Source organism: Pinus tabuliformis, chromosome Q, assembly GCF_031772625.1.
Source record: "Pinus tabuliformis cultivar Carrire ecotype Pingquan chromosome Q, CPIR1, whole genome shotgun sequence".
Lineage (NCBI taxonomy): Eukaryota > Viridiplantae > Streptophyta > Pinopsida > Pinales > Pinaceae > Pinus > Pinus tabuliformis.
In genome coordinates this window covers 272760006-272832094 of record NC_142296.1, presented here as the reverse complement: position 1 = coordinate 272832094, position 72089 = coordinate 272760006, and the positions used below count along the sequence as shown (strand labels likewise).

Genomic DNA, 72089 nt, shown 5'->3' with positions numbered 1-72089 from the left:
TCTTATAATTTGTTTTATGTATTGGTCCTCCATAAAAACAAAAACCAAATCCCCAAAAGATATATCTTAGATGCTCTGGCATGATCAATTGACCATTATCATCTCAAAGGTACAACATCAATTTGTCGCCATTACCGGGAATCGAATTTGATTAGTGTTCCTAGGACAACAATATAAATCCTATTTATTTAAAGGTGACTAAAGGTCTAGATAGGCCAAAATTCTTCACCTTGGTGACTCCACTGTGCCAAAATGGAACCTTTTAAGCACACTAGAAGCCATTCTAAATTTGACAGAGCTAGTCCTCTATTAGATCCAGAAAAACTTGTGAGAAGGGCCAATTCCAAAAGAAGACTTCAACCATATTCTTCTTCTTCAACCCTGCAGTCTGAAGATATTTTATCATCAGATCCCTTTAGGAACATTCCATCCAATCCAGATTGGACACAATTATCACCTAGGATTTCTGACCTTTTAGATAGGGGAGTTGATTTTAAATTAGCTTTCCTTATTCACTCACTTGAAACATGTCAAGGACCCCCACTACCATTGGGATCACCTAAATCTGAGGCTGAATTAGGTGTTAATTTACCTTAATACAAACCTACAGACTTCATATCCCCCACTTTGTATTCATACCCTTCTACTTCTGAACAACTTGAAGGGACCTTCTCTATATACTCAAATCCACTCTTTGAAAAAAAAGAGGATATTCAGTCACAGGTCTAGAAGTTAGTTATTAAGACTCCCTTAAATTCATTTATGAGATCTCCTCCTTCTTCATCTCCTCCCTATTCACCTCCACACAGATATACACTTTCCTTATCACCATCTTCCTCTTCTTCTTCTTCATCATCTACACAAACATCTCATACATCATCTTCTACTATGGCATTCCAACCTATTGTACAGGCTAGATATGTAGCTTTAGTTTTGCCTCAAAACCTCGATGCATTCCCTCCTAGATATTTAAAACACCTTCCTAGGTATAACATAGAAACTGGTTCCTCAGCTGAGGACCATCTTCAAGCATTTCTAGATTTTGCAGATAATATGAACATAGAACAAGAAAATATTTATATGACATTGTTTGTCCAATCTCTTGAGGGAAATGTTAGAACCTAGTTTAGGCAGTTACCTGCAAATTTCATTAGGTCTTGGGAGGAGTTAACAAATATATTAAAAAACGAATGGGGTGTGAAGAAAGATGGTCTTTACTTTTTTTACCGAGTTTGAAGTGTTGCGTTGTGTTATATTCTTTCCATGACTAGCCCACGTAGTTAACCAAGGGTTAGACGGGGGGAGGTCACAGGGGGTTTGAGGGCACCAGTAACCCCACTTTATAGGGTCCAAGGCAGCGCCCCGGAAAATTTTGTTTTTGGACCCAATTTTAGGTTGGGCGGACCCACCTATGGTATTCTGCATGATTTTCGCACATGGTTTTGGATGCAAAGGTTTTTCGGTCCATGATGTTGGATGCTTCGGCATGTATAAATATGTATTGTAACACTGAAAGTAACATAATGAAAAAAACAAGCTGGTAGTCCCGGTTTTTGGATCCAGGGGAAAATATCTGTGTATATGTGTTATGCTCTTGCATTGTTTATTTTATGTGTTTTAGAATTCATATGTAGGTAATTTTTGTACAGGGTTAAAAACTACATTTGGTATCAGAGCTGTTTTGGCTTCAAGGGGATGCCTTTGTTGCTGAGGGGTTTCACTCGGGCCTGTGGTAGACCCTGTTTAGTGGGATATCTGCGAGATCAATGGTGGTGAAAGAAGATGGTGAGCAGTGGAAAGATAGAGATCGAGAAATTTAATGGTCAGAGTTTTGAGTTGTGGAAACTCAAGATGGAGGATCTGTTGGTAGATAAATATCACTGGATCATGGTAGATCTAGGTACTAAACCAACGGGAGTGTCCGATGAAGAATGGAAGAAGTTGGATCAGAAGGCAAAGAGCATAATATGATTGTGTGTCTTAGATTTAGTATTGCTGAATGTATCAGGGGAAGCTACGACGATGGCTTTGTGGGACAGGTTAGGGACTTTGAACCAATCTAAGTCTCTGGTGAATAAACTGTTCCTGCAAAAAAAACTGTATAACCTGAGGATGAAATATGGAGACTCGGTGACAGAGCATCTGAGCGCATTTAATACTATGGTAAGTTAGTTAGCATCTGTTGATATTAAAATTTCAGATGAAGATAAGTGCATCAGTTTGTTGTGTTCTCTACCAGATTTGTGGGATAGTCTAGTTATTGCAATAGGTAGCAACGCAACTACTTTACAATTTGATGAAATAGTCTCATCCTTGCTGACAGAGGAGATGAGACAGAAAAATAGGGAGAGCCAGAATGGTGATGCCTTGTCTGTATGAGGACGGTCCCAGAATAGAAAGAAAAATAAGTCATTGAGTGGGAGATCTAAATCTAGAAGGAGATCTAATTCTCCAGGAAAACCTATGAAGGTGGTGTGCTGGAAATGTGGAAAGGAAGGGCACTACAAAAAGGACTATAAATCTAAAGCTCCTGATAAAGGAAAGGGATTTGATGATGCTCCTTCTAGAGAGGTGAAAACACCTCAGATGAAGGTGGGATGTGTACTTGGCTTCTTCAAGTACACATGTAGATCATGAGGCATGGTTGATTGACTCAGGTGCATCCTTTCACTTCACTCCCCATAGAGAGTGGTTCTGCGAGTATGAGAAATACGATGGTGGCGATGTCTTCTTAGGGGATGATAGGAAGGCTAGAATCATTGGTCGTGGAAAAGTAAAGTTGAAGTTGCAAGGTGGAAGGGTTAGAACACATTCGGGTGTTCTTCATATTCCTGCATTGGCCAGAAATCTGATTTCTGTAAGCAAGTTGGATGATGCAGGTGTAAAAAAAGTGTTCTAGAAGGATACCTGCAAAATGGTTAGGGGAGCACTGGTATTTATGCAGGGAGTTTGGATTGGAACTTTGTACAAGCTGCAAGGTAGCATTGTTATTGATGGGTGCAACAATTGTGTGGTTCATGAAAGTGGAGCAGAAAATCTAGTGGTCTCTAGAGAAAAGACCATGCTGTGGCATCAAAGGCTTGGACATATTGGAGGGAAAGGCCTTCGGATACTTCATGGTAAAGGTATGGTAGAAGGTATGAGTAATAGCTCTCTGGATTTTGATTTCTGTGAAAATTGCGTATATGGGAAGCAGAATCGGGTGAGTTTCCCCTCTGGTAGTAAGAGGGCGAAAAAAATATTAGATCTTGTGCACAGTGATGTGTTTGGACCTGTAAAGTTTGCATCATTGGCTAAGTCTATGTACTATGTATCATTTATAGATGACTTCTCAAGGAATACATGGATATATTTCCTTAAGAAGAAATCTGAAGTCTTTGACAGGTTTAAAGAATTTAAGGTTCTCGTGGAAAATTAGACAGAGAAGAAGATAAAGGTGCTGAGGACAGATAGTAGTGGAGAGTTTTGCAACAAGGAATTTGAAGAATTCTGTAAGAAGTGTGGTATAGCACAACAGAAGACTACTCCATATACACCTCAGCAAAATGGAGTTGTAGAAATAATGAACAAGATGTTGATGGAAAGGGCAAGAAGAATGCTCAGTGGTGCCAGGTTAGGACAGGAATTCTGGGTAGAGGTGGTGGATACTGCATGTTACCTGGTCAACAGGTCACCTTCATCAGTGTTGGAGGATAAGACTCCACAAGAGGTAAGCACTGGTAAGAAACCCTCTCTTTCACATCTGAGGGTATTTGGATGTGATGCATATGTACATGTTCCAAAGGAGAAATGAACCAAGTTGGATAGTAAATCTTAAAAGTGCATCTTTATTGGGTATAAGGATGGTTTAAAGGGTTATAAGCTTTAGAACCCAGTCACATGGAAGGTTGTGTACAGCTGAGATGTGGTGTTCAGAGAGGCAAAAGATGTTATTAAACATGAAGTCCAACCAAAGGAACCTGAGAAGATAGAGTTTGCGCTAAACGAGGAAGAATCAGACTCTACAACAGAGGAGGAATCAGAAGATGAAGAGCCACAAACTCCGGCTATGAGAAGATCAGTTCAAGAAAGAAGGTATCTAGAGAGGTATAGTCCATCTGCTTTCCGTTCAAATTTTTCTTTTTCTGTTACTGATGATCTTCCCAGAACTGTGAAGGAAGCAATGGATTCAGAGGATGGAAAACTCTGGAAAGAGGCCATGGTTGATTAAATGGCATCTTTGCACAAAAATGAGGCTTGGGATCTGGTGGAGTTGCCAGCTGGAAGGAAACCCATTGGCAACAAATGGGTGTTCAAGAAGAAGACAAATGCAGAAGGAAAGGTGGAGAAATACAAAGCTCAGTTGGTAGTAACAGGTTATTCCCAGGTGTCGGGAATTGATTTTGGTGATATTTTTTCTCCTGTTGCCAAGGTAACTTCTATTAGATTACTTTTATCTGTTGCTACTGCTTTTGATTTTGAGGTAGAATAGATGGATGTGAAGATAGCATTTCTTCATGGGGATCTGGAAGAGGAAATATACATGAAGCAACCTGAAGGCTTTGCGGTGAAGGGTAAGAAAGAACTGGTATGAAAGTTAAAGAAGCCTATGTATGGGTTAAAACAGTCACCAAGGATGTGGTATCAGAAATTTGATACATTTATACGAGGACTTGGCTTCACCAGAAGCAAAGGAGATCACTGTGAGTATTTTAAGTTAATTGGTAACCATGTTATTTATCTTGTCCTGTATGTGGATGATATGTTGCTGGTTGGAAATGACAAAGAAATTATCCAGGATTTAAAGACCCAATTGTCCTCCAAATTCGACATGAAAGATCTTGGTGCTGCAAACTATATTTTGGGCATGGAAATTAAAAGAGATTGGGCAAAGAGGAAGCTCTAGTTAAACTAGAGGAAGTATGTCGAGACAATACTGCAGAGGTTTAATATGCAGGATAGTAAATCGGTGAAGGTTCCTATTCCTGTAGGTGTGAGGTTATTTGTTGAACAGTGTCCCAAGACATAAGAAGAGGAAGAGGACATGTCACGTGTTCCATATGCAAGTGCAGTTGGTAGCCAGATGTATGCAATGGTTTGTACTAAACGAGACATTGCACATGCAGTGGGAGTATTGAGTAGGTTTATGTCAAAACCAGGGAAGTAGCACTGGACAATAGTGAAGCAGGTTTTCAGGTATTTGAGTGGCACTAGTGATTATGGTTTGTGCTACCAAGGGAGATTAGGATTGGACAGAATGTTGGATATTCATGGCTTTGTTGATGTAGACTAGGTTGGAGATCCGGATTAGAGAAGATCTATAAATGGGTATGTGTTTAACCTATTTGGAGGTGTAGTTATTTCGATGAGTAAGAAACAATCTGTAGTGGCACTATCAACTATAGAGGTAGAATACATGGCAGCCACTCATGCAAGCAAGGAAGCAGTTTGGTTACAGAAAGTGTGTTCAAGTATGGGGTTAGTACAGGGAGCTATAAGGATATACTGTGACAGCCAAAGTGCAATTTTCTTGGCAAAGAACCCCGCATCTCATTCAAAGACAAAGCACATCGATGTTCAATATCACTTTCTGAGGGATATGATAGGAGACAAAAAGGTGTTGCTAGTAAAGGTGGACACTTTGAAGAATACTGCAAATGCATTGACAAAATCTATGAGCTCCGAGAAGTTCTCTTGGTGTAGAGAGACAATGGTCGTTTCATAGTTGGAAAAATGACTAAGCTCTCTTGTGGCCCCCTGTGGAAAGAAAACAACAAGTGAGAGAATGTTGGGTTGTGTTATATTCTTTCCATGACTAGTCCACGTAGTTAACCAGGGGTTAGAGGGGGGGAGATCACAAGGGGTTTGAGGGGCACCCATAACCCCACTTTATGGGGTCCAGGGCAGCGCCCCAAAAAATGTTGGTTTTGGACCCTATGTTAGGTTGGGCAGACCCGCATATGGTTTTGTGCATGATTTTTGCACATGGTTTTGGACGCGATGGTTTTTCGGTCCATGGTATTGGATGCTTTGGCATGTATAAATATGTATTGTAACACTAAAAGGAACATAATGAAAAAATCAAGCTAGTAGTCCTGGTTTTGGGATCTAGGGGAAAATCTCTGTGTATATGTGTTTTATGTGTTATGCTCTCGCATTGTTTATTTTATGTGTTTTAGAATTCGTATGTAGGTAATTTCTGTACAAGGTTAAAACCTACATGAAGAATTGAAACAAAACTTTAGTGAACCTATAGTTGATTTTATTAAAAGGTTCAACAAACTTTACCATAAGATACCCCTTGATTGCAAACGCCCTGTAGCAGCAGCCAAATCTAGGTTTTCAAAAGCCTTTGAAGATGATTTCATTGTAATGTTAAGAGAAATGACTTCTAGGACACTTGAAGATATGAAAAGTAATGCTATAGAGGTGGAAGCAAATAGGGTTTCCTCAGCCACTTTAAAAGCTAAAGAGGAAAAGGCCCAAAGAAAGCTTAAATCTAGCCAAGAGGCCTCTACTTCTTCAAAGACTAAAACTTAAGATTCCAAAATTGATTAGATCATTTCACTTCTTAGAAATCTATCCAAAAGAATTTCCAAGATTGAAACACAACCCATAATAGTTCAACAGACGGTCACTCGACCTCAAAATCAGAATCAAGGTCAATACAAAAGAACTCCATAATTACAAATTCTGCAAAGACTTAGTAATGATCAGCATGTTCTAACTCCTTTGTTGATAGATGACCAACAACCTGATGACAATACCATGACTATCACTGAAGACATTAACAATATGGATACCTCTTCTGGTCAGACCACTATTGTTCCTCTTTCACAAACTAAACAAGTTCAATAAGATCAAGAATCCTCATAGGTTTCCAAATACATGCATTCTCTAAATTTCTAATTGCAGAGCTAAATAAAAGATATGATCTTAGACCTAGACCTCACCCTGGAAGACCTCTTAAGGAACCTCCCACAATTGAAACTCATACCAGAGCGGTTGAAACTCAAACAACTACTATTCGGCCATTAAATAAGACAACTGATACAACTCAAACTGATAAAATTGTCTTAATTACATTTAATGTTGAAAAGGAGTTAGAAAGAGTTAAGATCCCTATACCACTATCAGAACTTTCAAAAAAATCTGGATATAAAAATCAAGTTTCCAAATGGGTACAAAACACCTCTATTGATGCTGGCAGCGATGTTATAGATATGATAGATGAAATAGTACCCTCTTTCTATGGGACACTAAAGACAAATGACTCCATGTTATACAATTGTATGCTTGATTGTGGAGCATCACATAATCTCATGCCAAAAACCATCATGGATCATTTAAATCTTGAGATCACTAGATCCTATCATGATTTGTACATCTTTGATTCCAAGAGGGTACCTCGTCTAGGATTGATTAAGGATTTAGTAGTCACTCTTTCCCCAATCCCAGTAAAGAGCATAGTATTAGATATAGTTGTCACTGATATCCCTCCCAGATTTGGAATGCTCCTTTCAAGGTCTTGATGTTCCAAATTAGGGGGAACTCTTCGGATGGACATGTCTTATGCCACTATTCTCGTTTATGGGGGAGAACAACTTAGGTTGTATAGAGAAGTTAGATTTGTGCACACTGTATGCAAAACAAATCAACCAAAGAACCACCCCATATATGCTATTAATCAAGATTTTGGCTGCTTTCAACTCTCTTCAAATCATATACATGAATCTCAAGTAAAAATTGAAGATGTAGTTGAAAACACTATATCAAATCAAAATGATGTGCGAAAGTTGTTCTCTGATGGTTCTTGTACTAAGGATGGAGGAGGGGCTAGAGTCGTACTAATCTCACCAGAAAAATAAAACATTACACAATCATGTAAACTTGATTTTGAAGTTACCAACAATGTAGTAGAATATGAGGCTTTCCTTCTATGACTACAGTTAGCCAAGATTCTAAAGGTACACAACCTGAGTGTTTTCACTGATTTCGAACTCATTGTAAGACAATCTAGAAATCTTTACCAAACAAAGCATCCTAGGCTTAAGTCTTATTGAAATGAGGTTTGGGATTCCATTGAAAATTTCTTTGATGCCTTCAACATAACTTATATCCCTAGAAATGAAAACATACATGCAGATTCTTTGGCTATCTCTGTAAGCTCATTTAAGATTCCTGATCAAACACAAGTGTTATACCAAATCTAGGTCAAATACAGGCCATCCATACTAGATAAACAAAAGCATTGGTAGGTGTTTTAGGATGATGAACAACTAAAATATTTCCTTCAACTTGTAGGTGAATTTTCTCTTCTACAAATTGATGAAGACAATCTTGACATGGTTGATCCTCAAGCTAATGATGATCCAAAATTAAACTCCAAGATTGCAGATCATGACATCATACAATTATCAAGCAACTTCATTCCTAAAGGGTTAATTCCTTTAGAGAAATTATTTGATTATAATGATGTTCCTCGAAACCCTCCATCCATTTCTCCTGAATATGACATTGAAGAAATCAATATTAGAACCCAAGAACAAGTGAAAAATATAAAAATCTCCACATCTTTAGCCCCAGAAGTTAAAAATGAATATTTTAAGTTACTTCAAAAATAAAAAGATGTTTTTGCTTGGTCTTATGCTGATCTTAAAACATATGACGCATCCCTCATTGAACATAAGATCCCATTAAAAACTGAAGCTAAACCCTACTAGCAAAAATTCAGAAGAATTAATTCAGTTCTTCTACCAACTATTGAGAAAGAGCTTAAGAAAATGTTAGATACACATATTATTCTTCCACTAAGATATTATAATTGGATTGTCAACCTAGTACCTGTCAGTAAAAAGAATGGTGAAATTAGACTATGTGTTGATTTTAGGAACCTAAAGAAAGCATCACTAAAGGATAACTATCCATTACCTAAGATGGATCAGTTACTTCAACAAGTTTCTAGAGCTAACATACTTTCTATGTTAGATGGTTTTTTGGTTATAATCAAATTATGGTCGACAAAGCAGATAGGGAAAAGACTGCCTTCACAACACCTTGGCATACTTTTATGTATGCTAAGATGCCTTTTGGTTTGACAAATGCAAGAGCTACATTCCAGAAAGCTATGGATATATCTTTTGTAGGCCAGGTAAATAAATTTGTTGTTATTTATCCTGATGACCTTACAGCCTTTTATAATTCTGATAAAAAACATTTAAAGCACTTAATGAAGGTTTTTGAAAGATGTAGGAAATTGAGAATATCATTGAATCTAAAGAAGTATTTGTTTGTTATCAGAGAAGGGAACTTGCTCAGCCATATAATTTCTAAAAATGGAGTAGTCATTGATCCAAACAGAGTATCAACCATTCAGAGATTATCATTACCATGAAATAAAAAGGAAGTTCAGGCTTTTCTTGGAAAAATCAACTTTTTAAGAAGATGCATATCCAATTATGCTGAAATTGTCAAAGATATAACTAATAAGCTTAAGAAGGGTCATGAATTTAAATGGAATGTCTCTTCCAAACATGAATTTGATTAAATCAAGAAAGCTATTTCTGAAGCTCCAACCTTAGCCAGTCCTGATTATACCAAACCATTTAGTATCCTTTCCTTTGCCTCTGAAACAACCCTTCTTGTTGTTTTACTATAAAAGAATGAAGATTCCCATGACCAACCTATAGCCTTTTTTAGCAAAGTCATGAGAGATGTTGAGCTCAAATATGACATAATTGAGAAGCAGGCTTATGCCCTAGTCTAGTCTTTGAAATATTTTAGTATGTATGTTCTACATTCAACGATCATAACCTATGTTCCCAATAGTGTTGTTAAAACTATTCTCACTCAACCAGATACTGATGTGAGGATAGGTAGATGGATCACTCAAAATTTGGAGTATGATCGAACTATTAAAACCACAAATCTAGTAAAGGGTCAAGGATTAGCTAAGCTTCTAGCTGAGTCCAATTGTAAAGTGCTAGGCATCAACTCTATTTTGGAAATACTAGGGGAGAATCTACAAGAACCTTCCCAACATTTGAATGAGGAGAATCCACAAGAACCTTCCCAGCATCCTGAAGAAAACAATCCACAAGAAATCTACCTTCAGATCAGGCCATTTCTGTACATATTGATGAGAAATTTCTTTTATCAGATTAGTATCAAGATATTGTAAATTTCTTGATTCATTTTGAATGTCCTCCATCATTTTCCAAAAGTGAATGTAAAACTCTCAAATTGAAAGTAGTCAAACACTGCATCATAAATGCAAATATGTACTAGAAAGATGCACTCAATATCTTGTTATTATGTTTAACAGAATCAGAGACTGAAGGGATCATCGACTAGTTTCATGCAATATTTTGTGGAGGACATTATGCTTGGAGAGAACAGAATATAAGATATTAAGGGAAGGATTTTATTGGCCAACATTGTTCTTACAAGTAGGAGCAAAGGTCAAAATTTGTGTCCCTTGTCAGATGTTTGTTGGTAAGCAAAAACTACCAACTCTTCCTCTAATCCCAACAGTGGTCTCAGCACCTTTTATCCAATGGGGATTAGATTTTATTGGAGATATTCATCCCACTTCAAGCAATCAACATAGATGGATCCTCACTACAATAGATTACTTTACTAAATGGGTGGAAGCAATTCTAGTAAGAAATGTTACTGATGAAGCAGTGATCAAATTCATTGAAGAAAACATTTTATCTAGGTTGGCTGCCCGAGCCAGATTTTTACTGATAATGCCACAACATTTTCCAGCATTAAAATATCAGATTTTGTTACACCATTCAAATCCATATTATCCTCAAGGTAATGGTCTTGAAAAATCATCTAATAAAATTCTGGTAAAGGTTATTAGAGAAACTTTAGCAGATCATAAAAAGATCTAGGACACTCATCTAATTTATGGAGTTTGGGCAAACAGGATTACTCCAAAGAGATCTACTGGAAAATATCCTTTTCAGTTAGTTTATGGGAAAGATGCAATTTTCCCTACCAACTTGGCTTTCCCTATTTTAAAGTTTCTGCAGGAATCAACTGATGAACCTAATGATTTTTCAAGGAGGATAAATCAAATCATTGAACTAAATGAGAATAGAGATGAAGTCCAATACAAATTGAAAAAATATCAAAATAAAATGAAGAGCATGTTTGATAGAAGAGCTAGGGAAAGGGACTTCAAGGAGGGAGATTTAGTTCTAAGATGGGATTCTAGAAGAGAATACAAAAGAAAACATGGAAAGTTTGATAACCTATGGTTCAGACCTTTACGTATTGAAGTAAAAGGGAACAACACTTTTGTGTTGCAAAATCTAGAGGGACAATATTCCACATTTCCTATTAATGGAAGATTGATGAAGCATTATATTCAGTATTAAGAAGTTGAAGTAGATTTTACTACCATCATTGTAAAAAGTTCAGCTTTATTTTACTTTTTCAACTATCAATATGATTTTTACAGCAAAGACTCCAGAGCCCAAGGAGAAGGCACATGGATATGCAAGTTCTCTGTATTCTACAGGAGAAAGTAGTCCCCAGTTGGAGCCAATGTTGTAACTCTTTTATTTTTGATAAGTTAGATATTAGTTGAAAAAATCAAAATGCCAATGAAAAATGATAAGTTAGGATATGGACCAAAAAAAAATTGAAAATAAAAAAAAAATGTTAGGATTTATTATCATTTCAAGTCCATATCATTAAAATAATAGGGTATTTTCTCAAAAAAGGAAGGAAAATAAAAAATGTTAGATAAGAAATAAAAAAAAGAATATTTACTTTAGAAAATAAAAATTAAGGCTGCTAGCTCAAACGCACCTTCGAAATTGTTGTTTAGTTTAAAATAATGTTTAAATTCCTTAATCGGGGTTTAATTATTGTTTAAACTTGACCGCTTTGCAAAAAGGTCATAACATATGATGGGCAGAAGTGACAAAATGTCAAATCAATATCAAATAACCATCGGCTACCTTTCAATGGATATCATTCACTCTGCCTAGATCAACAGTGGAGGAAGCTTTTTAACCCCCCTTCAGTCGTTTCCCATTAACACGAGGGTGGGGTCTGAAAAGAATTTTTACTGGCTGCCATCTTTTGCTACGTGGCACTCCCGCAGCGTTTCAAGTCCACAAAGAACAAAACCATAAACCACAAAACCCCACACCCCCCTTCCCCCAAAATCCCACCAACGGTTTTCCTTCCTTCCAACCGTTGACCTTGTTCCCGCGCCGTGTCATAGACCCATTATCCCCTCCTCCATACGAAATCCACCATGTCACTAGTCCGTTATATCTCACCCATTCACAACCTGCCACGCCGCAAAGTCATTGCGCCCTACGCTCCAAAGCCATTGCTAGCCTCAGTTAACCTTTTAATCTCTTGTTAGACATTAATTCTTGCACCTCTGCAAATTAATTGCCTACGTCTAGATTTAAATAGTAAATTAAGCCCAATTTCACCTATAAATATCCCGTGGATCTACTCTTTACCACTTTTTTGCTTCCATCCATACACCAAAATATTTATTCACCACTCTGTGTATATTTTCCCCTGTCACCCATCTTTTAGATAAAACAGTTTCCAAATTCCCCTCTGCAGCAAGATGGCTGCTAAAGCTAAAACACAGAAGACTGTCGAAGAAGGGAATCCATCCATAGCATTGCTTGATTTAAATCACCTTCCCCTTGTAGGCTACTTGTTCAAAGCCACTAACTATGAATGCAAATTTGATTTCCATGAATTGCATTTATGGTTAAAGAAAAAGTATTTAGACAAAGAAGATCCCATTCATTTCTGGGAAACAAGATTTCCCTTGTACTCTTTTCCCAAGACTCATCACTTCCCTGATTTGATCACTTGGTATCAAACCAGATATGATCTTGTACAAAGAACAGTGATGACTCAGAATGCGAAAATCATGATCACCATTACTACTCAAAGTATAAACCAAATATTAATGATACCTTCATCTGACTCCCTCAGCAATTTTTTACCAACAGCTCTCATGGACTTTTACAATAAACTTACCTTCCCACAGAGAGCCCTTATCTTTGAACTTTTTCTGCCAGAAGATGATGAATTACCCAAGAGAAATCCACCTTGTTCATCTTCTATGTTCCCTGAAACCACTAGGCATATCATCTCCCTACTATCATACCTCTTAGGTTATGAAAATGAAGAACTTATTGATGAATCCATCCTTGGATTCTTTTCCATTTTCAACAAATATTATCAACCAGCTTTCATGTATAATTATAGCCAGTTCTTGGCTGATAATATACATGAATAGTTTATGAATTTTACCACATAATGAGTTTTCAAATATAGCTCAGTCATAATCCATTTTATTTTGTTTCAGCAGGGAGATTCATTGCACATTCAATTTAGCAGGCAAGATAAGAAGGGAGTGAATCAATCAGTGATTCACTATACAGAGTTAGTAAAAGTAGCATCAGCAAAGTTTGCATTCTCTTAATTAATAGATTCTTTTGTACATCTAGTTCTTCAATTACACAATAGCTAGGCAGAGCCCAGAATTGGGGAAGATATTAGGAAGACATTGCACTTATCAGAACAGACCAAGACCGGTGACTAGTATATGTACTAGAACTACACTGAAATTAGAATATATGGCAGTGAGTTAGCTCCATACAAACTGCCTAAGTATGTGCCAATGAGGATATTCTCACTGGAATACATTAGGTAGATGATAAATATGGATGAAGTCGATTTTGTCTAAAGTAAGAAAAATTCACAATTCAAACTCAAAGCCAAGGTAGGAACATTTATCTATAATACTAGGTCTGCAGGTATAGAGACAGACGGATTCTTAAAAAGCATGAATCTCCAACCAAGCTTCACCTGGTCCTATGATCCTTTTGGGATCATTTAAGCCCTTAAAGTTCAGTTGAAGGCAACACCTTACAACCATACTATGAGGCCAGAATTGGAGAATTTTATGGATCAGGAGTAGTGGTCTTAAGGGACTCTTTTAGAAGCAGATGAACAGGTTATAACCACTCCACAGGTAAATACTCCAGTCACTCAGAGTAATCGACACAAAAGAGGCAGAGAGGAAACTCAGTCAACTATAGAATCAGTTAAAGAGTACTATATACTGCAAAAGAAATTGAACATCGGATTGTCACTGTCATCAGGGAGAAAGCCACCAGAAATCATTGATCTTGGAGATTTAGAAGATGTTTCATCAGCAGGGACCACTGCTCCCAAACCTCCTTCTACTTCTTCAACTCCTTCTCCAACTGAACTTATGGAGATTATTTAGTCAACTGAGACTAGCTCAACAGAAGATACTAATATCTTCTCAACATTTTTGGAAAACAAATAGAAAAATGAAAGTCTTAAATCACAAGTATACAGTCAGTTTTGGAAGCAAACATCCACTTCTCAACAAAGAATTCTATCTGCCTTTGACAGTGAAAGAGGAAGGATGAAAATGACATTTTTTCAAGCTTAAATTCCATTTCCCAAATCTACACTAGATTACAAGAAGGCCATTTTTCATTTGATGTAAACCAGATACATCCTATTTGTTAAGACCCTATACTGCTAGTGTAACCCCTTATTGTTATTATTACAACTCCATTATTATATTTTTATACCCATGTAGTCTCCATATTGTTATTATTGTGCCCCATAGAAGCCCAATATTGTTATTATTGTGACCTTACATTATTATTGTTATGTCAACTCTAATTATATTATGACCCCTTAGACTCTTATATATAGAAAGGAAGTCTTGTCATTTGTATCATCTAAGAATTGTTCATTTGTGTAATGTAAAGGAGGTTTCCCCCTTGAATAGGCTTATTTCTAAGGTGTTCATATATCTTTTCTATCTTTTTGTGAGCTGGTTTCATCACATTTGGTATCAGAGCTTTGGATTCTAGGGTTTTACTGCTCCAAACAAGTCATCGTGGAATTTTCACTATAACTTTTTTTTTGCAATGTTTTAGAAGCCAAAATGAAAACCCATTTGAGAAGAAATCATTCTGGACCTTGGATCTGAATTTTAGATCTTGTCTCACTATACTTTCGTAGATATGATCTGAGGAAGTTAGAGATTTTGCAGACTCCTGAATGACATTCCAAAAAAGCGACTGGGTGAAAATCATCATAACTTTTGTTCTAAGCCTCAGATTGAAATTTCCTAAAAAGTTTTAGAAATAGGACTTCCTGTAGTTTTCTATATATCAGTTTCAGGTACTAAGCTCGAAATAGTGAGATGTGGCACGTCGTACAATTTCGCTCTACTGAACTAGTCTATAATCAAGTCACCATGGGAGATTTGGCATATCTCTTTCTTGCATAATCAAATTCTGATCAAACTTGCAATGTTAGAAAGAGAACCCAGAGAGCTACTGCAAGAAGAAATTTTAGAACTTGGAGATCTAAAATTACAGAGTTACATTCATTTCAAGATCAAGCTCCTAAACTCAAGAAAAATCGAGATGAGGAAGTTTGATGGCAAGGATCCGGTAAATTGGATACCACAGATGGAGAAATATTTTGATCTACATGGTGTACCACTGTTACAAAAGGTATGTATTGCATCTTCATATTTAGAAAAAGATCAATTTTTATGGTTTAAAGGGCTTTGTTCTCGTAAACTGCTTGTTACGTGGTCAATTTTCACGGAGGAAATTATAGCACATTATGAGGATACAAAGAGCAACACCACAACAATTAGAAGAAAAAAGATCCAAAGGGATTTGTTACAAAGTGGAAAGAAAAATTATGGCAACAAGGAAGTCTACCCCTCACAACTATAAAGATGGAAGTGTTGTTTCTCATAGCCTTCCACAACCTACAAGGGTTACACCACAACAATTAGAAGAAAAAAGAGAAAAAGGGCTTTCTTACAATTGTGATAGAAAATTCACTAAAGGTCATAAGTGTGCTAAGAAGAAATTATTTTACATAGAGTATGAAGAGGAGGAAGAAAAGGGTCAAGAAACATCAAAAGAAAAGGATATACACTAGGACCCAACCCCAAAGAAACAAGAAATGAATCCGACCATATCTTGTAAAGCATTGACAAGAATTACCAGTGCTCAAACTCTCAAGATAGAAGGACATATCAAGAAGAAAAAGGTTCAAGAAGTGAAAGATCACATCGAGAAAGAATAAATGAATCCAACCATATATTGTAATGCATTGGCCGGAATTACCACTCCTCAAACTATCAAGATAGAAGGACATATCAAGAAGAAAAATGTTCAAGAAGTGAAAGATCACATCGAGCATCAAGAAATGAATTCGACCATATCTTGTAAAGAATTGGAAGAAATTACCACTCCTCAAACTCTCAAGATAGAAGGACATAACAAGAAGAAAAAGGTTCAGGGAGTGAAAGATCATATCGAGCATCAACAACAAGTTCTCCAACTTTTAAAGGATAACACCACTTTGGTGCAGAATCGAATGAAATAGCAGGTAGATCAACATTGCAATGAAATTTTTTTTGATGTAGGTGATTGGGTATTTTTACGGATACATCTCAAACAAACTATTTATGAGAAGGAAATGTTGGCAATACTACATGCACTTAACAAATGGCCACCTTACCCAATGGGAAGACACTTCAAGGTAAAAATGGATCATGATAGTCTTAAATACTTTTTAGAACAAATATTATCTTTAGAAGAACAAAAAAAATGGGTCACAAATATGTTGGGTTATGGCTTTGACATCATCTACAGAAAAGGGAAGAAAATTTTTGTTGCAGATGCACTCTCAAGAAAGGATGAGGATGTGGAAGAATTGTTTTGTGCTATTTCTATTATCCAACCAGATTGGATAAATGAAGCAAGGGATGAATGGAAGAAGGACAAAGAAGTGTGGCCACTCATTTAAAAGTTGCAGAATATCCCAATTCAAACAATATTCCCAGAACTTGAAGAGGAAGCAAAAATCGTATTGGAACCTGGAGCAGTCACAGAAATAAGAACTCGACAACTATGAAATCGATCAATTTCAGAGTATCTCATCAAGTGGAAGAACTTACCCTCTAAATATTCCACATGGGAGGACAAGAATTTTATACAGAAGCATCAAGAACTACTTAAGCATTAAGGACAACACTTTTTGAAGGAGAGGGGCATGTTAGGCCCCTACACTACTATTGTAACCCCTTATTGTTATTAGTACAACCCCATTATTATATTGTTGTATCCATGTAGTCCCCATATTGTTATTATTGTGCCCCATAGAAGCCCACTATTGTTATTATTGTGACCTTATATTATTATTGTTATGTCGGCTCTGATTATATTATGACCCCTTAGACTCCTATGTATAGAAAGGAAGCCTTGTCATTTGTATCATCTAAGAATTGTTCATTTGTGTAATATAAAGTAGGTTTCCCCATCAAAGAGGTTTATTTCTAAGGCGTTCATCTATCTTTTCTATCTTTTTGTGAGCTAGTTTCATAACACTATTGACCGAATGGATTTCCATAGGCAATCAGGTGGAATTTCATTTTCAAAAATGACTACAACTGCCATGTCTCTTTCAAAGCTCAGAACTGCCTTGTCAAATGTGCAGCCACAACTTAAAATTGAAAAGGTGTCATCTTTATCTAATGATAAAAAATTAAAGTCTTTAGAAGATATTATTATGAAAATTGGATATGATCCCCAAGGCTGTAAAGCAATTGAAGAAATACTCCAGAAGAATAATATAGAGATAACAACTTTGAAGAAACAGTTGAAACTGCCTTCAACTGAGGATCCCCAAACCAAAGAGATGGCAGAAAATGAACGACATAGGGAGGAGATCTTGAAGCCCATTATTGAGCAAAACATACAGATCAAGAAAATGGAAGAGCAAATAGAATAACTTCTCATAGAAAAATATGCATCACATCTTGCTATGACCTCAGTGACAACAATTCCCATAGCAAGTACAGAGCCAAGCTCATCTCCCACTAACATTGCTTCATCTTCAGCAATAGTTGACACAACAAGGATCTCACAACAGTTACAGTCACAAAAGGAACAGAATGAAAAGTTACTCCAGAAGTTCCAAGCCCTGGAGTCACAAAAGGTAAACAATGATACCTTGTATGTAGAGTAAATGAAAAAATCACATAGGTTAGAACAAAGGGTCAAACAATTAGAGAGTAAGAATGTAATGGAAGACACTTTGGCCCAGGACAAAGAGGACATCTGGTTAGATATCAACCACTCCATAATAGAAATATGGCCATCTATTCAAATTATATTTTAGCAAAAAGAATTGATTGCTAGATGGAGGATAGAGGTAGATAATTAGAGGGCGGCATTGGGCACAAAACCCAAAGAAGAAATAGGGATGATCAAAGTACTAAAATCTAAGACAAGGCAACATTTACAAAAGATAAATATTCCAAATAGGACAGCTACTTTTTTGGAGATTAAGAAAGTCCTAATGAAGAAGAATCTACTGACTCAGATGAAAGAAAAATGTGAAGTTTTGAACATCGCAGTCAAAAGGTTTCATTCTAAATTCAACATTCTAAAAAAGAAAGGTTTACCATAGTTTGTGACATCAGATGATCAGCTAGTAAAATTGGTTGATTACTGTGAAAGATTATATAGTATTACAACAAACAACAATCAATTTGCAGGGATAAAAAGACAGATTAATGGCAAAGAGTTTTTGGAATCTTTGATCCTTGACCTCACAATGAAATATGAAGTTGGATATATTTTTGTCACTAAACCCAATTTTGAAAGATATACCGAAGTTGATGAGATACTTAGAACAATGGTAAATGTGGAGATACCAAGTGAGGAGATGTCGGATCAATTGTGTGAAACAATTGATTAACTTTCCATTCCAACAAGTAGACATCACAACAATTTTGAGGGAACAATCATCAACAAATTCCTACCTAATAGTGACACATCCTTCAACAGTTTTATTTTCCTATTTTCTTTCAAGCTATTTCTGTTATCATTTTAGGATATTTTGTTCACTATCCAAACTAGTATAAATAACTCTCTCCTATGAGTTATCAAGTGTGGTACCTTTCCATAAGAAATTTTGTAAAGCATTGATGCACAAGATTTTTCTAGATCATTGATAATAAAGCAAAGGATTCTGAATTTGGTATCATATAGTCTCATTTTCTTCTATAAATCTCTCATGTGCTTCATTCATTCTATTAATTCTGCATATGTTTAAGTTTTACAGAGATATCAAGTGAGAATAAATGTGTGACAGTTATTCTTAAAATTCCTTCTCAAGTTATTATTATAAATAGATTGAGATATTGGACTGTTTGTCTGAAAGGCTTCGTCTAAATCATAAAATTGTCAGTATCCTATGTAAATTTAAGCATATTTTGTTTAACATTTGAACATTAGTCAAAGGTTCTCCCACTTATGATGACTTATATTTATGTCTGAAATGTAAAGCAATAATATCTCCTTACTATTCTTTATGCACATCTTATAAAATTAAAATCACTGTGTGAAGTTAAATAGCAGCCCTTTGGTTATTTATTAGTACTATCTAAAAGAGTTAATACATCATTCTTATAATTTGTTTTATGTATTGGTCCTCCATAAAAACTGAAACCAAAACCACAAAACATATATCTTAGATGCTTTGGCATGATCAATTGACGATTATCATCTCAAAGGTACAACATGTGGAAGGAAAAAATAAATTAAAATAGAAACAATAGCCTTTCGTTCATAATTTGGAGCCCTGAAGTTGGTTATAAAAATTTTCACTTCAAGAGGTTGACTGTCTATTTCTTGATCCATGATGAATGTTGGCCCTAAGAGATCTTTGGGGTTTAAAGGTGAATTTCCTAACTTTACGACCTCCTAAGAAGACTTGGGATTGGAGGAGGATGGGATCCCCCATAATTTGGATAAAACTCTCAATATAGACAATAAATATATAGAGGAATCCTCAGTTATTCCATTGTCTCTGAGGGATTTAAAGTCCTATTTTAGATACTACAACATTCCATAAAAAATTTATCCTATGCTTCATTTTGGAACCTCCCTCCTCAAATCATAGCAGCTCATCTTATGCTAACCCTGGTACTTGTGCTTTAATTGAGTTTTATCTTATACTTACGAATTGTGTTTTCCAACTTTCTTTTCTAGCTAACCTACAAGACAATCTCTTCACTTGGTTTCAACTCGATTCAAGGCCTACCTTAGTGAACTACACAATCGTTGAGGGCAATCATCCTTAAGTCGAAGAATTTCACGTCCAAGCCTGCAATGAGCCTTCGACTCCAAAATTGTGTAGATCCAGTTGAGAGCTTGCCTTCAGCTAGGAAACTACATAGAGTATGAGAGGCAACTTGGTCTACTCAGCTGAGGAATTGTGCAGAAGCTTTCCATAAACAATTGCTTGATGCATGAGCTAGTGAATTGTCCAGTTTCCCTAGAAACTACGCAACCTCTTTGTTCATGCATGGTAGCTTTCTCCAGAAAAAAAAAAGAAAAAATAACATCCTTAAAAAATAGGGATCTATTTGTATCAGTCAGAGTTACACTTGAGTTATTTTTCGAAAATTCCGCCATGTTTCACTTTTTCCTAGATTTTTGGCCTTCGTGTCATAAACCCTAAATCAACCAAATCTATTTAAGGGACACCCCCAAAGATCATTTGAACATTAAATCTTGGAGCTCTCACATTCCTGAGGAGATCTAGGAACCTTCGGCATAGTCATCGTATCTTTTCCAGGTAAATCTTGCTTTTTTAGTCTTTTGTTGCCTTTTATGTCGGTTTTCTTTGATTAGTTGGTGAGAGTGTTGTTTTACTCATTTTATTAAATGACCACTAGTTCTTTGATATTTTTTAGCTTGTAGAATTGTTGTTTTAGGTTTTGCACTGACTTTCCCAAGTGTTGCATTCATAACCCATTTTTTTCACTAACGGTCACCGTTGCGGCGACCCTTCGCATATGTTTCATTTTTCTTTAGTGTGATTCATTCCTCCACTCATTTTGTTTTCATACATCATTTATCACTCATATCTACACCCACTTTCACTTCTACTTTCGATTATGCTCCTTTTCATGTTTCCATTGGGAAGATCTGGGCTTCCTTGGCCCGAATATAGCTCTTCCCAAGCATGAGCTATGCATTTCTAGATCTCATGACTCTGCCTTGGCTCTAGAAATTGCACAGAGGCTACCAAGATCGGGCTTCAAATGCACACTGCGTAGTTCCAAGAGCCAGTGCCGAGCCTTGGTCACTGTGATTGTGCAATGTGCAATCCTAGCTAGCCTAATCCCGAGTGAACTATAGATTGCACTATTCCATTAAGAAAAACCTCCTCACTGGTAGCTGGGACTACACAATGTGTAGAACTAGCTGGAAGTCAGTCACCTCTTAGAGCAAGTATTATGCAATTCTTCCTAGCAGTTGCATGCCATGAGTGTCCTCTCTGTCTCCAAGCACAAAATTTATTGAGAAACTCTCCAAAGTTATAGGTAACATAACTTCCAATAGGATTTCATCAAAGGATACTATTGAAAGAAGCACTAGGGATGCAATTGACAAGGTGTTAGTGAGATTACCATTTTATGCAGACAATCAGTTGTTCATCGAGAAGGGTGATGAGCCCCAGAAATGAGTAATTATATGGGCTCATTTAGCCTCCTAATTCGACTTAATCCACCATTATCATTAGTTTATTGCATTTTTTTATTATATTTATGCTAATAGAGTGAATTGGGTTAGTCATTATGCCAACAAGTCTAATGTGTGCTTTATGCAGTATTTTTGGTCAATTTCGAGACAAAATCAAAGGTTTAAATGAGCACTTGGCAGCCAAATTCGTGGAAGAACAAGGGGGAGGATTTGTAGGAAGGTTTCCCCTTCATTTATGAGCCCTTACCTTGAATTCTCCATCAAAAACTCGGAGCACAAGGGACAGCCAAGCAAGTCAAGTAGGATTGCTGTTAACTGCAAATTTTGGCAGCCGAGTCCCTAAAGTTTAGGAGGACGGTTGGGGTCCTCAATTTGTATAAATAAGAAGGCTGAGGGCCTCATTTGGAGTTACCCAATTTGCAGTTCGATTTTAGGAGGAGTTAGTCAGATGTTAGTTAGATTTTAGTCAGTTGGTTAGCTCTACATTTCAACACATTTTCAAGCTTTTTCTTGTGGACAGTTTTTGGGATGTAACTATTCTTTTGATCAATAAAGATGAATCCAGCTTTGCACCAGCTCTAATCTTCCTTAGGAGGCTGTAGCTCTTGGGGTTGGGCCCAACCCAAGTTCCCAGTACCTCCTTTGTGTACTTTTATGTGCCTTTGCTGCATTCTTAGAATAAAATCCGTTATTTAGGTTAAAATCTTGTTTTTATATTTAGGTTGCTTTTGATGATTGAAATAGATTTTCATGCTTCAGGTTGATTTGATAGTTTGGTAAGGGAAAGTATCTTCAAAAAAGGCCATCAAGCAGCCCTTGATCTCACCTCTCCCTCCTCGAGACCATGAGCTGAGACCAAGGTGTCCTTGCTGCCACAAAAACACTGTTCTTGCTTCTTCATGCAATTTCTAGTGTTAGATTCTTAGTTGCAAAAGTTAGTAGCAGTTGTGATTACATGCTTAGATCCATTCTTGCTTGGTTTCTATATTTTATTTACATGATTTGCTGCCACTAAACTTCTGTTCATCATGCTTATGGTTTTTAGGTCAAATTAGGTTAAAGTAGCTAGATATTTGGTTTTCTTAGTCTTTGTTTCATTTGTTTTGAAAAATAACGTGCAGAGCACCTATGAAACCTCCTCCCCTACCCTTACTCCATCAATACAACCTACTTTGTCCTCTAACTCAAATTCTTGCCTTTCATTTGCCACATTTTCCCACTTTGCCCTAATTTCTACATTCTTGTGCATCCTTGCTCCCTCCATCCTTGAACCAAATCCGATCGCCTTAACCACTCCTCATCCTCATTCACCAAGTCCTAGACCTCCTCACACCCTTATCTCACCTCCATACCCACTTCTTCACATTTTTTCCACCATCAACCCTTCAAAATTCCCTTTCGGAACATCCTGTAGAAACATCTTGTAGAAGCTACAGTACATCCTGTAGAACCCCTGCAGACTTCCTGTAGAAGCTCACGAAAGCAGTTTCTCGAGATCTAATCACTGTGAAACTTTTTGGAAGGGTGCTAGGGATCCCTTAGGCCCTCTTCTCACCTTCCCAACCTCCTGCAAGCACCTACCCCATTTCCTTTCACCAATCAACCTCTGCACAGTCAAAAACTGTTAAAGCACATGCATAATAATTCTACAAAATTACTCAAAAATGAAAAAAGATGTTTTTTCCAGATTTTACTTCAAAAGTAGCTCAGTCACATGCATTTTACCTTTCCAAGAGTCAATGGCATCCATTTCCACCGCTTTCATCTCTCTTCTTGCACCAGTAGGGTTAGTCGGTAAAACTAGGGTTTGCTAGGGTTTGCATTTCCTTTCAGTTTTCCGCTTCTTTTTGCAAGTAGATTAGCCTCCTTTGAGTTAGCTTTCATCCATCATATTAAAATGTTCTTCTAAGAGCTCATAGAAGTTGGCTTAAGCTCCTAGCGGACTTGTTCCAGTTGATCAAGTGACAGCTACGGCAAGAGCTAGTACTTATGCATATAGCACCGTCGCTTCCAAGTTTGTTATGAACTACCAGGTTGATAAAAGTAAAGAAGGGAGCCCCGGGAGTTACAACATTATTGCTGCAATACTGGAGCCCACCATCTTTTTGGCACCGTTGCCGAGGAAGCGTCAGAGTATTGGTGATTGCTGCTTTTCTTCTATTTTCTACTACAACCTTCTGCTAAGTAGTTTATTTCAGCAAGCGTAGAGTAGATTGTTTCATTTCCATTCTGCAATTTCATTTCCGTAAAAGTAGATTAGACATTTCCTACTTTCATAGATTAGCATTTCAATTCCGCAATTTCATTTATGCAAGCGTAGATTAGCATTTCATTCCTGCAATTTCATTTCAGCAAAATAGATTAGTCCTTTCCTGCTTTCATTTCAATTCCGCATTTTCATTTCAGCAAGATAGATTCTAGTTAGTTGCAGTTCAATCTATTTTAGTTTTGCAGGTACAAGCAGAAAACAAAAAAAAGAAAAGAAGAAGAAGCAAAAAATCAACCAAAAATATTTCCTTGCATGCCTTGTAGGAGTAAAGATAAGTCAAAAAAATGTTTGCACAACACCCCCACTGCTTCACACAGCCAACCTTCTCTCTTCTTCGATGGTTGTGATTAAGAAGGACCCTTAGGCAGAAAACAAGACATATTTGAAGAACCTCTAGGGGAGAAGAAGAAGAAAACATTCCTCTGGAGCAAATGGCTGGAAACAGAAATGTTGGGAGCAGTACCTTTTCTTCCAACTCAATCCTTAGAGGTGAATGTGAGAATCTGTGGGAAGATTGCAAAAGCGAGGTGAGGCAGATGCTTGCCATGCATATCAAAAGATATCGAGAGGAAGCTGAGAGGGCTTTGGTCATATTTTGTCCTAGGTGCACTAGAAAGAATCCTAGGAACGAATGTCCATTGCACTCCATAGAAGTGTGTTTTGTCTGTGAAGAAGACCATCCTATGAATCAGTGCCCTTCCTTTCCTGGACTTAAAGCTGCATATCAGAGAGCCAAAGGAGTCACTGAACCACTCTATTTCATGAACCAAAGGAGGCCACATGGACCCATACCTTACCAGCAGGGAATGTAAGGGACATCCTAAACCTATTACGACCCCTATCAAACCACTTCCATGCCTTCTTGGGGTCCCCCTGCTCATCTTTCCTGGTCCACACCTCCTCCTTGGTCCTTCACATATCCATATCCACCAGCTACTCATCTATTTCACCCCTATGCTCAGCCACAGCCTCAGTGGAATGCACCTCATCAGGGGTGGAGGCCCCGGTACAATACTCCTCCCACTCCTTTTCCTCCACCACCTTCCCAACCACAACCCCATCCACATCCATCTCAAATATACACCCCTACTCAACTACTCGTACCACCATTTCCAAACCCTCACATTGGAGTAGCTCAACCCAATTACAATGCTGAGGCATAACATGTCCAAACAACTCCTCTTGAGCTCAATGATATTCACCATAGCTCAAGAGGAGTATTGCAAAAAAGAGATTATATTGACAGCACTGAAGGATCACATCCAGCAAAAGAAGATTCAAAAGAGGAGATCAAAGAACCATGGGCTGCACTTGATGGAGAGAAGACATCAGAATTAGAGATCAAGAGAGCTCCCTCATGGTTACCATCAAATCCTCCATGTAGTCAAGAGAAAAATCAACAAAAAGAGGAAGATGTGAAGGTCATGGTAGAAGGTGACATGAAACATCATCCAGATCAACAAAAGGACCAAGGATATCAGAGCTATATTGAGATATGGTTCCAGACGGTCACTAAGTTACAGCAATACTCTCTTCCTCGGCTATGTTTGATCCCTTCAAAGTCAGATCATTTGGTCTCTGAAATCTGGATCACTGTCAAAGCATGCATTTCAAGCCTCCACATCATTTTATCTCTAATCTCGATGTGCACATGGCTCCATTGGAAGTATTCTTATACTTGAAAATGATTTTGTTTTTCAAGTAGGGTAGGGTAGGAAAAAATAAAAAATAAAAATAAGAGGAAAATAAAAATCCAAGGTGAAAACCTCCTCAGAGGCGCCTTAGATTGGCTCATTGATTGAAAACCTCCATGAGGCAGTCAATGGGTTGGAAAGAAGAGAAAATAAAAAGAGAATAAGATCCCTGGGTGAAAACCTCCCTTGGAGGCGCCCAGGGCAGGCAATTAGGGTGAAAACCTCCATGAGGTGCCCTAGTTGTTTTCAAAAAAAAAGAGAAAAAAGAAAAATAAACCTAATTTCTACTGAATAATTGCAGGTTGCAGCAAGGACATTGCAGGTTAGGAGGATGGCACAAAACAAGGACAGAGATTTCACCTTCTACAGGAAGTTCTGTGTCTTCTACAGGAAGCCTACAAACAAGCCAAAATCGATCTCAGAAGAGGACCCGAAGGTTGGGAATTGGTCCATGAGGCCTGTAAACATCCCTGTTTCCATCCCTCACCCTTCTCCATCATTTTTCCACCTCATTGTGCTTCTTTTATGAAAACTGTGTTTCTACAGGAAGTTCCTGTAGAAATGACAGGAAGCTAGAAATGGATTTTAAAAAGTAGTTTGGCGAACCTGAGAGCTTCATAAAGGTTTCATAAATCCTCCTGCAATCTTCAAACCCCTCTTCCATCATTTCCATGCCTGCATCATACCCCAAGCTCGTTTTTTCTCACTGTGCAAAAGAACTGCAGAATGTTTTGAAGCAAAAATACATAGAACAGAAATTTGTTTTTTCCCTCACTTGAAAACTGTGCATCCATCTACAAACCCGTTTTATGGGGAGTTGTATAGGGATGATGGCAACATGCCCGAGCAATTTCAGCCAATTCTAGTTCACAGTTTCCAAGAAATTAGCCTCCATCACCTTCATCCATTTTTGCATTTTCTCCATATCCGTGCATCCATTTCAAAACCTGCTTCATGGGGAGATGCATATAGGTGATAGTAACCTACCCAAGCAGTTTCAGTGAATTCTGATCCATGGTTTCTGAGAAATTGACCTCTGTCATCTTCATCTATTTTCAGTTTTTCTCGATATCGGTGCATCCATTGACCAAAATTTTGCTATGGGAGGTTCATAACGATGATAGAAGAATGCTCAGAAAGTTTCAGGTCAATCCAATCTATCGTTTGGGAGCTATAGAGAAAACAAGTTGTTGTCTTGTAAAAATTTAGCATCAACAGCATGAGGGTGCAAATGTGAATGTTGAAGTAGGCTCCTACAGCGTAGGTCCAGCCAAAGGATACCTACACGAGGAAATAAGCCATGTATCAGCAAATAGACCAACATGCATCCACAAAATATGAGCATGCAGCAGCAAAAAGGACCAGGACATTCGACTTCCACATACGTAACTAAACCCATTCCTCTATTGCATGAATGTAATTTAAGAACTGTGTGAACAATGAGATGGTTGAGATTAAACAGGATCGGTGGCCAGCTAACTGGCCACCCTCATCTAGTTCAGACAGTGCCTTGTCCAGTTCTCTAGCACTCAGCCAGATATCATGCAACATACGTGTATAGTCAACTCACGTGAAATTTAAAAAACAGGTAGTGTTGGCTATTTAAACTCCAGTGAGATTGATGGACGTGATTACAGGCAGAGAACAAATAGTCTGACGAACGTGATGGACGTGATTAGTGGTGGTTGTTTAAACGGTCTGCATGGGGCCAACGTGCACTTGGCCAGCTCACCCTCCATCAACGGAAGTCTCCATAAACAGCCAATCGAACTCTCACCTCTGTTGTTTCCATTTTATCATCGTCCCTACAGCTGCAACAAGCTCCATACCAGCTCCATAGCAGTGAACCAGTCTTTCTCAGCCATTTTTTTAAAAAACCCTCCTACTTATCGGCATTCTACAGGAAGCACAGTTTCGTTCTACAGGAAACGAGAGCCTTCTACAGGAAAGGCAGAACAGCTACGGAGCAGGAAAACCTGGGATTTTCATTGAATTTGGAGCTCCATACGAGGTAGGCTTGAAAAAACTCCTCTATGCATGGTATGTTTGTGCAAGGTGGTGAATTGAATGGCATCAGATTGGAAAATCAGAGGAAAAGTCTGCTTGCACATTGAAAAAAGTGAAAAGTCTGCCTGCATATTTTCTGAGTTCTACACAGTTCTTTTTTTTCCCTCTGCATTCAAAGTCTGTCTTCTTCTTTCTCACCTTCTTCTGAAAAGAGAGATGCAACCATAGGAACTAAGCCTGTGTGAAAGAATGAATTTGCAAGACTGTCCACTTTCTGAAAGAAAAAAACTGTGTTATTTGTTCTCTGATCTGTCAAAAAAATTGATTTCTTTTCAAAAACTAAGAAGAAAATTCAGGTTGGAAAAGTTTGAAGCGAGGAAAAATTGCAAGTTGCTGTTGTGAAAAACACAAAAATTCCAAGAGCAGTAACAGGTTCTACAAGAGGGGCAATGAGCTGTCTTTTTTTAGAAGAAAACATGGGTTTTTGTAAAATTTCTGGATTCAAGAGGTAGGTTCCATGCATACCTACCTTGATCATCAATATGTGGAAGGAATGATATCATTTTAAGGAAGGATTAAACCTGAAAAAGAAGAGTAATTGCATTCAAAATTTCTGCCTGTTTAAAAAAAAAAAAAAAAAAGAAGAAAACAAATAGTTTTATTTGTTGCATGTTTTTGCAAAAGAAGTGATGCAATTTTAGGGAAGAATCAAGCCTGAAGAAGGTGAGAAAACCAATGGTGAAGGAACACAGGACATTCAAGCACAGAAAGAATAGAAAGAAAAAGGGGAAATGGGCCAGATTTCTGAGCCTAAAACAAAGGAAGAAACAGCAGCAAAAACACCAAGGGAAAAGAGGATGCAGAGTAGGACAGAGAAGGCCGAAAAATCCCAAATGAAGGCTGCCACAACCAAAGTAGGCACGCTAAAACAAAAGGAAAAGACACACCTTGAGATCTCAGCAACACACACAGAAACAGTTGACACAGGGATTTCTACAGGAAGCAAGGAAAAAGAACAACAAGAGGGAAATCACCTGAGATATTGGCAAGGGAGGCAGCAGCTGTGCTTGCTGCATTAAGCACACCTGCAAAACAAAAAGAAAAGAGAGAAAGGTAGGCCTTCATGTATTTTAAGGCCAAGAAAAGCACAAGATTCCAAACAAGCAGAATAGGAGGAATAGTGGAAGGAAATGGACAAGAAGACAAAATTTTATGGCACACATGAGTAGACTACATCAGAAGCTTGGGATGATAAGGAGGCCACCAGGGCCATCAGAGATAAAGAGATAGATTAGTTGCTCAGAGGATGAGCAACACTTTCAGTAGGGGGTGATGATGAGCCCCAGAAATGAGTAATTATATGGGCTCATTCAGCCTCCTAATTCGACTTAATCCACTATTCTCATTAGTTTATTGCATGTTTTTGATTATATTTATGCTAATAGAGTGAATTGGGTTAGTCATTATGCCAACAAGTCTAATGTGTGCTTTATGCAGTATTTTTGGTCAATTTTGAGACAAAATCAAAGGTTTAAATGAGCACTTGGTAGCCAAATTCGTGGAAGAACAAGGGGGAGGATTTGTAGGAAGGTGTCCCCTTCATTTATGAGCCCTTACCTCAAATTCTCCATCAAAAACTCGAAGCATAAGGGGCAGCCAAGCAAGTCAAGTAGGATTGCTGTTAACTGCAAGTTTTGGCAGTCAAGTCCCTAAAGTTTAGGAGGACTGTTGGGGTCCTCAATTTGTATAAATAAGAAGGCTAAGGGCCTCATTTGGAGTTAGCCAGTTTGTAGTTCGATTTTAGGAGGAGTTATTCATATGTTAGTTAGATTTTAGTCAGTAGGTTAGCTCTGCATTTCAGCACATTTTCAAGCTTTTTCTTGTGGACAGTTTTTGGGATGTAACTATTATTTTGATCAATAAAGATGAATCTAGCTTTGCACCAGCTCTAATCTTCCTTAGGAGACTGTAGCTCTTGGGGTTGGGCCCAACCCAAGTGCCCAGTACCTCCTTTGTGTACTTTTATGTGTCTTTGTTGCATTCTTAGAATAAAATCTGTTATTTAGGTTAAAATCTTGTTTTGATATTTAGGTTGCTTTTGATGATTGAAATATCTTTTCATGCTTCAGGTTGATTTGATAGTTTGGTAAGGGAAAAGATCTTCATAAAAATCCATCAAGAAGCCCTTGATCTCACCTCTCCCTCCTTGGGACCATGAGCTGAGACCAAGGTGTCCTTGCTGCCATTAAAACATTGTTCTTGCTTCTTTATGCAATTTCTAGTGTTAGATTCTTAGTTGCAAAAGTTAGTACCAGTTGTGATTACATGCTTAGATCCATTCTTTCTTGGTTTCCATAGTTGATTTACATGATTTGCTGCCACTAAACTTCTGTTCATCATGCTTATGGTTTCTAGGTCAAATTAGGTTAAAGTAGCTAGATCTTTGGTTTTCTTAGTCTTTGTTTGATTAGTTTTGAAAAATAACGTGCAGAGCACCTGTGAAACCTCCTCCCCTACCCTTACTCCATCAATAAAACCTACTTCTTCGTCTAACTCAGATTCTTTCCTTTCATTTGCCACATTTTCCCACTTTGCCCTAATTTCTGCATTCTTGTGCATCCTTGCTCCCTCCATACTTGAACCAAATCCGATCGCCTTAACCACTCCTCATCCTCATTCACCAAGTCCTAGACCTCCTCAAACCCTTATCTCACCTCCATACCCACTTCTTCACCTTCTTTCCACCATCAGCTCTTCAAAATTCCCTTTCGAAACATCCTGTAGAAGCTATAGTACATCTTGTAGAACCCTTGCAGACTTCTTGTAGAAGCTCACGAAAGCAGTTTCTCGAGATCTAATCACTGTGAAACTCTTTGGAAGGGTGCTAGGGACCCCTTAGGCCCTCTTCTCACCTTCCCAACCTCCTGAAAGTGCCTACCCCATTTCCTTTCGCCAATCAACCTCTGCACAGTCAAAAGAGTTAAAGCACATGCATAATAATTCTACAAAATTACTCAAAAATGAAAAAAGATGTTTTTTCCAGATTTTACTTCAGAAGTAGCTCAGTCACATGCATTTTACCTTTCCAAGAGTCAATGGCATCCATTTCCACCACTTTCATCTCTCTTCTTGCACCAGTAGGGTTAGTCGGTAAAACTAGGGTTTGCTAGGGTTTGCATTTCCTTTAAACTTTTCGCTTCATTTTGCAAGTAGATTAGCCTCCTTTGAGTTAGCTTTCGTCCATCATATTTAAAATCGTCTTCTAAGAGCTCATAGAAGTTGGCTTAAGCTCCTAGTGGACTTGTGCCAGCTGATCAAGTGACAGTTGCGACAAGAGCTAGTACTTGTGCATATAGCACCATCGCTTCCAAGTTTGTTACGAACTATCGGTTTGATAAAAGTAAAGAAGGGAGCCCTAGGAGTTACAACATTATTGCTGCAATACTGGAGCCCACCAAAGGGCATGAAGTTAACATGGCAAGAAATCATGGATATGCTTGCAGGAGACTTCGAGAAAGACTTAGAAGATTGGTAGGTGTATGTCAATATCCACCGGTTAGGCTTACATAAGGTTGCATGTAGGTACTTTGCATTCCCATGTGCCGATGTCATCCACTACATTGTCTCACACACAGATCTTGAAACTAGGATATTGAGCAGTGATAGTGGAACACAACTTGCTACCTTTAGGATGAAGAATTATCATCAGATGTATCACATACCTCGGCCAGTGAACTGCATGGATGAACTTTTCTATGCCACCCACAACTATGTAAACAACAAATTTCAGATCCACGCACAATCATGTTTACAAGAGAAAGTCACTCAGGAAGACCTGACAGTTCTATATCATCTTTGCATGCAGATTGTATGGTCAAGAGAGCACGAAGACCTTTCCAAGAATTGGGTGGTTGTGTTTGACCAGTTGGTGGATGATGGAATACCATTCAAATAATCAGATTTGTTAGCTCATCGGTTGAAATTCCATGTGACTAATGCCTAGAATATGCTGAAGGATATGTCCCCATCTTTACTTGATGCAGTCTATGTGCAACATTAGTTTCCTGTCATGGGTTGGATGTAGACACCACAAGAGAATGCCATGAATATTTATGGCAAGTTGCTTTTTTAGTGTAGCTACCGAGGAGTTATGGTGAGGCTAGCTAACCATTTCATCACCTCAGTGAATGATTCGATCTTTGGACGAGATCCACCTTCCATGTCCCAAGAAGCAATAGAAGAATCACTTAACATTGCAAATTGTTATGCCTCACCTAGTGGCACCTTCATCAAGATGTTTGGTGGAGAGAAGCCTCTACATGTTCTACCAAGGTTTTCCATGGACAAGTTGGTCATGAAAGAGGTCCCATATCACATCTCCACAGGGTTATCAGCAAGACTGCATAGGAGGAAAAAGTCACCATGGACTTCTCCTCCTTTGCTGATTAGATTGTATGAGATTAAGAGCTCGAAAGATGCAGATGTCGAAGCCAAGGATATAGTGAAGTATTTGTTCAACAATTGAGATTACAATTCGTATGATCCCCACAAGATTTGCAAGAACCACTGTGCAAGAGTGTATTATCCATGGATCCATAGACATGTCAATGGGTAGAGGAGGACTCTTGGAGGTATTGTTACAATGACTCCAAGCTCAATGAACCAGTAAAAATAGCCACATATTGGAACGCTTCTCTGCAAGCAGCAACATCGTGGGAAAAAACAACAACAATAGCAATAAGAAACAAACCAATGCAAGAAAATGGTAAGAGGAGGATTACTAAGAACCCAAAGGCTGAGCAAAGGTACAATTTCAGAGAAGATCCTCTCATTGAGAAAGCAGCTTTGGCAGTGGAGGAAAAGAGGCAGCAACGCATAAATAGAGCAGAGCAAAGGAAGAGAGAGAAGAAAAGGTTGGAGGAAGCAGAAAGGAAGTTGTAGGAAACAGAGAAGAAGTTGAAAGAAGAGAAGGAGATAAGAAGGAGAGAGAGGGAAGAGAATCATAAATAGGAATAGGAGGAAGGGAAAAGAGCGATCATAGAGAAAAGTGCACTCATACAGGTTGAGGAGTCAGAACAACCAGAAAATGAAGAAGAGGGTGAGCAAATGTAGGATCGAGAGCTTGATGAGCAGATTGAATAAATGGTTGAAGCAATGGACATGGATCTGGGACAGGAGCCACAGGACCAAGATACTAACCTCACACCAGGAGAATCTTAGGTTGCCCCACAGTCTACGCCACCTATAATATTAGAACCAGTCGCGAGTAAGAAAGGAGAGGTTTCTCTCCTTGATGATGATCCGATGATGGACGTGTAAAGTCTTTCATTTGATGAGTTGCAGTAGAGGATTGTATAGGCATGTAGAAAGAATTTCCCAGATGATCATGCATCACCTGCATTCATGAAGGAAAGGGTGATAATGCTAGATGTCAGGAAGCATTTAGTCACCATGGTTGATGCCACTATGTCTTATGTAGGAGGCACAAGCTCAAATCTCAAGTTCTTATTAGTAGAGAATGAATACATGGCTAAGAACTTGCAAGCACCCAGGAAGAAAGTAGAATAATCTGCAGGATCGGCAATTCCATAAACAAGGAAGGTGATACTTGCTGAAGTATTAGCTCTTGAGGCCACCATGCAGAAACTCTATAATGGATTTTTCACTGTGCATAAGGTGGATGTCCATCCATTTGGCTTTCAGCGGTGGAGCAGAAAGATTGTCTAGACTCTTAGAGGCATACACACTATTATCGCCCATGTGTAGGAATGGACAATGAGATACAAAGGAGCCCCACTTTACTTTCCCAAGATGATAAAGCCACAGGAAGAGCTAAAAAAAGAAAAAATCCAAATGTAGATCCAGAAAAATGAGCATCTCACCCCATTCATCAGTAACATATAGGCTTCATATGCATGGTTGTTCAACAATTTTGATGTGATGGTGAGGACGCACAAGGTCATGTCTATCAGTTCCCTCATCACAGCCAAGGAGAAGAACCAAGTCTGACTAGAGATTGACAGTTACATGGAGTAGCTTAGGCGAGAAGCCACCACCGATGACTTGGAGATGAGCACAGCAAACATGCAGAGGTACATCGGTGGCCATACCCTAGTGAAGACCATGTTGCACATGCTTCAAGATGAGTTGGATAAATGCTCCTAGATCATATACCCACAAGCTATGGAGATAAGAGTATGCTACAAGAAAGACACTATCAAGCAGTATGGGGACACAATAACACATTACCAATCTTGGTATTAGTATGTCATCGAGAGTCATCAGTTGGATGTTTCCAAGTTGGTATTCCCCCAGACTTCTAAGTCATAGTGTTGTGTCATGTCTAGTTGTCTCTAGCCTATTTTTCTCACATGGGTACATGTGGAAATTGTATATTATTTGTGAATATATTGTAAGTGAAATTCCAAGTGTCGTTTGTGGAATTTGAACAGTCACTTTGTAATGTGATGAGTTATTGTAAAGAGGTTGAAGAGTTACGAGGGTAGTCAAAGAGTCAAAGGGGAACGTCAAGGGTCACAAACACTTGGTTATAAATAGAACCTCATAACTCATAGAACAACCTTTTGGGAGCCAAGATTTTGGCTAGGCTTAGGCATAGAGAAGGCTTGGGAGTATTGTGATGAGCCTTGGCTTCTTCACAACATAGAGCGAGTATAGTTCTTTAGAGGAGAAGGTGTTAATGACTGTAATGTTCCACTATTGGGACTGGTGGCTGTCAATGTGGTATGTATGGATGGAAATTTCACTTAATAATAATATAACTAAGCTATCAAATTTTCATGCATATGTTTTTATTGTAGTTGGACTATTCTCGTTTCTTTAGAAATATATGTTGTTTAAATTATGCATTTTCTTATGAACTATTTTTTTTGCAATTGTATGAATCTGGTTGAAGGCATGTTGTTAGATTAACCCGTCACTTTGTTTTGTGGACTACTCCACATTGTAGTTACGATGTCATTCCACTCATGTGTTCCTTTCAGGTTGCGTGCTATTACAAGCTTCTAGGGGATACACTTCATTTTCCCCTCCATGTGTTAGAACCCCCATGCATCTCACTTGACTCACTGAAAGGTCATGCATTTCCTTCTAACCAAGGTCATCATACTTATCTTTACGCGCTACCACGGTCAAGGCACTACATTACCACCCACAGCTAGGAATTCTACTCCAAATGGTCTGAGGTCTAGTTGGAACTTCTTACGGGTGAGATCCCCTTGAGTGTTGGTGGGTCCAGCACCATCAACATTTGTGGCGCTAGAAGGAGGTCCAGATGACAATATGAGCCCTCAAAGCTTGTTTTGAACCTCTGCACATCATTCATGACTTACATCACAATCTCAACCCTGACATGTTTTTCTCACACTCATGATTTTGAAGTGTCATAGGACGTTATCGATGACTTGTCATGAATTAAATGGTGAAGGCAGAAAAACCCTGTTAAGACACAAAATTTCCTTTTTCATCTTTTGTGACAGGAATGAAGTCCCCTCGAATGACATTGCATGTAGTTTGTTTGCCTACATGTTTGAATGGAGCGTTAAGCAATGGTGTATCACATTGCCCACATCCTCGATTCACTCTTTCAATCACATGGTCAGAGAGTTAGGCTATGCTTTCTTTTGTTTTGATCATAAAGCACTTAATAGAAAAATATTAAAATGACAAAAGGCACATGATGGATATGTAGCACAATTTTATCAATGCTTTAGTCATCTTTGTTTTGAATTTCCGGGTGATGAAGTTGAATAGGAAAGGTTTAAGTATCTTCTTCACATATCCAACAGTCCACACAAGTTAGAATCTTTCAAAATTTTCCCAGCATACCTTGGTTTTAGAGATTCTAAATCTGAGATGGGTAAGGCTATTGTCATAAGTGACTCTCTGTCCTCTTCTCATCAAACAACTCTAGCTTCGTAGGACGAGGTGGGAGAAGTTGTGAATCTACCTGTTGAACTGTCACCTCATCCAACTCCACCTGCTCTATATTTTTGAGTTGTAAGCGTGATGGTTGTCATGTGGTCTCATCTCCTCGACCTCCATATTATGGTTCTTTTGATCCTCAATATTTTGGTTTCTTGTGTTCATCCATTCCAGATTCCACATGTCATGTTCACAAGGATCAAGTTATAGGCGTAGTTGGTGTTGAGTAGGCAACCTGCACTATCATTTTTTATGAGTACGTGTGGGAATCTTAAGGAGAAGCTATGGGTAAGGATGACCTTCTTCTATGGGTGCCTCGTCCGTGTTATCCTAACATGTTCTATGATTTTTCCATTTCTGATTTTTCTTGTGAAAATTTATCGCTAGATGTTTCTACTTCTGATCATTCACATAATGCTTAGGATATTAGTTTGTCCTTCAATTGTGAAAAGGAAAAATATTTCTCCCCGAATCTACTTGACCTCTCATCTTTCATTTGTGGAAATTTAGAGGGTGAAAATTTTTGTTACTCATAAACCCCTCTATATGAATCGTTAGATCATGAGGATGTTGATGTCTGTCTCGCAGTTTCTGATCATGGTGGTCATGATAGTTTTACTCATTCATTTGATCATGATTCTGATTCGCCTATTGTTGATCTTTCTAATCCACCAGTCTTTGAAGATCAATATTTTGGTGAAGTGGAAACCCCTCATGTTGTTGAGGCACTTGAGCCCGAGCTAATGGTTATGTCAGGTTCTTGTAGCCTTGATGTTAGTTCCACTTTCAATCAGAAATCTATTGAATCACCCCAGGCTCCTCATCACTCCCTTGTTCACATTAAAAATCAATCAAGTTTACAAATTTCGCATCCTCCACCAGAATCACATGACCCTATTTCTCATGCATTGGAGGCATCATATGTAGTAAACACTGTGGTGAAACAAAAAACATTCTTCCTGCTTCATGTTTGCTTGTTTGTCACGCTCGAAAGAGTGTACATCCTTGTTGTATACGTGCAATGTGACACAACACCATGATACGTCAGCAAGGTGCCTTTCATGTGTTTTCAATATTTTCTTTTCTGTAGACACATTCAAACTTCAAATGTTCTGGTTTGCATTTTTTTCTTTCTTTTTTATTGATTGGCTTGAATATCTTTATTGTGAGTCATGCCGTCATGCACATGGGTCAACCAATGCACCAATGGCTGCATTGGAAATATCACTTCACGTGAGTAGGCCCATGCTCTTCTTAGCTTAGGAGTAGTAGCATTTTCTATCATGTTTTCTTCTCCTTACTTTTTTGCTTTCTTTTACTTCTTTCCTTTGCTTGCTTATTTGTTTATGCACCCATAGGATTGGTTTCCCCATGAAACCATGTTTAGCTTCTTGTGACAAGTAGGGTGAAATACAAGACGAAATGTACAACTATCAACATTTGGATATTTTTTTATTGCCTCTCTTTATGAATATCTTGCATTTCTTTTAGTCGATGATACCCTAATGGAAAATAATTTTCTTTTAGAGTGATTCTTGGTGAAATTAGAACGCTTGCACTTTTAAGTAGTCTACCTACTCTAATCGGTTTTCTATTTTCGGTTCACCCTTGTCAACTCAGTAAAGTAGAGTAAGGTGAGGGGAAAAACCTTAACAAGTATGTCAGAGGTATATATAAACATCCTTCTCTGAAGGGACAACCTCATATGCTCTCAATAATTTGGGATCCCTTTTCCACCTCATGAAATAAATAAGTTCCTATGCACAATTCTTTGAAAAATGAAAAATGAAAAAATAAAATAAAGGAAAAAGAACAGAAAGGCTTCCTGCACAGGGAGGTGAATATAGTAACTCCACCAGGGTACTCTCTCTACTCGCTGGAAGTGGAGAAATGCTTGTATTCCTAAAGTGACCTTGCCAGGGTATTGTCCAGGCTTGCTGGCAGCAGAGCAACACCAGAGATGAAACTAAAACTTTGACAGTCTATATTACTTGTACATCAATATACCCCTCATCCCCAATTGAAAAAAACTCAGTTGGCTTTCCTTGGTATGCTTGCTACTGATAAAGATAATGTTAGGGACTATATCTTTAACTCAAGCTAGTAAATAAACCATGACGATCAAAGAATCAAACAATACTTCCGGAAGAGTTAGATACCTCCAGAAGAGTTAGACTCGCTTTACATAAGACAAGGTTCATACAGAGAATTGGAGTTCTACAAGTGTGTCACCAATGTTGTAGCAACTACAAAATTCCCTCCAAAATTTTTCCTACGCTTCGTTTTCGAGTCTCTCTCCTCAAAGCACAGCAGATCATCTTATGCTAACCCAGGTACTTGTGATTTAATTGAGTTTTACCTTCTTCTTACGTCTTGTATTTTCCAACTTTCTTTATTATCTAACTTGTAAGCCAATCTCTTGACTTGGTTTCAACCTGTTTCTAGGCCTCCCTTAGAGAATTGTGGAATCCTTAAGGGAAACTAGCCTTTAGTCTAAGAATTGCACAATCCAAGGCTGCAGTGAGCCTTCAGCTCCGAAACTGCATAGGGCCATCTAACAGCTTGCCTTCAATTGGGAAAATCCACAGAGCATGAGAGGTAGCTTGAGCCACTCAACCCAGGAATTGTGCAGAAGATTTCCCTCAGCACCTTCCCAATGCATGAGCTAGGGAGTTGTCCTGTTTCCCCGGGAATTGCGCAATCTCTCCGTGAATGCATGGAAGAGTTTTCTTGAAAAAGAAAAAATAAAAAATAAAAAAAGAATCCCTAAAAAATAGGGGTCTATTTTTAGCAGTTGGAGTTACACTTGAGTTATTTTTGTAAATAGCCTCCATGTGTCGCTTTTTCCTAGATTTTTTTCCTTCACATCATAAAGCCTAAATCGAAAAAATCTGTTTAACGAATGCCCACAAAGCTCATTTTCACATTTGATCTTGGAGCTCTGGCATTCCCAAGGAGATCTAGGAACCTTTGGCACAGTCATCGCAACTCTTCCAGGTAAGTCCTTATTTTCTAGTCGTTTTCTTCTTTTTCTATCACTTTTGTTCACTTGGCTGGTGAGAGTGTTGTTTTAACCATTTTAACAAATGAATACTCATGTTTTTATTTGTTTCAGCTTGTAGAAGTGTTTGTTTTAAGTTTTGCATTGGATTTCCCAAGTGTTGCATGAAAATCCCAATTTTTGCACTAACGGTCGCAGTTACGGTGACCCTCTCCATATGCTTCATTGTTATTCATTTTGATTGATTCCTACACTCATTTTGTTTGCATGAATCATCATTCATTCATATCTACACCCACCTTGAGTTCTACTTTCATATCTCCTCATTTTCATGTTGTCATTGGGTAGATCTATGCTACCTTGGCCCGAAACTAGCTCTTCCTAGGAATGTACTGCACATTTATGGATGTCAATGTTATGCCTTAGCTTCATGAATTGTGAAGAGGCTGCCAAAGCCTAGCTCCAACTGCAAACTACGTAGCTCCAAGAGCCATTCCTAAACCTTGGTCATTGGGATTATGCAATGCACAGTCCCAACTGGCCTAAGCCTGACTGAATTGCACATTGTGTAGTTCCAGTCAACAACACCTCCCCATTGGTAGTTGGGACAGTGCAATGTGATGAACCAGCTGGAAGTCAGTCACCTCTGAGAGCAGTATTGTGCAATTCTTCCCAACAGTTTCTCGGTTCATTTTTTGGTATGTTCTTGAAGTGATTTTGGTTTCACACTAATATTTGCATTCTATAAGTTTCCTCTCTTTCTCTATGTACAACATTTGTTGAGGAACTCTCCACAGTTACAAGTATCATGGCTTCCAAGAGAGCTGCATCAAAGCATATTATTGAATGTAGCACTGGGGATGCAATTGAGTAGGTATCAGTGTGTTTACCAGTTTATGTAGAGACTCAACAATTCATTGAGAAGGGCATGAAGTTAACATGGCAGGAAATGAAGGATATCTTTGTAGGAGACTTCAAGGAAGACCTATAAGATCGACAGGTGTATGTCAATATCCACTGGTCAGGCTTACATAAGGTTGCATGAAGGTACCCCACATTCCCATGTGCAGACATCACCCAATGGATTATCTCACACACAGATCCTGAGACTATTACATTGAGCAATTCTAGTGGAATAGAGCTTGCTACCTTGAGGACAAATAATTATCATCAGATGTATCACTTACGTAAGTTGGTGAACCACATGGATAAACTTTTCTATCCCACCCATAGCTATGTGAACAATAGAGATATTATAAAGCACTCAGTGAAGAATTCATCAAAGCTTAGATCCATGCCCAATCATGTTTACAAGACAAAGTCATGTAGGAAGGCCTACCCGTTCTTGATCATATTTTAATGCAGATTGTATGGTTAAGAAAGCATGGAGACCTTTCCACAAAATAGGGTGGTTGTGTTGGACGAGTTGGTGAATGATGGAAAACCATTCAATTGGTTGGCTTTGTTGGCTTATCAGTTGAAAATCCATGTGACTAATGCACAGAATCCACCCAAGGATGACCAAGTAAGATTCTACATGTCTGCCTATTTACTTTATGAAATTTGTGCCCAAAATCAACTTCCTGGCATGGGTTGGATGTGAACACCACATGAGCATGCCATCAATATTTATTGCAATTTGCTTTTTGAGTCCAACTACCAAGGATTTATGGTGAGGCTAGCTAACCATTTCATCACCCTAGTGTACAAGTTAATCTTTGAACACGATCCACCTTGCATGTCCCAAGAAGTGATGGAGGCATTAATTAACAATGTAGATTGGTATTCCTCACCCAGTGGCACCTTCATCAGGATGTTTGGTGGAGAGAAGCCTCTACATGTTCTACCAAGGTTTGCCATAGACAAGTTGGTCATGTAAGAGGTCGCATATCACATCTCCATAGGGTTATCCAAAGGACTACATAGGAGGAACAAGGCACGATCACCTGTTCTTCCTCTACAGATTAGATTGTATGAGATTAAGAGCTTGAAAGATGCAGATGTGGAAGCCAAGGAGATAGCAAATTATGAGTTTTGCACTAGAGATTACAATCCATATGATCCCCACGATATTTTCAAGAACCACTGTGAGAGAGTTTATTATCCATGGATCCATGGGGAATGTCAATGGGTAGAGGAAGACTCCTGGAGGTATTGTTACAACCACTCCAAGCTCAATGAACCAGTTGGCATAACCACAAAATGGAAAGCTGCTTTGCAGGAAGTAGCACCGCAAGAAGCAAAAACAACAACAATGATAAGAACCAAACCAGTGCAAGACAAGGGTAAGAGGAAGATTACTGAGAACCCAAAGGCTGAGAAAAAATACAAGCTCAGAGAAGATCCTCCCATTGAGAAAGAAACTTTGGCAATGGAAGAAAAGAGGAAACAACACATAAAGAAAGAAGACAGAAGGAAGAGAGAGAAGAAAAGGTTGGAGGAAATAGGAAAGAAGTTGCAGGAAATAGATAAGAAGTTGAAAGAAGAGTAGAAGCTAAGAAGGAGAGAGAGGGAAGAGAAGAGAAAATAGGAAAAAGAGGAAGGGTAAGGCATGATCATAGAGCAAACTATGCCCATACAAGTTTAGGAGTCAGAACAACTAGTAGATGAAGAAGAGGGTGAGCAGATGCAGGATCAGGAGCTTGTTGAGCAAATTGAGCAAATGGTTGAATAAATGGACATGGAGTTGGTAGATGAGCCATAGGACCAAGATATTGACCTCATGTCGAGTGCATTCGAGGTTGCCCCAAAATCTCCACCACCTGTAGTATCAAAACCAATCATAAGTGAGAAAGGAGAGGTTGTTCTCCTTGATGATGATCTAGTGATGGATGTGTACAATATGTCATTTGATGAGCTACAATAGAGGATTGTACAGGTTGATGCCACTGTGGCTTATGCAGGAGCCACAAGCTCAAATGTCAAGTTATTATTAGAAGATAATGAACAGATGGCTAAGAACTTGCAAGAGGTGAGGCAGAAAGCAGAACAATCCACTGGATCAGCAATGGAAAAAATGAGGAAGGTGATACTTGTTGAAGTATTAGCTCTTGAGGCCACCATGTGGAAACTCTATGATGGACTTGTCACCGTGCAAAAGCCAATTGTCAATCTATTTGGTTTTCAGTGGCGGAGGAGAAATATTGTCCAAACTCTTAGAGACATACACACTGATATCGCCCATGTGCAAGAATGGAAAATGAGATACAAAGGAGCCTCGCTTCACTTGCCCAAGATGATGAAGCCAAAAACATAGCTAGACAAAGCAAATATCTGGATCCAAATCCAGAACTATGAGCAACTTGCCCAGTTCGTTAGTAACATACAGGCTTCATATGCACGATTTTTCAAGAGTTTTGATGTGATGGTGAGGATGCACAAGATCCCATCAAGTGGTTCCCTCACTGTAGCCAGGTAGAAGAATGAAGTCTGACTAGAGATCAACCGGTACATGGAGTAGCTCGGGTGAGAAGCCAACAACGATGACTTGGATATGAGCGCAAAAAACATGTACAAGTACATTGGTTGTCTTGCCGTAGTCAAGACCATGTTGTGCATGCTTCAGGATGAGTTGGACAAAGGTTCCCAGATCATATACCCACAAGCTATGGAGGCAAGAGTACGCTACTAGAAAGACACTATCAAGGAGTATGGGGACACAATAACACAGTACCAAGCTTGGTAACAGGACTTCACTAAGAGTCATCAGGTGGATGTTGCTGACTTGTTCTTCCCCCAGACTTTTGAGTCATAATCTTATGTCTTATCGTGTTGTCTCTAGCATATTTTATTTCACATGCGTACATGAAGAAATTGTATATTATTTTTTAATATATTGTAAGTGAAATTCCAAGTGTCATTAGTGGAATGTGAATAGTCACTATGTAATGTAATGAGTTATTTGTAAAGAAGTTTAAGAGTCATGAGGGTAGTCAAAGATTCAAAGGGGAATCTCAAGGGTCACCCCACCCTTGGTTATGAATAGAACCTCATAACTCATAGAATATACTTTTGGGAGCCAAGGTTTTGGCTAGGTTTAGGCTTAGAGAAGGCTTGTGAGTATTGTGATGAGCATTGGCTTCTCCATAGCGTAGAGAGAGTATACTTCTCTGAAGGAGCAGGTGTTCATGATTGTAATGTTCCACTATTGGGGATAGTGTCTATCAATGGTATATGTATGGATGGAACTTTCACTTAATAATAATATAACCAAGCCAGTGAATTTTCATGCATATGTTGTTATTGTAGTTGGACTATTCTTGTTGCTTTAGCCATGTATGTTGTTGGTGTAGCAGCTACAACCATCCTCCAAAAATTTTCCTTAGCTTCGTTTCAGAGCCTCCCTACCAACGATCCTTAGCAAAATGTCTTACACTCCCTAGGTACTTATGCTTTCAGTTGAGGTTTTGTCACTTAGCATCTTGTGTTCACTATATTGTTTGTCTTTAACCCACAAGATGGCCTCCCGTGACTTGATCTCAAACTGGTTCTTGTGCTGAATTGGAAAACTGCACGACACTATAGAGCAACCAACCTTACTCTCAAGAATTTTGCAGTTCATCTTGACAGCCAGTACTGCTCTCCAGAATTGCGCAGAGCAGGCAGGCTTCCTTCCCTAAGAAAACTAAATAGAGTAGCCCATCACCGAGCTTGCTCTCAGAATTTGCACACTTCTAGATGATAGTCGTGGCTTCAGTCTAGAAATTGTGAAAAGAATGAGGGGCAACAAAAGCCACTCACCCTAGAAACTGTGCAGGTGTCATCTCAAGGTTTGCTGACCATTGCATGTGCTCATGGGTTCATCGATTCCCTCAAGGACTATGAAATATTGCCTTGCATGCATGGGCAACGTTTTCCTGAAAAGTAAAAAAATAAAAAATAAAAAAGCATCCCTAGATTTTAGGGATCTATTTTTAGCAGCTAGGGGTTATATGCAAAAGTCATTTTAGAAACCTCTCGACAAGTGTCGCTTTTTACTATATTTGTGGCATGCATGTCATATGCGTTTATATTGTCAAAACTATTTATTCGACACCTCACAGCTCATTCTTCACTTCGATCTTGGAGCTTTGGCATTCCCAACGCATCTAGGAACTTTCAGCACACTCATCACAAATTTTTCCGGGTAAGCATGTTTTTCATGTCTTTTGATGCTTTTATGTCTCCTTTTACATTTTGGTTTGTGTGAATGTTGTTTTCCTAGTTTTATTTAACACTTTCTATCATTTCAATGCATATTATCTTGTAGAACCATTGTTTGAAGTTTTGCATTGCATTTCCTTGTTGTCACATGCATGACAATGTTTCTACACTAACGGTCATCATTGTGGTGACTCGCTTCACACAATTCTTTGTTTTACCATATTATTGAATCATGCATTGACTATAATCACATGCATGTTCATTCACTCATGTTTGCACCATCTTTGCACTTACATTCATTCCTTACTCTTTTCAGTCGCTTGTCGGCAAGGTCTCAACTGCCTCATCCCGAACCTTGTCTTACCGAGCTTGCACTATGCATTTCTAGGATGGAAGACCTTGCCATGATCCAAGGAATTGTGCAGATCCTGCCTCAAACTGGTCTCCCAAGATGTGCTCTGCACAATTTTGAGAGGTATTGCCTCAGTTGACCCCTAGGATTTCGCAGTGCAATTTCTCGGGTTGCAATCATGCTCTCAATCTTTAGCAGGCTAGGCTATAATGTGCTCTGTGTAGCTTCAGCAATCAGTCAACTCACTAGTAGCTTGGACTGTGCTCTGTTCATTTTTAGCAGTCAGTCTCCCAGCCTCTCCTAGGGAAAATTGCACAATTTTTCCAGTCAGTCAATCAAGTGTGTTGCATGTTAGCCCTCAAGTTTCTTTTGTTTTCAACTGACAATTTTCTTTCCATGAATTTTGCTATGTCTCCAGGCATCAAAGGTGTTCAACAGTCTCTTGGAAGTACAGGTACAATGGCTTTCAAGAGAGCAGGGTCAAAGGACACCATTGAGAGCACAACTAGAGATGTGGTCGATCAAGTGCCTATGAGCTTTCCCAACTATGAAGACACTAAGTTGTTCATAGAAAAGGAGATCAAAGTCACATGATAGGACATGAATGACATCTTTTTAGGCACCTTTGAGGAGAATAAGGAGGACCACGGAAACTATGTCAACATATACAAGTCTCGCTTGTACCGGGTTGCATGCAGGTATCCTGCATTTCCATGCGTGGACATGATCCACTAGATTGTCTCCAATACTGATCCATTGACAATGGTACTAAGCAGTGTCAGTGGAGTAGAACTTTCTACCTTCAGGGAAGAGAAATTTTAGGATATATATAACTTACCACATCTGGTGAACAAAATGGATGCACTCTTCACCAATCCCAGTAGCAGTGTGAACTAAAGAGACATCTTGAAGAGTTGGGTGAGAGATCTGTCTAAGTTTAGGACAACACCCAACGAGGTATACAAGATAAATACACTATGGAAGGCTTATCAATTCTTGGTCATCTTTGCATGCTGTTTGTAAGGCTAGGAGAGTATCGAAACCTTCTCGAAGAGTTGGGTAATTGTGTTGGATTAGATGGCGAGTGAAGGAAGACTTTTCAATTGGTCCCACATGTTGGATCTCCAACTGAAGGGGCGAGTAACAAATGCCCGACATTTTCTGAAGGGCTAGCAAGCTAAGCTATTCATGTCTGCCTACATTCTTGATACAATCTATGTCCGTCAGCAGTTCCCTAGCTTTGGTTGGGCATGGACACCTTCAGAAACATTTGTGCACAACTATTGCAGGTTGTTCTCTGAGTGCAGTTTTTGTAGGGTTATACTACAGCTATCAGACCACTTTGTCACCCTAGTGTACAGGATGATCTTTGGAGAGGATCCTCCTTGCCTATCATAGGTAGAGATACATATATTTGGTTAACATAGTAGATTGGTATGCCTTACCCCTTAGCACCTTCATCTAGATGTACAACGTGAAGAAGGCTCCACATGTGTTACTAAAGTTTTCCATGGACAAGCTGGTCATGTAAGAGGTTGCAAATGACATCTTGACTGGGTTGTCATCGAGACTGTACAAGAAGAAGAAGGTACCTTGGCACACTCTTCCCTTCGGCACCAGAAGTTTCAATCCATATGACCCGCATTTCTTAGTGGAGGACCATTATGCAAGATTGTATCATCCTTGGATCCATAAGCCATGTCATTGGCCTCAACAAGACCCATGGAGATATTTTTGCAACTCCTCAAGGCTCAATAAACCAGTCAGAGTGGTTGTAAAATGGCTAGCAGTGCATAAGGCAAGAACATCTCAAAGAGAAGCAACATCAATAACAAAAGAGGGTAGCAGACTTGTGCATAACAAAGGCAAGAGGAAGGTTTCTGACACTACAGAGACGGAGCAGAGCTACAAGTTCAAGGGAAATCCACTCGTAATGAGAGTAGCTTTGTAGATTGAAGCAAAGAAGTGATAATGAAACATAAGGGTTGTGCAAAGACAAAGGGAGAAGAAGAAGTTGTGAGAGGCAGAGAATAAATTGCAGGAGGTGAAGCAACAAGTAAGGGAAGAACAAGAGCAACATAGAAGGGAGAAGGAAGTGCAGCAATGATAGGAACATAAGAAGCACAGTGTGTACACATTGATGAAACTCCATAAATACAGGTTATTGACTCATCACAGCTAGAAGATAGCACACATTATGAGCAGTCACAGGAGCAGGACTTTTCTCATTAGATTGAACAGGTGTTGGAGCAATGGACATGGATGTGGTTTAGCTAGAGCAGGGTCAGGATGCAGATCTCATGCCAAAATGCCCAAAGGTCAATTCACCAGCTTCATTAGATCTAGGAGTAGAGCAAGTCCCAAGTGGTCAAGAAGACACTGAAATCCTTGAGGATAATCTGGAAGCATACGTGCACAACATATCCTTCAACAAGTCAACACAGAGAGTTGTGCAATCATGCAAAGTGCCCACTCGAGATGTCCATGCATCTCTTGCACATTTTCACAAATGAGTGATCATGTCCGATTTGAGCAGACATGTAGCTACATTGGACGATGCTTCAAAGGCATATGCCGAAGCCACCCGCTCAAGTTTGAGATTCTTGATAGTTGAGAATGAGTGCATGGCTAAGGTGTTGCAAATGGCCAAGAAAGGAGAAGAGCAAGATACAACATCTGCCATAATAGAGTTGAAGAAATAAATACTTTATGAAGTATCGTTGCTTGAGTCAGTCATGTGGAAGTTATAGTTTAGGTTTGTCACCATGCATAAGTTAGTTGTCCATCTTAATGGTTGGTAGCAGCACTATGCTAGGAGAGCACGCATCTTGACAGACATACACACTATTGTCAATCACATGTAGATATGGACAATGAGGTACAGGGGAGCCCCATTGTGCTTGCTAAAGATGATGAAGCCAAAGGTAGTGGAGTTGAAGGCACACACCTAGAGTTAGATCTAGAACTATGAGGAACTCCCACAGCTCATCACCATCTTACATGCTTCACATGCATGAGTGCTCAGGAGCATGGATGTCATCGTGTGCATGAATGGGATCCCATCCATTGGCACACTCATCGAGGCAAAAGAGAAGAACCAAGTCCAACTGGAGATAAACATGTACTTCGAGCAATTGATGTGCATAGCCATTGGCACAGACTTACAAATGGGTGTAGACACTATGCGCCAATATGTCGTTGGTCTGGATACACTCAAGACCATGATGCGCATGTTATATGATGAGTTGAAAAAAGGTGCCAAATCAGTGTACCCAGATGCAACAGAGGCAAGAGTTCATTTTCAGAAGGATGTCACCATGGAGTACGTAGACACCATAATAGACTACCAAGATTGGCATTAGTTTGCCACCATCCATCGCCAAGAGGATGTCAACAAGTTGGTCTTCCCACAATTGTCTAATTCACAGTGATACCCTGCATGGCTTACTCAAGCCCATTTTGTCTCATATGGGTACATGTGTAGAATGTATTGTAAAAAATTTAAAAAGTGAAAGACAAAGTGTCAATAGTAGAATGTAAAAAGTCATGTGTAAGTTGAAGAGTCATGAGGGTAGTTGAAGAGTCACAAAGGGGAATGTGAAGGGTCACCCACATTTTGCTATATATAGAACCTCATAACTCATTGAACAGGATTTTTGGAGCCAAGCTTCTAATAGGTATAACTTAGAGAAATCTCGGAGTGTATTGTAATGAGCCTTGGCTTCTCCACAGTGCAAAGCGAGTACATCTCTTTGGAGGAGCAGGTGACAGTGACTGTAAAGTTCCACTGTTGGGGCTAGTGGCTGTCATGGTTGTATGTATGATTGAATCTTTCACTTTTTTAATATAACAGAGCCAGCATGTTTGATGCATGTATTGTTATTGTAGTTCGACTATTTTGGTTACTCTAATAATGTATTTAGTTGTAACTTATGCATGTATGTATGGACTATTATGTATGTGTTTGTATGAATCTTACCGTAATGTATTGTTGGTTTAACTCATCACTTTGGATGGTTGACTATTCTTATTTCCATCTTGTGATGTCTTTTAGCTCTTATGTTCCCTTTTAAGCTGCGTACTATTACAGGTTTCTAAGGGGCACACTCTTCTCCCCTTTTGTGTGTTAGAGCCTTTCCATGCATCTTCCCTGAATTGCTAGAAGGTCACACCCTTTCTTCCAACAAGGACATGTTGATTACATCTATGGAGAATAGTAGTGAAGGCAATATCATACTATCCACTACCGGGAATCCTACTCCAAATGATCTGATGTCTAGTTGGGACTTCTTACCGAGGAGATCCCCTAAAATGCTGGCTGGTCTAGCACCATCAACATTTTTGGCGCTAGAAGGAGGGCCGAATGACAAACTAAGTCCTCAGAATTTGTTTTGAATCTTCACATATCTATCATGGAGTACATTATAGTTCACCCTCTGAAATGTTTGTTTAAAGGACATATCTTTGAAGTCGAGAGGGAGTTCTAGGATGACTTGTCACAAATCACATATAATGGTGAAGGTGAAGTGGTCTGGCCTGAGCACTTATATGACTCCCATGCACTCATGGAGAATGTGGAAGATTTTAATGAAACAGAGGTCTGTATGCTACTTGCACACACACTTCACGAATACCCATTGCTATGCTATGCCATGCTACCTCCTAACTGCATGCACTCATTCAGACAGTTCAGTGATCTAGTAGAATCTGTTATTCACCATTTTGATCCTAAAGCTCTTGATAAGAAAATGTTACAACAATGGAAGGCCTCGCATGAATCTCTACCGGAATTTTGGGGGTGCTTTTGTATTATTTCTTTTGAAGCTCCAAAAAGTAAGATGAAGTTCTAATATATTTGGGAAATATAGGAGTATGTATGTATCAAATCTCTATATCCAAAAGTGAAGAAAAATATCAAACCCCACTCAACATACTTGAATGATGGAGTTGCACAACCACAAGCGAACACATTTGTTTTCACAAGTGATTGTCTGCCTTCCCCACAACAAACAATCCCACCCCCACAGAGTGATGTGGGAGAGCATGCAGATAAGTCTGTTCAACTATCACATCCTCACATCATCACTACTCTCAATTTCTATGCAGATTTGGTTGGGAAGCCCATGGGTTGTCATATGCACTTGTTACCGCAACCTTCGTCCCCACGTTTTGCTGATCCTCCAGATTGTACTGTCTTGTTTTGGACTCCACACTTGTTGTAAATGAGGATCAAGCCATCGACGGAGTTGATGTTTCACAACAAACTCGTGTTGTCATTTATGATGAGTATGACTAGGAATATGAACATGAAACCATGATGAAGGATGATCGCCTTTTGTTCACTCCTCCTCTGCTTTTTCCTGCCATCTTTGGTGATGCTGCTATATCTAATTTTCCTTGTAAAAATTCATCCCTAGATGCATCTACTTCCGATCATTTGCAGAACACACCTGATGTCAGTCCATCATTCGATAGCATAGAAGACAAATATTTCACTTAGAATCTACTCAATTTTTCATCTACTATTTTTAGAAATGCAGAGGGTGAACATTCTTGCTTCTCATCTACCCCTTTGTATGATTCATTAGACCATGAGGATGCCAATGAACTCATTGAATTTTCTGATCGTAGCTATCATGATCTCTTTAATCCTATATTCGATCACGATGTTGATTCAGTCGTTGTTGATATTTCAAAGCCACCCGTCTATGATGATCTATCTGTCGATGAAGTCGAAACCCTGTAGGCTATCAAGGCACTTTAGCTCGAGCTGATGGTTATGTTAGGCCCTCACTATCCTGAGGTTAGTTTCACTTCCGATTAGGAAATTTTTGAAACACCCAAGGCTCCTCATCACTCATTTGTATGCATTGAAGATCAATCAAATACAAAGATTTGGATTCCTCCATTGGAATCGCATGATCCTATCGCTCTTGAATTGGAGGAATCATACACAACAAGCACACTTTCAAGGCGTAATTTGTCTCTCTTTCTCATGTTTCCTTTCTATCACAGTCAAGAGAATGCACATTCTTATCATATGCACGTAGTGTGTCACAACACCATGTTAAGTCTACAGAATGCTTGTCTTGCGCTTTCACTATTTTATTTTCTATGGACGCGTTCAAACTTGGAGTGTGCTGGCCTTCATTATTATATATTTCATGTCTTCTGGTTCACTTGGCTATGCTTTTCATGAACCATGCCTTCACCAACATGGATCAACCAATGCATCGATGGTTGCATTGGAAATATCACTTCACGTGAGAAGACCCATGCAATATTAGTTTAGGAGTAGGACTAGTGTTTGCTTTGTGTCTTGTTTGCTTGCATGCATGTTTGCTTTCTTACTTTTTTTTGTTTTTTTTTCTTGCTTGCCTACTTTTCTTACTTGCTCTGCTTTCACATTTTCTTCTACTCATTACTTTATTTTTTTATTTTCTTGTTTACGTCCATAGGTTAGTTTCACATGAAATCGTGATAGACTTTTAAGTCAAGCAAGGTAAAGTAAAATAGGACTTATACAACTATCAACACTTGGTTATTTGTTGTCTTATATCCTTATTCAAAACTTGTTGTTTTTAGTCAATTATACGCAAATACATTTTGTTCGAAGTGAATCTTGGTGAAAACACAGCATTTGGTCTCTAACTAGTACCACCTATTCTAGTCGGTTGTTTTTGGGTTAATCGTTGTTAGCTCAGTCAAGTAGAGTAAGTTGAGGGGGAAAACTTAACAAGTATGTCAGGATATATATAACATACTTCTATGAAGGAACAACCTCTTGTGCTCTCAATAAGTCAGGATTCCTCTTCCGCCTCTAAAATCAATAAGTGCCTATCCACAGTTCCTTGAAAAAGAAAAAAATGATGAAAAAGTGAAAAAATGAAAAAAGAATAAGGTGAAAGAAGAGAAAGGCTCCCTACACAAAGAGGTGATGCAAGTAACTCTATTGGGGTACTGATGAGGCTTGTTGGCAACAGAGTGATTCTTGTGTTCCTGTGTGACTTCACCAGGGTACTGTCCAGGCCTCCTAATAGGGGAGCAACACCAGAGATGAAACTTAAACTCTGACAATCATATTACTCATGCTTAAATATACCCCTCATCCCTAATTGAAACAAATAAGTTGACTTGGCTTGGAATGTGTGCTGACTGATCAAAAGAATGGCAGGTGCTACATCTTTCACTCAAGCAAGTGTGGAAACCATGATGATCGAAGAATCAAACAATACTTCTAGGGGAGTTAGACTATATTTTCACGAAACAAGGTCGATTCAGAGAGATGCAATTATACTGATGTGTCATCAATGTTGTAGTGGCTACAACCACCCTCCATAATTTTTCCTTAGATTGATTTTGGAGCCTCCCTACCAACCATCGTTAGCAGCATGTCTTGCACAACCTAGGTACTTATCCTTTCAGTTGAGTTTTTGTGGCTTAATAGCTTATGTTCACTAGCTTGTTTGTCTTTCACCCGTAAGATGACCTCCCATGAATTGGTCTCAAACCAATTATTATGCTGAATTGGAAAAATGCATAGCACTAGAGGGTAACCAACCTTTCTCTCTAGAATTGCACAGTGCATCCTAGTAGCCAACACTGCTCTCCGAAATTGCGTAGAGCAGGCATGCTTGCTTCTCCAAGAAAATTGCACAGAGCATCCCATCACCAAGCTTGCTCTTAGAATTTGCATAGATTTGACTGGCAACCCTGGCTTCAGTCCAGAAATTGTGTAGAGCTTAAGGGGAGGAAAGAGCCACTCAGCCTAGAAACTACGTAGAAGTCATCCCAAGGCTTGCTGATTGATGCATATGCTCACAGGTTGATTGGTTCCCTCCAAGAATATGCAATCTTGCCTTGCATTCATGGGGAAGTTTTACCCAAAAAATAAAAAATAAAAAATCAACCCTATATTTTAGGGATCTATTTTTAGCAATTGTGGGTTACATGCAAAATCCGTTTTAGAAACCCCTTGCCAGGTGTTGCTTTTTCCTAGATATGTGGCATTTGCTTCATAAGCCTTGATCTTGTCAAAACTATTTATTCGACACCTCAGATCTCATTCTTCACTTTGATCTTGGAGCTCTTGCATTCCCAATGCATCTAGGAACTTTTGGCACAATCATCACAACTTTTTCTGAGTAAGTCTGTTTTTCATGTCTTTTGATTCTTTTTTGTCACTTTTTACATTTCAGTTTGTGTGAATGTTTTTTGCATGGTTTTATTGAATTCTTGATTTCGTTTCAATGCATATTACATTTTAGAAGTGTCATTTCAAGTTTTTCATTGCATTTCCTTGTTGTTGCATGCATGACACTGTTTATGCACTAACAATCATCGTTGCGGAAACTCACGTCACACACTTCTTTGTTTCCCCATCTTAATAAATCTTGCACTGATTATAATCACATGCATTTTCATTCACTCATGTCTACACCATCTCTGCACTTGCATTCAGTTCTTACTCGTTTCACTCGCCCGTCGGCAAGGTCTGAGCTACCTTGGCCCAAACATTGTCTTGCCTAAATTTCACTGTGCATTTCTAGGATGGAAGACTTTTCCTTGCTTCCATCAATTGTGCAGAGACTACCTCACACTAGCCTCCAAATATGTGATCTGTGCAATTTTGAGAGGCAATTCCTCAATTGGCCCATAGGATTGCATATGCAATCGCCCGAGTTGTCATCATGTTGACTGAAACTGCGAATTGCGCAGTTTTAGTCATCAGCAGGCCAAGCTGAACTGTGCTCTGCATAGTTTCGGTAGTCAATCAACTCACTGGAAACCAGGACTGTCCTCTGCGCAGTTTTAGCAGTCAGTCTCCCAGCCTCTCCTAGGGAAAATTGCAATTTTCCTAGTCAGTAAATGAAGTGTGTTGCATGTGAGTCCTCAAGTTTCTTTTGGTTTTAAACTGATAGTTTTCTTTCCATGAGTTTTTCTATGTCTCTAGGCATCAAAGGTGTTCATCAGTCTCTCGATAGTACAGGTACAATGGGTTTCAAGAGAGCAGGGTCAAAGGACACCGTTGACAGTGCAACTAGAGATGTGGTCGATCAAGTGTGTATGAGCTTGCCCATCTATGAAGACACTAAGTTGTTCATAGAAAAAGAGATCAAGATGACATGGCAAGACAACGATGAAATCTTTTTAGGCACCTTTGAGGAGAATCTGGAGGACGCAGATACTATGTCAACATATACAAGTGTGGCTTGTATCGGGTTGCATGCAAGTATCCCACATTTCCATGCATGAATTTGATCCACTAGATTGTATCCTATACTAGTCCATTGACAATGGTACTGCGAAGTGTCAGTGGAACAAATCTTGCTACCTTCAGGGAAGAGAAATTTCAATATATATATAACTTACCACATTCAGTGAAAAAAATGGATGCACTTTTCACCAATCCCTACAACAGTGAGAACTAAAGAGACATCTTGAAGAGCTGGGTGAGAGAGATGTCTAATTTCGGGACAACACCCAACTAGGTATACAAGACAAAGTCACTGTGAAAGGCTTAGCAGTGCTTCATCATCTTTGAATTCCTCTTATAAGGATAGGAGAGTACAGAAACTTTCTCGCAGAGTTGGGTGATTGTGTTGGATCAACTAGCGAGTGAAGGAGGACCTTTCAATTAGTCCAACATGTTGGCTCTCTAGATGAAGGGGAAAGTAACCAATGCCCGACATCCACCCAAGGGTCAACAAGCTAAGATATTCATGTCTGCCTACATGGTTTATGCAACCCGTGCCCGTTAGTAGTTCCCTGGCTTGGGTTGGGCATGGACACCTTCAAAAACCTCTGTGCACAACTATTGCAGGTTGTTCTCCGAGTGCAGCTTCTATGGGGTTATACTACAACTATCAGACCACTTCGTCACCCCGATGTACATGATGATATTTGAATAGGATCTGCCTTGCATGTCACAGTCGGCGATGGAGGCATTGGTTAACATAGCAGATTGGCATGCCTCACCCCTTGGAACCTTCATCCTAATGTATAGCGTGGAGAAGGTTTCGCATGCATTACCAACGTTTTCCATGGACAAGATGGTCATGCAAGAGGTTTCATACCACATCTCGATAGGGTTGTCAACGAGACTGCATAAGAAGAAGAGGGCACCTTGGCCCGCTCTTCCTTTGTGGATCGAGTTGTATGAGATGCAGAATTTGAAGCGTGCTAAGGCCAAAACAAAGGAATTAAAGAGATTCACCTTCAACATGAGAAGTTTCAATCCATATGACCCGCATTCCTTGGTGGAGAACCTCTGTGCGAGAGTGTATCATCCTTGAAAACATGGGGCATGTCAATGGCCTAAGGAAGACCCATGGAAATATTGTTACAACTCCTTAAGGCTCAATGAACTAGTCCTAGTTGTTGTAGAATGGTTAGCAGTACACAAGACAACAACATCTCACAGAACAATAACATTAGCAGCAGCAAACCTGTACATGAGAAAGGCAAGAGGAAGGTTTCTGACAGCACAGAGGTGGACCAAAGATGAAAGTTCAAGTCAGATCCACTTGTAATGAGATCAACTTTTGAGATTGAAGAAAAGAAGTGACAACACAACAAAAGGATTGCACAAAGATAGAGGGAGAAGTAGAAACTGGAGGAGGTAGAGAAGAAGTTACAAGATGTGACACAACAACTAAGGGAAGAAAAAGAGTCGCGCAGAAGGGAGAAGGAAATGCAGCAGGAACAGGAGCAACATGAAGCACAGTGTGTATACATTGATGAAACTGTACAAATACAGGTTATTGACTCATCAGAGCTGGAAGATAGCAAACAGGATGAATAGTCGCAAGAGCAAGACCTTTCTCAAGAGATTGAATAGATGTTAGGTCAGATGGACACAGATTTGGTTCAGCCATAGCAAGATTAGGATACAAATCTCATGCTCGAAGGCCCAGAGGTCACTCCACCAACCTAACTAGATCAAGGAGCAGAGCAAGTCCCAAGTGATCAAGGAGACATTGAAATCCTTGCAGACAATCTGGAAGGAGATGTTCACAACATATCCTTCGATGAGTCACAACACATAGTTGTGAAATCACACAGAGTGCCCGCTCCATATGTCCATGCATCTCCTGTGCATTTTCGAGAACGAGTGATCGTGTCTGATGTGCGTAGACATCCAACTGCATTGGCTGATGCTACAAAGACATATGCTGAAGCCACTAACTTAAGTGTGAGATTATTGATAGCTGATAACAAGTGCATGGCTCTGGAGTTTCAAGTGGCCAAGAAGGGAGAAGAGAAAGCTACAACATCTACCCTAGCAAAGTTAAAGAAAGGAATACTTGATGAAGTATCCTCTCTCGAGTGAGTCATATGGAAGTTGTACTTTAGGTTCGCCACCGTGCATAATTCAATTGTCCATCTTAATGGTTGGCAACAACACTATGCTAGGAGATCACGCATCTTGACAGACACACACAATGTTGTCGATCACATAAAGATATGGACAATGAGGTACAAGGGAGACCTATTGTTCTTGCCAAAGATGATGAAGCCAGAGGTAGTGGAGTTGAAGGCACGCATTCAGAGTTAGATCCAGAACTATGAGGAACTCCCACAGCTCATCACCAACTTATAGGCTTCACATGCACAAGTGTTCAGGAGCATAGATGTCATTGTGTGCACACATGTGATACCATCAATTCACACACTCACCGAGGTGAAAGCAAAGAACCAAGTCTCACTGGATCTAGACATGTAGTTTAAGCAGTTGATGTGCATAGCCACCAACGCAGACTTACAAATGAGCGTAGACATTATGCATCAGTATGTCATTGGTATGGCTGCACTCAAGACCATGATGTGCATGCTATATGACAAGTTGGATAGAGGTGCCAAATATGTGTACTCAGATGCAACAGAGGCAAGAGTTCATTTTCAGAAAGGATGTCACCACGGAGTACGCATACACCATAGCAAACTACCAAGCTTGGCATCGGTTCACCACCATCGATCATGAAGAGGATGTCAACGAGTTAGTCTTCCCACAATTGTCCAAGTCTTAGTGATGACTTGCATGGCTTACTCAAGCCCATTTTTTCTCACATGGGTACATGTGTAGAATGTATTGTAAACATGTTTTAAAGTGAAAGACAAAGCATCAGTAGTAGAATGTAAAGAGTCATGTGTAAGTTGAAGAGTCATGAGGGTAGTTGAAGAGTCACAAAGCGGAATCTAAAGGGTCACCTCACCCTTTGCTATATAGAGAACCTCATAAATCATTGAACAAACTTTTGGGAGCCAAGCTTCTGACAGGTATAACTTAGAGAAATCTTGGAGTGTGATGTAACGAGGCTTGGCTTCTCCACAGTGTAGAGAGAGTAGATCTCTTTGGAGGAGTAGGCAATACTGACTGTAACATTCCACTATTGGGGCTGGTTGTTGTCATGGTTGTATGTATGATTGAATTCTTCACTCTTTTAATATCGCATTGCCAACATATTTCATGCATGTATTGTTATTGTATTTCGACTATTCTGGTTACTCTAACAATGTATGTAGTTATAACTTACGCATGTATGTATGGACTATTCCATATGTGTTTGCATGAATCTTATCGGAACGTATTGTTGGTTTAACTCATCACTTTGGATTGTCGACTATTCTACTTTCCATCTTGTGATGTCTTGCATCTCGTGTGTTCCCTTTCAAGCTACGTACTATTACATGCTTCTAAGAGGTGCACTCTTATCCCCTTCCATGTGTTAGAGCCTTTCCATGCATCTTCCCTAACTTGCTACAAGGTCATATACTTGCTTCCAACAAGGACATCTTGCTTACCTATGCATGTAACCGTAGTCAAGGCGATACCATACTACCCACTGCTAGGACTCCTAATCCAAACGGTCTGAGGTCTAGTTGGGACTTCTTACCAGGGAGATCCCCTGACATGTTGGCAGGTCCAACACCATCAAGAATTTTTTAAGTTACACATTTTCTTATGAACTATTTTGTTTGAAATTGTATGAATCTCGTTGAAGGTGTGTTGTTGGATTAAACCGTCACTTTGTTTTGTGGACTATTCCACTTTGCAGTTTGTGATTTCATTCCGCTCGTGTATTCATTTCCAGCTGTGTACTATTACAGGATTCTAAGGTTACACTTTCCTTCCCCCTATGTGTGTTAGAATCCCCATGCATCTCATTGGACTTGCTGCAAGGTCACGCACTTTCTTCCAACCAAAGTCATCATACTTATCTCAACAGGTTACCACAGTTAATGCACTACATTACCACCCATTGCTGGGACTCCTACTCCAATGGTCTGAGGTCAAGTTGAGACTTATTACTAGGAAGATCCCCTTCAATGTTCATGGGTCCAACACCTTCAACGGGTCCTAAAGCTACCTTCCACCATATAAGAGCTAGAAACTACCAAAGGATATTCGCAATTGATCTTAAATTCTAGTGGTGAGTGAAAAGACAATATTTTAGACATAGAACAACATATAGAAGGAAACCCCTAAGAATGGTCTCACAAAGACCGAGAAATTCACTAGATCTAGGATAAAAACCTCATCTAGGATGTGAGAAAGACTTCGTAGCAGATAATATTTTCTTTGATTATTGATATCTTGAGGCTAGGTGGGTTTCTTTAAATCCTCCCTTAGAATAAAAATAACACCCTATAAAATTATAGATTTGTCAATAGACTCTATAAAGCAATTGAAATCAAACCCTCCAAGAACATTTACTTTTGCATAAGCCTACAAATCTCCAATAACAGCAACAACAAAAGTTGATTCGAAGGTACTAACATGAGATATAGGATTGGCTGCGATGGTGGTGGTAGCCACAACACTATAGGTTAACTTGAGAGTAATATTAATGGGGCTATGGTTAGCCGCGACAGTGGTGGCTACAACAACATTAGAGGTTGACTCCATAATCTAGTTCAACTTAATGACCTTGCAAGAAAAGAACGGGTCCCTAGAGATGGAACCACCCACGAAATATTTCTAGGTATTTTGGATGGATGTATGAATTTTGGCTTCCTGTGTTCACGGGGTTGTCATGCTCACGCTCTATCGAGTGATGGTGATCTCATTGAAGTCATAGTAATATTATTAATAAGGTTGTTATTAGTATATTTTATTAATATTATTAATATGGTTGTTATTACCTTATTTTATTTTTTCTTAATTTTTAGTAGGATATTTTGATTATGTAATGGGACTAAAGGGTCCATTAGAATTATTATTAATATCGGTAACTACCTGGACACTAAATTTGAGGTCCATTAAAACTAATTGCATTGAAGGGATATTCCATCTAGAATCTTTTCGCTGTCGTTTTTGGGGTTCTTATATTACGTCCTCATAAGAATTCATTATTAATTTTTTTATCATATTAGGAGGTATGTTAGAAACTTTCATTGTACCCTTGCTTTCCTACATATATACCAAGGAGTGATAGCCTTAGGATATTCAAATATTGTATTATACACTTTATTCGTTATGAAGTAAGGTTTCCCCTTTGAACTAAATTGTAATTATTAGTTTCTTATCATTTTCAAGGTGTAAGATTCATAACATTTGGTGTTAGAGCACATGAACATATGGTTTTTCTACTTGAAATGAGTTCTTGTAGGAATTTTGTCATAAATTTTCCTTAGGTACAATTCAAATTATGAAATTTTGAGCTGATTTAGGATAGATCATGAAGTACAACTAATTGAAAAAAAAATTATTCTAGTTTGTTATACTTTTAGGGATACACTTTGTGGAAGATAGAGTTTGTGAATGCACCTGAAATCAATTTCAAATGAATGGTCTTGGAATTTTGTCCATAATTTCTTTTGGACAAGTTTAATTTAGTGATTTTTTAAGAATATTAATAAGATATCTGAAAAAATGTTTGTAAAAGTTTTAGATTCCAGTTCACTATAATTTTGGAGGTATACCTAGTGGAAGTTAGGGTTTGTGAATGGTCCTAAAATCAATTTCAAATAAGTAATTTTTGATTTTTCACAATAACACTTTTTATTCAATGGTTCAGACCGTGAAATTTTGAGCACATTAGAAAACATATAAGGGTGCATCTGCTAAATTTTTCATATTTTGGTGTACTATACATTTCAAAATATTTTCTTTAGAAGTTATGGTTTGTGAATGGTTCTAAAATCAATTTCAAACAAGAAATATTAGATTCATTATAAAAAAAATGGAACATTTCAAACTATGAAATTTTAAGAGGTCTGAATCAACATTCCAAAGTACTTGAGGTATCAATTTTAGAAAATGATTTGAAAATTTGAATAAAACTTTACAATTTTTCTTTTGAGAAGCGGTAAAAAATCAACAAGTTTTGGAAAAAATGTCGTAACTTTCACTTTCCACAATCGTATTTTGGTCGAACTTGTGGAATTGTAGAAAAGGCATATCATAGAATCACATGACAAATTTTCAAATCTAGGAGGGTTCAAATATCACAGATATATCAAGGCAAATGTTAGATATCGAAATTGTCTGAAATTTAAGGTTTTAAAGATACGAAAAATAAAAGTGACATAACTTTTCATTTGAAGATATATTCTTTTAATGATTGAAGATTGTGATAAAGAAGTATTAAAGTATTATTATTGTTGGACATGTAATCTATCGAGGTTGTGGTGTGGAATATGAACAATTACTTGAAATCCAAGAAACTTTGGAAGTTGAATCTTATGATCTAAGATATTGTATTTATATGTATTTCATATTTAATGAAGCAGTATTCACAACTATTTTTTTGTTCTAGTTTCACATTCTAACTGTGGTATCAAAGAGGGTATAATAATTCTTAATGTGTATAGTTGTGAGGCCATTGCATGAAGTTTGATCATGGAAACTTATTGTGAGAGGGTTGCTGTGCTAAAGATCTGCATGTAAATTTGTGTAAACGTTGGCACCAGATTTGTAGAAGCCTGAGTCTATGCGAGGAACCAACGTCAAAATGTTGAAGACTCGTAGGAACGATTAGCATGCGACCTGTGGACAGAACCACATATGAAGAGGTCAGGCAACGTTCGTTTCTGCTGGCAGTAAGATTTGTTTGGCTTTGTATCGAAGTGTATGGGATTCATGAAAATTATATTACGATTCATCTTTTCTTTATGCTTCTACAAACGGATATTAATTCGAAAAGGTGTTCTCCATAGATTTTTTGTGCACTGCTTCTCTTAACAAAAGAAACCTCCTATTACAGAAGAAGAAAATATGTATTATCTTTAAATGATATCAAAGATAAAAATGTTTGATGGGCGTACAAAGAATTTTAAGGATGTTCGTATGTTGTTTGATATACTTAATAGTGTTAGGTTTGCCAAAGCACTAGTACTTTTGTAAGTATTTTCGCAACTCCAAAGCAATTTCTGCTATCAGCTTCATGTATGTGTGGAGCTGCAAATTAATAATCACAAAGTGTTTTGCTTGTTTCCATATGAGGCTTTCATACGTAGAAAAGAAGGAAGTCATTAGAGTATGAAACTCTCGGTTGATAGTTTATTTTGGTTTTTGAATGCTGGAGAAAGCTTGAGTTGTTCCTGAAGCCTATTGTAAACTTGGGTTTGCTATGTGGGTGTTTCTTACCTACAGTTGCTATCGAGTGTAAAACAGAGCATAGTTGTGCCACTCTTCCCATACATTCTTTCTAGCCTGCGTGTTTCATTAAGTCGACCCTTCTACAACCCAAAGCTCTTAATTGATAAGAAATGCAGAAGAAAGAAGTTTGGATCAAACACACGGGAGCTCAGGAGCTCCCACCAGCAAATGCATTCGCTCAGTTATTATTCATTAATCATCAGAAATTAAATAGATACATAGGCATAAAACAGATTCCTAATTAATAGGAACTGAATGTCAAATAAGGAGCAAATCATAACTACGTAACCTATTCTCCATTAATTTCTAACATCCCCCCTTAATGGAGAAAGGGATTTTCCCAAATCAAACTTCAGTCTTCGTAGTGGCTTAGTGAATTGTGGTTCCTGTGTGGGAAGATCAACAGCAGTTGTAAGCCTATTAACAACCTCCATAGAGTGCAGGCTCATGTCCATATTGACAAGTACTTTGAAATAGTCTGCTATATGTACTGAATTCATCAACTTCAGAAGCACTTCAATAGCAATTACAGGATTGTTTTCAACCAATTCCGGGAGACAACGTGGAGACAACCCACAGTGATAAACAAGCTTTGGATCAGCTTCAAGCTCCATGAGGACTCTCTGTTGTTGTGTAGGCGCAAGTGCTCCTTTTAGAGCTTTGCCTATCAAATCCCTAACAGCAGCTCCACGACTAGTGTCAGCACACATGCCTTTATCCTAGAGCAACTCATGATTGTTATCAGGTGTAAGCCACACTAACTCTCCATTTTGTTCAGGAAGCCTAGGCGGGACTGGCCTAATCCATGGTGGTTCAAGTCCTTTCAATGATGTATTCTAAATCAGGCCAGCTGCTGCTGTCTCTCTATTTCCACCACCTATTCGATATTTACCTAAGGGAGTGGAGTCATCAAGCTCAGGTGCATCTGCATCACAGCCTTGGGGAATATTTGGATCTCGTATTACATTTTTGATAGATGCATTTTTAAAATAACTTTTATATGACTCTACTGGTAGCTTATCAGAATATTGTTTCTGCAGTTGCTCACGAGTCAAGAATGTATGTGAATTTGGATCAAAAGTCCTGATGTACTCGGCTGTAGTTTGGCTTACAATCTCCTTTTTGTTGTTGTTGATATGTGTAGAACCAAGCAACTGAAGCGGAAATGCCCTCTCCACAATGTTAGCACTGTCATCAGAGGCAACATCAATGAGGAAAGAATTAAATGGATTCACAAATGACTGCTCCCCACAATAGAGATCATGCAGAATATAAAATGCTACCAAGCGCTGAGACTGCTTCAAGATTCTCTTATCCTCTATGAGGAGGACAAGAGTGCAGCAGATATCGAAATGATCATGGCGTTTGAATTTGGAAAAGAATTCGGGGATGACGCTCTCCAGCGTTCGATCCTCGCTGAGCAATGCCAAGAGAGCCTTGGTATCTGTCACATTAATCATTTTGATATCTGTCAAACTAATCAATTTTTGAGAACTCTGTTGAGGGACCTGCTCACTCGCTCCCAGCTCTTGGCCACTGTCACCTAAACCTGAGAACGAATAAGAGGTAGACGGCCTCCCCTCCATGCTTCCACACAGCCACAGATTTTCATTGTATTGGAGCCCTCCTGCCGGGGCATTCTTGCCTGAATTTGGCAGATCTCCCAAGATCCATTGTTCCAGGAAACACTGCTCATCTGGAAAAGAGCCCGCAGAGCGACCTGCATCTTCTATACATAGATTTGCTTTAGCAATAGAATACTCAGACAACCCAAGATATGATTCCAGAGCAGACAACTGTTTGTCAAACTGTCCGGCGCCATCCTCTGTTTTGTAACAATCGTCTCTCCCACCATCGACCTCAATAGGGGTGTCCATAGGTTTGGCCTTAACAACATCATCGACCGGCTTAATGTCCACAAAGGCAAACTCATTTCCGTCTTCACATATAGAAGAAACTTCTGGGATATTTATTTCTTGAGCCAACTTGTAGAGTCCGTCTTCATTTGCAGACTTATTTGACGTCATCAAGGCATGCTGAGGCATACTTTTCACATCCAACTTGTAGAGTCCTCCTATGCGAATACCTGTAGCAATGGGCTTCATCTGATCCAACAAATCTTTAATAATGCAATAAGATTTAAAAAATTCTATCTTGAGGTCCTGATCTGTAATCTTGGACACAGAAATCAGGTTCTTCTTAATGCCAGGAACATACCACACATCAGATATATTCCTGATCTTACCATCAGGCAGAGTAATAAGGACATCTCCATGTCCCTTGATCTCGTACCCACTATTATCTCCAAGATAGACTTTTACTCCAGTGTTGGATTCTTTAAAATTTCTGAACCATTGCTTTTTACCTGACATATGCGAGGAGGCTCCAGAATCCACGATCCAAATATCTGATTCATCCTCCTCAGTAGCAGTGTCACCCTCGGCCATAAATAGTCTAACATCCAGATGCTGATCTGGGTCTGTATCTGCATCTGCATCTGCCAAATGACTTGCATGCCTTTTTTGATTGTACCTCTCTTGATTTGCCTTCTTCTTGCGACAAAATTTAGCAATATGGCCTATCTTACCACAATAAAAACATTCAGGAGCAGAGTCATTTCTATACGAGGTCATACATTGTGGTGTCATTTCTAATGTGTTGCCCCTCCTCTGATCAGCCATCGCTCTCCCTTTTGGCTTGAACTTTGTTATCAATGCAAGATCTGGATCTTGAGGCTTGAGAGACGACCTCCTTTCCTCTTCATGTAGCAAAATTCCAGTAAGCTCTTCAAAACTTGGAGGCTTTTCTCTTGCATTCAATCCAGTTATAAACATCTGATAGTCATCTGTCAGACCGTTCATGGTGATTGTCACCAGATCATCATTTGCCACGGTTTGAGCGATATCAGATAGTTTATCTTTAACTTCCTTTATCCGAGATAAGAATGACGAAACAGACTCATTCTCCTCCATCTTGATTGAGAGGATCTTCTTCCTGAGGAACAAGGTTGGGCTGGTGTTCTTGATTTCATACATGTCTTTGAGAGTTGTCCAAATCTCATTCGCTGTCATGCAATCCCGAATATGAGGGATGATGCAATCTTTAACTGACAATTTTAGTAGGACCTTTGCCTTCAGCTCCCTTTTCTCCCATTCTTGAGTTGTTGCATTCATTCCACCATTTGCAACAGTTGGCTTACCTTCATCACCGAAGACAATGTTGTAGGTATTCTGACCTTCAAGCAAAGTCTGAAGCTTAAATTTCCAATTTATGTAATTGCAACCATCCAATTTGCTGCTTTCATTTAAATAATCTGCCATCTGAGAATTCATCTTGAAAAAAAAACAAGTTACCTTGGCAACTTAAAAAAAAAAAAAAACGAACAACTCTCGATTATCACAACAATCCACCACTACAACACATGAGCTTCTCCGCTCGACCTCCCAACAGCCTCCACGCTCAACCTTCGAGCTCCTTCGCTGCCACAGTCCACCAGCAACAGATCTATAAGAAAACCCAAGAGACAGAGTCCTTAAACAACTGCTTCTCTCCAAATTTCAATATCAAAATCTCGGCTCAATCCCATGTGAACAGGAGAAAGGCAGATCCCTTATATCAATGCTTCTTTGCAATACCCAAAATCAGGCAGATCCCTCTCAACTTCTTATAGCAGTGGTGCTTTGATAGATATACACTGAGTATATCAATTCGAGCATCAACTCGCTCCAATACTCAAAACCTCCTGGAGCTCAGCCTTTTCAAGGTCCCTAGTAGCAGGGGCCGGCACGCCGACGGGCACCTGCTCTACCCCTTTGTTACCACTGACGCCGTGCAGAGGAATTGCCCGCAAATCGAATCCTATTCCGCTTTAACTTCCTCTATCCAGGCCTCGCACATGAACCTCCTGCATACCCAGGTTCGATTCTTGGAGCGCTTCAATTCGCAGGGTTCGTCTTCGTCCTTGGGACAGAAGAACTCGCCACATATGAGCGACTTTCCAGTGAATTAAGAAGTGAAAAATTTCACACCGGCCTTGAGAATAGAGGCTGCCATTGCTGTTACCTAAACTTTCAAACAGAAAATCTCCGAGACTTTAATCAATTGAGACTCAGATTGGGCCTCGTTCCACTGTCTCTCCATACAGCAATCGATCAAGCACATCCAATGTATAGTACCTCGCTAGAACGGGTCTCGAGGCTTAGGTCAAACTCTGTGGCGTCTCTCAAGCTATTGGGCAGTAGCTCACACAAAATTGAAAAACTGATCACAGCAAATATCAACGCCTAATGCCCAAGAACGAATGAAGCAGCGCCATAGACCGCTCCAAACTCCGCTCACCAGAACATCGCCCAGCTCACCAGAACCCTTGTCTTCTCCGTCCGGATCGTCTATATATTCAAGCAAAAACTCGGCATCCTCTGCCACGCCACAGATCTCACCGGTAGCAGATCTCACTAGGCTTCAAATGAATCTGTCGTAGCTGCTGTGACCACAGGATTCACTTCCTCACAGGCTCTCTTCACTCAATCCACCAGGGGCCTCACCTCTGCCACCTAGACATTATCAAATCACACTGACATTGACTCACCAGTCCTGGAGCTCTGATACCATGATAAGAAATGCAGAAGACAGAAGTTTGGATCAAACACACGGGAGCTCACAGGTGCAGATCACCAGGAGCTCCCACCAGCAAATGCATTCGCTCAGTTATTATTCATTAATCATCAGAAATTAAATAGATACATAGGCATAAAACAGATTCCTAATTAATAGGAACTGAATGTCAAATAAGGAGAAAATCATAACTACGTAACCTATTCTCCATTAATTTCTAACATTAATGGGAGACAGATGACCCTCACCAATTGCAGAGATGAGCTAAACTAAATTGATCAGTATTGGTCATCTCCAGAGTGAGAATGTTGTCGGTGAACCAATTGCGTTCACAATGTTGAATCGAGGACCACCAGAATCATGAATTTCTTAATCAATAATGTAGGATTGTGTGCCAAAATCAGGTGATTTTAAGAGAATTTTGTATGCAACAACTTATTGGACTTGGTCATCTAGGGATTTTTTGTGTTCTTTGTAGCAATTGATTTCCAAATTTTGAACTCATTTCCTTTGAGCTTACTGCATTTGCAATGATTATTCAAACTTAATGTCATTTTGACATTAAATTCATCCTACAATATTAGGTGGATGGATGCTAGATAGATAGTTTTTGAATCATCTATAGCCCAGGGTTTGAATTGACAAGTTAAGCCAAACATACAACACTAGTGGGAACGGATGTTGACAATTTAGTTTGATCTACAGCTTCCCTTAAATTATTTATACAATTTTATACACTCAAAAACCTGAGCAGGAAGCCAACTTAAGGCATTTTTTTTATGTTGTACTTGAGATTGAAGTTGATTTCCTAGCGATGAATGAATGACAAGGCTCTTCTTCAATTCATGTGGCTGAAAAACCAATGAAAGAATAAGTAATCCATACGTAATTGTAAAGTAAGAAATAAATTCTAATTAGTTGATTAGTAAGGTGTTGGACCTTGAAATATATGTGACCATATTGGACATAAATCACAACAAACTTGACTTTTTAGACTTCTATGGTGCTTACTGATAAAGGTCCTTGGCTATCTATTTATGGTGAAGGCATTGATTCATACTTGAAAAGATTTATTCATTGTTTTGTTCATAATACACTACTCATTATGCAGTTGAAACTATCTAGCATTGGGAGTTATCCGTCTTTTACTTGGTGAATTTGCAATGTAATTAGGTACATTTTTAGTTGAATCCAATACCCTTATCTTTTTGTGTTTCAATTATTGTAAAATGGCTCGAATTAATAATGGATCAGAGTTATTAAAGACTCTAATTTTCTATGTTATTCATAACACATTCAAAATCAGCAAGTACACTCTCTCTAACATTTAACCCTATTTGCAAAATGCACAAGATGAGATTGAATTTATGCAACTAGAATTTCACCTATAGTAAAATGACCTACATCAAAAGATTCGTGACCTTTCTAAGTCTGACTCCCATCAATAGTAAACCATTAATCATATTTGTGAGATCATTTCAAGAGGATATTTGTAGAAAGATACAAAAGTTCGACCTACACTTCCCAAGCCCATCATCAGATCTTGGAAATAATTTGTTACCAATAGGAAACGAACAAGTCTTGGACATGACAAGGATGTTTCCTTTCATATCATGGACTATTGCAAGCCCACTCAATTTCATAGTGCTGGGTTTCTTTAGAATGATTCATCTACACTTGCTCATGTTCTGCAGCCACAACAAATTTGTAGATGGAAACATTTTGATCAAGTTGGCCATGAGAAATATCAGCGCCTTGATCTTCACCCTTGTAAGCATTGTGGTAAGAAAACTAACCATTCATTAGAATGTTCCAGAAACAAGACTCCTGCAAGAATAAAGATTCACCTTGGATGGATCACTTGTTGGCAATGATCTTCAACAACTATGAAGATATATCACCCATACCATATAATTTGTATTTGAGTATCGAAACATCTTGAAGTGGATATTTATTTACCTTACCACTTGGTATCTGACATAGGGGGGAATTGATGTTCAACTAATTGCTTCAAATATTTATCAAGTGAGCTTGAGCCAAAACCTAAACTAGAGCCAACTATGAGATCCTAGAGCAGGAGTCAGCCATAGCCAAGTTCATAGTTGTACCTAGAGAAATATTTATGCTCTATGAACATGCTTTTGGTTGGTGGTCTCCCTTAAACCACCACATGCAAAATACTTTGGTTTTTGATACATCATTTTGTGGTCATATTTAAACTCACATCATTTTGTAGTCATCTTCAAACCATTATTAGTGAGAACTTCCACCAAGTTACAAAACAATTCAACTTCTAGCCAGATTTGGAATTATTCTAGGAACTGGTTCAAGCTTTAGTTTCGGAGTTGGTGGTCAGCCTTAAACCACCAACAATAGATGCCTCGTGGTTTCCTACCTTATTTGGTTTGTGGTCTTCCTTAAACCACCACTTCATAGGGCACATCTAGCCATTATATGCCATGCATTTTAGCACCTTAACTCTCTTCTTGGACTCATATACACCCTTTCCAATTAAGGGGGGAATCTTGGAAACCTAATCTATTAAGGTTATGGTATGGAATGTGGATATTTACTCGAGGTCCAAGAAACCTTCGATTTGAATCTAACAGTCAATATGTTGTATTTATATCTATGTCTTCTTTAATGGAAGCGGAAATCACTCCTATTCTTTTATTTTGTTTGCACTTTCCAACAACTATTATTTTGTCACATTCCTCGAAAGAAATATCCAAAATCTACTACACCATTAAACTTCTTGAAGGCTCATCCATGACCCCTGAGGAAATAGAAGATGCCCAATACGAGGAAAACAAGTTGGAAAATCAGTTGTTGAAGAGAAAATAACTAGTTAAAAGGGATATTGAATAAAAGGTAGGTGAAATTAAGGAAGAAATGGATAATATGATTAAATAGTTGAAACAAAATATAGATGGAATGGAATAAAAGAAGCTTTTTAAAATTGATAATGCATTTGAAGGAACTCATCAAAATAAAGGTAGTACTCAAATTGAAAAACTTACCAATAATAAGAATTTTTCAAGTGGAATTGATTTAAATTTTGGAGCTACTCATATATGGTTTCCTAATGGAGTGAACCTTCCCAAGGTTGGCTTAATTTTTTTTTGATGAAATAGAGATCTTTACATTGGTGTGCCAAATAAAGAAATATTTTGAATTGTATAATATGATAGATAATAAGTAAATACTTCACAACTTGAACATTGATATCAGACCATACCAATGGTATTAATGGGTAGTTAAAAGGAATCCCCATTCTTATCATTACACTTTGGTTTTATTTACAAGAGACTTAGAAGCACATTATGGAAAATGTTAGGAACAAGACAACTTTATTTAATTGGGAAGAATCAAGGACTTTGATGGTATTTAAGTTTATAATTATAATTTTAGGTTTTGGCCACAAGGGTGGATATTGTAAGCGATGAAATATTTTTGGAACCTTACATTGGTGAATTAAAGAAGACATTTAACATGACATTTTGCTAAAAAATTCAGAAAATGTTATGGAAGTTATCCAACTTTCTCATCAACTTTAAGCTAGGAATAAGGCTATGCACGAGTTTCCCATTTGGGGTTCAAATACAGTTATATCTCAACCAACCTACTTAAATATCATAGAAGGAAATGCAAGAAGGACAAACAAAAGGGCTATGCTTTGATTGTAACAAAAATTGGTCAAAAGGGAATAAATGTCAAGAAAAAAACTATTCACCTCAGAAAATAATGACGATGAGGAAATAAATCCATATTCACAAAGAAGTAGGAATATCTTCTCAACATAAATTAGCATGACATATAGATTGAGATATACATGGAAATTATGCACAACATTGATTCAAACAAGTGTGACATATATGTTCATGCATTAGCAGGTTCATTTTCTCCTCAAACTCTAAATATTATTTTTTATATTAAGAATTGAAGGTTCATATATAGTTCATATTAAATTAGGTAATAGCCATAACTTTACTAATAAAATATTGGAAAAATACCTTAATCATTTCATATATTCAGTGACATATTTTTTAATTTTAGCCTCCAATGGAGGGAGTATTGATTATGTGGGAAAATTCCACAACATTAAAATGGGTATGGGAGAGTATAAATTGGAAATCCCAATGTATTCCATTACAATTGGAGGTGTAGAGGTTGTCCTATGGACTTACTAGTTGAGAACAATGGGTGCAGTTTTGACAAATTATAATGAATTATTCATGAAATTTGAATTGGATAGAATTCAATATGAGCTCAAAGGGTTAAAATTTGGACCTTCTCAAGTCATTATCTCTCATGGAATGGAAAAGTTCCCAGAAAAATGTAACAATGGAGGTTTGCTTAAACTATATTCTACGAAATTTAAGTAGGGAGAAGAAAAGGTTTCCAAGGAATTAAAGTGCACCTTGGAAAACCAATATACGGTCTTCCAAGAAATTCCTAAGGGTATAACCCACCTAAATATCATGAACATCAAATTGAATTAATATCTAGAAGTACTCCTCCTAATAAAATTAGTTATAGATGTCCTAATCAACAAAAAAGGGAGAATAATAAAATGGCACAAGATATTGTAGATTCAAGTATTATTCAACATACTAGAAGTTTATTTTCATATCTAATAGTTATGGTGACAAAAAAGGATAGTTCTTCGAGGATGTATCTTGATCTATCTAAAATATTGATGAGATATTAGATGAACTTCATGGAGTGGCTTATTATACAAATCTTGATCTTAAATCAAGATACCATTGGATCATATTAAGGAAATAAGATATTCCCAAAACATATTCTAGAACACATGAAGAGAAATATGAGTTATTGGTCATGCCTTTTGTGTTGAGTAATGTTCCTTATACTTTTCAAAGTCTTATGAACAATTGCTTTTTACCCCACCATGGAAAATTTGTGTTGATTTTCTTTAATGATATTCTAATCTATAGAAAATCATCAGAATATCACATCCAACATGTGGACAAATTTCTACAAATTCTTGAGAAAAATAAATTACATATAGAATTATTCACATATGCTTTTGGGAAACAAGCAATGGAGTATTTGGTTCATATTGTGTAAGAGAAAGGAGTTAATATGGACCCACAATAGATCCAAAATATTAAGAAATTACCTATTTCTAAGAACACCAAGAGTCTTAGAAGATTTTTGGAACTTGTGAGATATTATAAAAACATCATTAATAATTATATGCCTATTGCAAGGCTACTCACATTTCTCTTGAAGAAAAAATCATTTGTATGGAAAGACGAGACTAATTTAGCATTCTCTCTCTTAAATAATGCCATGTCTTCTACATTAGTTTTAGCAATGCCTAATTTTCGGAAAACTTCCACAATAGAATGTGATGCATTAGAACAAGGAAATTAATTAGTTTTGATGCAAGGAGGGAGACCACTGGCTTTCAGAAGAAAATAATACAATGGAAAATATTTGGTGAAGTCAACTTATGAAAAAGAAATGGAATAAATTTTATATGAAATAAAGAAATGGGGGAAATATTTCAGTGGGAGACACTTTCAATTGAGGATAAACCATTATAGCCTAAAGTAAGTTTTTGAGGCTCTATATTGCCATTAGAAGAGAAAACGAAATCTATAGAAAAAATGCAAGAGTTGATTTTGAAATAATCTACAAGAATGGGAAGGACAATATGGTAGTAGGTGCTCTCTCTAGAATAGAAGAAGCCTTAACTTTGTATTCAATTTCCAGTATAGTTGGAAGAAGCTCACCATGAATGGAAGAACGACTATAATACTAAACACAAAGATTCAAAGTATAAAGGAAGGGATGAAATGTATGGAATATTGGCAGTGGGTAAGTGATATACTTTGTTAAAAGGGTAGGATATTTTTTTCCCTTAACCGAAGTTGAAGAAAAAAATATTAAGGAATTCACATGACTCTTTGATGGTAGAAAATTCAGGGTTCTTTAAAACATATCAAAGAATCAAAAAAGATTTTTTTGGGGAAATGGAAAGAATATATTAAAAAATTTGTGAGTGAATGTCAAGTTTTCCAAATAAATAAATGAGATATATTAAAATCTCTAATGTTACTTCAACCAATATAAAAAGATATGGCTATAGATGTCAATGGAATTCATTACAAGGTTACTAAAATATGAAGGTAAATATTATATTTTGTCGCTGTTGATAGAATTATAAAATATGCACATTTCTATGGAATTCAAAGTACATACACAACATGCCAAGTGGTAGAAATCTTCATGAAGAAAATTTATAAACTTCATGCTCTTCCTAAGGTAATTGCAATTGACATAAATCCAAAATTCATAGGGAAATTTTGGAAGGAATTATGGAAGATGAGTGGAACGACATTATCCATGAGGGCAACATATCATCCACAAATACATGGTTAGGAAAAAATAAATAACATATGTTTAGAGGTTATCTCCAATGTTATTTTTTGCATAATAAATCTCAAGGGATGAGGTAGCTTCCTTTGGCATAAGGGTAGTATAATACTACCTATGATATATCTACTAAAATGACCCCATTTGAGGCTCTTTATGTAAACGAAGCTCCTTATACCTCATGATTTTTACAAGATAAGTGCAAAGTAAATGCACTAGAGTCACATATGGAGCAGACTAAATAAATTTTGATAATACTTAAGGAAAACCTTCATCTGGCACAAAACAGGATGAAGCAGCAAGTAATTCAACATTGGAATTAAAGACACGTTGAGGAGGGTGGTTTGTTATTTCTGATACTACAACCTTATAAGCAATCCACATTCAAGCAAAAGAAGAATTATAAATTAGATCTAATATTTTCTAGAACATAGAAAATTATTC

The 72089-nt window shown here is 38.3% G+C and overlaps 1 pseudogene; it reads right to left on the bottom strand.

The window, feature by feature from the left end:
• Positions 1 to 28159: 28159 nt before the first annotated feature.
• On the bottom strand, positions 28160 to 62141 carry LOC149219259 (uncharacterized; annotated as a pseudogene).
• Positions 62142 to 72089: the final 9948 nt, after the last annotated feature.